Here is a 71,764-nt window from a genome sequence, read left to right as displayed (position 1 = left end):
AGGTTCGGGGGTCCGCAAATGTATGATGCGGGATATTTCAAGGACTAATTGTAGGCCCCCACTTTACTGACGGAAACCTCACCGGTAGTAACTACACCAAGCGCACCCCAAACGTGAACTTCGCCCCAGAACTTCCGCTTAACGTGTTAAAGTTGACGTGGTTTCAGCATGACGGGGCTCAACCGGACACATTCTCTCGTGCTGAGGGCGTTTTGGACACGAACTTTTCTAGGCAGTGGTTATGGCGCGGTCACCCTCCGAGGTCCCCAGACTTATCTCCCCTGGACTTTTTTTTCTGAGGATAAGTGAAGAACATGGTTTATACGACGCAGCCCTCCAGCCTTGATTACCTGAAGCTTATAATTACTGTGGCCTTGGCAAGCATTCCGCAGGACATGATTGAGCGCTCTGTCCGTGCGATGAACGATCGTTTTTATTGCGAAGCAATACTACTTTAGCTACCACCTCAGCCCGTTCCAGCGCGAGGCGGTGGTAGGCACCACTTGACCTTTGGCATGACCTTTGGCATGACGTCATACCATCTGTGTAAAAACGGGGCCCCATCTCGCGCCTTCGCAGCGCGAGGCTGGTAGGCACCAACGGCGGCCTAACTCTCGCTCCTCTCACCAGGGGCGCTGCGCGCGGAGTGACGTCATACCATCTGTGTAAAAAAAACGGGGCCCCATCTCGCGCCGTCGCAGCGCGAGGCTGGTAGGCATCAACGCCGGTTCGCTCCTCTCGTCAAGCCTGACAGATGCCGCCTCAAGCAAGCAAGACACTTCGGCAGAATGCAAAGAGGAAGCATCAGCGAGCTACGGAGACGGCAGAAGAACGAGAAGAACGACTTTCCAATCGGCGTGCTCAATATGCAGCCCGACGAAAACGGTCTACGTCTATGCGTCATTAGCCGTGTCAGTACATGGGAAACCAATAAAATAGCGGAACCTATCGTATTGCTTCGCAATTACCAGGCTTAACCAAGCTAAGCTACAGCCAGTTTTTTGCTGTGCATTGCCATGGAGCGATAACTTTTCGAGCACGTGATGTAATGCTCTTTTATTCTACAGGAGCGATGGAAAAATTTCGAACGAAGCAGAGCCTAGGCGCGTCGTTATTCGTATTTCTTGTCATCGCGTTTTTACTTCGGTGGTAGCTGAAATACACTAGGTTCTTCCGTAATGCATTCACCCTCTGAGGTCTTTTTCTTACCACCCAGATAAAAGCGCCGTGAAAAGAAAATCGAACCGTGGAGAGCGCAGGCGTCGCGTTGTTCGCGTTTCTTTCCATCGCGATAGTACACACAGCGTGATTGCTGACTGAGACATTTTTTTTTCTTCCACACGCACAAATTTTCTGTTGTGTAAGAAATAGATTTTTATAGATAGGTTTTTTTCTCCATGGTTCCACTGTCGAATATTGACACGAGGATTGGACGGAGAAGAGGAAAAAGATCGCAGCCGCAAGAAGTAGACGACGCTGAAGTGGAGGTCCGTTTTCTCTGGTGCCCTCGTTCAGCCGCTGCAGTTACTTTTCTGTGTAGCAACTGTTACACATCTGGTGGAGGTGCTGGGTACGCTTCCCGACCTGCGTACGCCTACGAGATAAAGACGGAACTCACACCGGTCCATCAGCGCCCAAGCCGCCGCCTCCGCGGTGAGTCGCCTGAGTTCGGGCCTCTTGCCAACCCGACGAGGATGACGCAGCCTCGACCGGCGGTCCCACCGGAAATGGCCACAGACAGTAGGTCCCCGGCGCCCATCCTCTACCACACGCCGCGAACACCGCCATCTTTTCACGGTGACGTGTACGAAGATGCGGAAGACTGGCTAGACACCTTCGAGCGGGTCGCCCGCTACAACGGCTGGAGCGACGACCGTAAGCTGCATAACGTGTATTTTGCGCTCGAGGACTCCGCTAGGACATGGTACGAGAACCACGAGAGCAACCTGTCCACCTGGGAGGCATTTCGCCAAAATCTCCTAGCTACATTCCCCAACGCAGACCGCCGGGAGAAAGCTGAAGCTGCGCTTCGCTCCCGTAACCAGCGGACTAACGAAAGCGTCCGCATGTATGTGGAGGACATGACACGCCTCTTCAAGCGTGCTGACCCATCCATGGCGGAGGAGACGAAGCTTCGCCACCTCATGCGCGGGGTCAAGCAGGAGCTTTTCGCCGGTCTTGTGCGCAGTCCACCGCGTACTGTTGCCGAATTCCTCACGGAAGCGACTACCATGGAGACGACGCTCCTGCAACGAGCCCGGCAGTACAATCGGGATGTAAGCACGCTTGGGCCCGCTGTTTCTTCGATGCCGCTAGGGAGTGATGCGGCCGTTTTACGGGACCTAATCAGGTCGATCGTCAGGGAGGAATTACAAGCCCTCCAGCTGCCTCCCAGCGCGCCGTCTGTTACATCGCTGTCTGAAGTCGTCCGGGACGAGGTGCGCCTAGCAGCACAGCAGCAACAACTGCCTGAGATCCCAAGACAGACTGAGGTCAGACCTACCTATGCGTCTGTCCTCTGCCGGGCCCCAACGTCAGGCTACGACGTGAATACCGCGACTCACGCAGCGCAGCCGTCTGGTCTTTCCTGTGTGCCTGATCGACCAGCTTACCAGCGGCCACGGAAGTGTGATGTGTGGCGTGCACCGGACCGGCGGCCCCTTTGCTACCACTGTGGTGAGGCGGGACATCTTTACAGGGCCTGCCCGTACCGCCGAGTGGGTCTGCGTGGTTTTGCGCCCGACGACCCTTGCCCCCGGAATGGCGAACGACCATTCGAAATTGAAGCTCATCTGTCGGCCCGTCAGAGGCCTGGGACATACGGTCGCTACGATCCTAGGTCGTCATCTCCGCTGCGTTACCGTTCCCCAAGCCCTCGCCGAGACGCCGGCTACCCTGAGCGGCGTTCTCCCAGTCCACATCGGGAAAACTAATTCCAGCGGTCTCCGGAGGCAAGGCCGCTGCTGTCGGGAAAACTGAAGATCCTCCGCCGCCGATATACCGATACGCTGATTCCTCACCGGGGCAGGGTAGCGACAGCATCCGACGCGCTACTTCTGATTTGTGTGTGACGATTGACGGAACTGACACCATCGCTTTACTTGATACTGGTGCTGACTATTCAGTGATGAGCCACACCCTCGCCCAGGAATTGAGCAAAGTTTTGACACCATGGTTGGGCCCTAGCATTCGCACAGCTGGAGGTCACCTCATTAGCCCGGCCGGAAGGTGCACAGCCCGAGTCTGCATCCGCGGTTTCGTCTACGTGGGTGAATTCGTCGTCTTGAGCGAGTGTTCGAGAGATTTGATTCTGGGCCTCGACTTTCTACAGGCAAACGGTGCTGTGATCGATCTCCGCGAGGCGCGAGTCAGATTTTCGACGAAGCAAGCCGTGGCGCAGAATGACACAGAAGGCCCAGGAGTCAACGCTCTGCGTATAGTCGAAGACGACGTAATGCTGCCACCACGGTCCAGTGTACTGGTGTTAGTGAGGAACGACTCCTTTCACGACTACGAAGGTATTGCGGACAGTCACCCTTCGCTGTTGCTCGAGAAGGGTGTGGCTATCGCGCGCGGTCTTGTCGAACTGAATGCCGGCTGTGCGACAGTTTTTCTGACGAATTTCACGAATGAAATTCAGCACCTCGCCAAGGGAACGGCCGTCGCCTTTCTCGACGACGTGGATAGGTTGCCGAATCTGTGCCCCGTACAGGTGAATCTTCACGACGATGCCGCACCAAGTAACGCCCTTCAGAAGGTTAAAATCAACCCGGAGTTGTCACCTCATCACAAGAACCTTCTGTCGTCGCTGCTACTTGATTTTAAAGATTGCTTCGCGGCGAGCTCCAAGGTCGGACGTACGCCGGTAGCCAAGCATCGCATTGTCACCGATTCGACAACGCCACCAGTTTGTCAGCGTCCATACCGCGTTTCGCCTAAAGAGCGCGAAGCTATTAGAACGCAAGTCGATGAAATGCTTGCAGACGATGTTATACAGCCGTCAACAAGTCCGTGGGCGTCGCCGGTGGTCCTGGTGAAAAAGAAAGACAACACGTTGCGATTCTGTGTTGATTACAGGAAACTGAATAATGTTACCAAAAAGGACGTATACCCACTCCCGAGGATCGATGATGCCCTCGACCGACTCCGGGACGCCAGGTTCTTCTCTTCGTTAGATCTGAAAAGCGGATATTGGCAGATCGAGGTGGACGAGCGAGACCGCGAGAAAACGGCTTTCGTGACACCCGACGGTCTGTACGAATTTAAGGTGCTCCCATTTGGACTTTGCTCCGCTCCGGCCACATTTCAACGCATGATGGACACTGTTTTAGCTGGTTTGAAGTGGCAGTCGTGCCTTGTGTACCTGGACGACGTGGTCATCTTTTCGTCTAGCTTCGAACAACACTTGCAGCGATTGCGCATTGTCCTTCAAGCCCTCCAGTCTGCACAACTAACTATCAAGCCAGAGAAATGCCATTTCGCCTTCGAGGAGCTCCGTTTCTTAGGACATGTTGTCAGCGCACAAGGTGTTCTTCCAGACCCCGAAAAGACTTCCGCCGTCTCCCGTTCCCCACGCCCAACCGACAAGAAGGCCCTCCGACGTTTTTTGGGCCTCTGCTCGTATTACCGCCGCTTTGTTAAAGATTTTTCTCGCCTAGCTGAGCCATTGACTGCCTTGACTCGAGATGACACACCCTTCGTATGGGGAAGTGCCCAAGACGCAGCCTTCGAGGAACTCCGCTGCCGCCTTCAAAGTCCACCAATACTAGCTCATTTCGACGAGAATGCAGAGACTGATGTTCACACTGACGCCAGCAATGTCGGCCTCGGAGCGATCCTCGTACAGTGGCAGGACGGCGCAGAGCGAGTAATCGCTTATGCGAGCCGCACACTTTCTCGATCGGAACGGAACTATTCGACGACAGAAAAGGAGTGCCTTGCCGTCATCTGGGCTCTGAGTAAGTTTCGACCTTACATCTACGGCCGACCGTTTCGTGTTGTCAGCGATCATCACTCGCTATGCTGGCTAGCCAGCCTTCAAGACCCTTCCGGCCGGTTGGCTAGATGGAGCCTCCGTTTACAGGAGTACGACGTTACGGTCGTCTATAAATCGGGTCGGCAGCACCAAGACGCGGACTGTTTATCACGTGCGCCCGTGGAACCGGCTACGCAAGACATCACCGAAGATTGCCCTACTCTTTGTGCCATTAGCATCTCCCGTATGGCGCAGCTTCAACGAGCAGATTCTGAGTTGGCGCCACTCGTTAAGTATCTGGAGGGTTTGAATGCTCATGTACCTCGTGTGTTTCGCCGTGGACTACAGTCCTTCATTCTGCGGCGTGGAGTCCTCTACAAGCGCAACTTTGACAGCAACAAGGAGACGTTTCTGCTTGTTGTGCCATCCCAGTTACGCTCCGAAATCTTAAGCGCTTGTCATGATGAACCATCCGCCGGCCACTTGGGGGTCAGTCGCACACTGGCAAAGATTCGGCTTAAGTATTACTGGCCCAATTTACTACAATCCGTGCGTAGATACGTAACAACATGCCGGGATTGCCAACGGCGCAAATCTCCTCCTCTAAAGCCAGCAGGCTTTCTGCAGCCCATAGCACCACCAAAGACCCCTTTTCAGCAAAATGGCATAGACCTCCTCGGCCCTTTTCCGAAGTCGTCCAGAGGAAAACGGTGGATTGCGGTCGCGACAGATTATTTGACCCGATACGCTGAGACCGCGTCACTTGCAAACGGTACTGCTGCTGAAGTCGCCGACTTCTTCGTCCACAACATCGTCCTGCGTCATGGCGCTCCTGCAGCTATCATTACTGACCGTGGAGCTGCATTTACGGCCCGCTTCACTCAGGCTGTACTCAAGCTCACGCACACCAGCCATAGACGTACAACGGCCTACCACCCGCAGACAAACGGCTTGGTGGAACGCCTCAACAGGACCTTGACCGACATGCTTTCCATGTATATTGATATCGACCACAAGACATGGGACGACATTCTTCCCTACGCAACATTCGCGTATAATACCGCGCAGCAAGAGACGACGCAGTTCACTCCGTTCGAATTAGTCTTCGGTCGACAGGTTACCACCCCCCTGGATGCTATGCTACCCGTGGACCCCCCTGACAGTGAGAGTGAACTTGATGTCGACGTCGCCACCTATGTTCAGCGTGCGGAAGAAGCGCGGCAACTGGCCAGACACCGCATTCATCGTCAGCAGCAGATGGATGCTGACCGCTACAACCTTGGACGCCGCCACGTTACCTACAACCCAGGCGACTATGTGTGGGTTTGGACGCCCGTTCGTCGCCGCGGGCTGTCCGAAAAGTTACTGCGCCGCTACTTCGGCCCTTACCTTGTTGTCCGCCGCCTCAGCGACGTAACGTACGAAGTTGCACCAGCCTCGCCAGCTCGTTCATCGCACAACGGCAAGCACAGCGACGTTGTGCATGTGGTGCGAATGAAGCCGTACTACGAGCGACCCCCCGAGTGACTTTCCGGCTGCATGTAGTCATATTCCGTGATGTCAGACTCGTGGTGCAACTCTTGAACACTTTTTCTTCGGTCTGACGGTACCACCCCACCGCATCGGGGCGATGCTCCTGAAGAGGGGGCAGTGACACGAGGATTGGACGGAGAAGAGGAAAAAGATCGCAGCCGCAAGAAGTAGACGACGCTGAAGTGGAGGTCCGTTTTCTCTGGTGCCCTCGTTCAGCCGCTGCAGTTACTTTTCTGTGTAGCAACTGTTACAATATGTCAGACGCCATATTTAAAGGGTCAAGGCTAATTCAGTACGCCTGAGTGTCATTACCGTCCGCCTAAATGTCGCTAACGTATGTTATTGAACTTCAGCCTCGTAAAGGTGACCTCCGTAGCTTCGAAGCAGAATCCATAAACTCATGCCGCCTTACTGTTAGGTTCCGTGTTTTCTTCTCTTTTTATTTTTCAAACGATCGCTTGGAAAAAGACATCAGCACAGAAGACTTGATACTTGTCATTTGCTGACTCACGTTTTGTTGAATACGAACGAGTCACTGCCTTTTTTAATTTGGTGTAAAACCAATTAACCCTCTGCATGTCGTTACATCCTCGTGCTATTGTTGTGAACGCTTTAGTTATTGAGCAATATTGGCGGAGGCTTTAAGCTATTCAAAGCCTGTGAAAAACTAGTCATAATACAAAGAATAAATGGGAAAGAAGAACGAAGGCAACGAAGAGCAGATGGCGCATTAAAAACCTTTCGAGCAAAAGGTAATATCAAACCATCAATTTTCGACCCGGAAAACACGGAACGTCGCCTGAAATAAAATAAAATATGCGGATAATTTACTGCGTTTAAAGTAACAACGCAAGAAAAACAACCATTGAGCGCAAATTTCTCGCCTCAACATTACCTGCAAGGCAAAAATTTAAAAAAAAAGTAAGTACAGTACGCGCGTAACTTCATTCTACATCTGCCGGAACGACAAGAACTTGAACTGCCGGCGCTTTTCCAGCAAAAAGGTAAGTGATGCCAGTTCGTGCTCCTGGTATGTTGAAATGGGCAGGATAAAACTGATACACTGGTAAACAGAAATCGCACGATGCCAACAGTTCAGCACTGTGACTAGTCCAAGCCGCAAGCCGTGCATTCAGGCCAAGAAACTCGTTCGCCAAGTGCGGCAGCCAGTGACTCAGCTTTCATTTCATTTCATTTCATTTTATTGCTCTCAAGGCTGGTCAGGCGGTCAGCCTTCGGTTAGAAGGCAAGGCAGCTGAAGACAGGAGGGACGCAGTAAGCCACGTGACTTCCCCCTTGAGTGACGCGAGCTTGTGGGTGTGGCTCTATGTCCGCATCGGCCATACGGTTTCGATTTCGCGCGCGGCGAAGTTCCTGAATACCTGCCGCGTAGCAACAAGCAGATTCGCTTTTCCGGAATTCTAAAAACCGGCATGGTTATTACTAACGGTCGGCTACAAATCGCTAACTCCAAGCGATCGCCTATCGACCATAGTTTAAAGTTAATCATCAGAATTTAAATAAAAAGTTTACTAGTTAACATGGTTCACCTGTTTTTTGACGTCCGCCAGCACTGCAATTACTATGCCGCAAATAGCTCCCCTTTACCTCAAAAAACCCTATTTTTAAACATTACTTCCCTGAAACACCTGGTATAAATGTACGGGAGAACGTCCCTAGCGGCTACATAGGCGCCGTAGCGTTCCGTAAGGGAAGTAGTATGGTCCCAAGCTGGAACAGTGACACGTAGGGAGGCAAGGTCTCTGCAAAGCGATTCACCGCGTGTTTACAGCAGGTATACATAGAACTCGATTGGGAACAGTTGGGCGCAATATTTAATGCAGAATACATTAGTAATCTCCGATTTCCAAATTACACTGCCTTACGAAAAACTCGGGGGACAATTTGCAAACAATGATTGAAAACCTATGGAGACAAAATATAAAGATGGGTCAAAGGATTAACGTGAAGAAAACACATTTAATGTCTAATTATATCGGAAGGCCACAACACTTTACGATATTCAAAAAAGAACTGCAAGATTTAAAAAAAATAGAAATCCTTAAGTTGGTCACCAACCACCGACCCTGATCATGAGAGTTAAATATCTGCGAAAATATTAATGTGTTGTTAGTGAATATGCCAGATGTTCTTATATCTCAAAAAGCAACTTACCAAAATTTCCCAACAAGAAAGTGTAAAACGCTTGCCTCCTGCCGGTACTCGGAAGTTTAGCACAAGTTATTAGCAACAATGAAACCTTTACACTACCACCGCAACTCTTAACAAATTCACCACTAGGCACGCAAAATTTGATCGGCGCTACATGAAAATGTTTTCCTTAAAATATGTTCGCGAAATATTGCTCATCAAAACGCCGGGAGACGATGCCTTTGAGCTCTAGAATTTACTACTAAGCGTGACTTGGACACCAGCGATGTCGGAAATGAATATGGCACATTTGGTCACCGGAAACTACTCCAAGAACAAAACGCAATCGCTAATGTTGTGGGAATTTTATATACAAACATAAAAATAAGTTAGGTTTGGTTTAAATATCAGCATTTATTCGGTGCGTACACGCCATCTTAATTTATATACCGGCTACCGGAGTCTTATTTAGTTACCGCCGGCTCCGGGGAGCCACTTCTTGAAGTACAAATTTTCGCAGCGTCGTAACCGCGCTCTGCAGTGAACAGAAGTGACAGCGACCTAAAACGCAGTTCAAGTACTTTCTACTGAACGGGTTCTACATTTACATTCCTGCTTGTTTTTCATCACTCGGCCTTGGAGAATTTGACTACAGCATAATTTTGCGCCGTGTGTTGTCGTTCTTTCTGTGTCCTCGTCTCTTTGCGCTACCTTTTTTACGTTTCAAATATGAACCAACAAGCCCAAGCATATACCCTTCTGAAATAATTTTGCCTTTCATATCTATGTTGTAAATATATTTGAGCGATGTGACAACGGCTCTTTTCAACAAAAGCGACAATGAATATGTTGTCACCCGACGCTTGCAATGTTGCTTTGCCAGCACTAACAGCTTTTTTTTTTATTTGATATCTCAATGGCCCCTGGTATGGGGCATCACATGAGGGATGGGCATGGCAGTTAAACAACGATGGTCTTGATAGCGTTCTTAAAATGGATGGCGTTGACATGATGCACGGCATCCTGTGGTAGATCATTCCAGTCCCGGGATGACGTGACGGAAAAAGATTGAGAATGAGCGGTAGTTCTTGCGGTGGGGGAGCATGTAAACTTATGGTGATTAATACGGCTTGAGAGGCGATGATCAGGTAATATTACTGATGCTCCTAAGGATTAATGATGAAATACATGAAAGAGGCACAATCGAGACATTTTTTGTCGCGTTTCAAGGCTGGGTAAGTTGACTCTAAATTTTGAAGCAGATACACTAGTGAAGTATTAATATCAGAAAAATAAACCGGATAGCACGATTTTGTAATTTTCTAAGGTTAAAGAGTGGTTAGACTGGTGAGAATTTCATATTTCTGAAGCGTATTCTAGTTTAGGACGGACAAAAGTTAGGTGTGCTAATGATGTGATGGATGGGGTGGCAAATCGTAGATTGCGCCGTATGAAACCAGAGGTACAATTAGCCTCGTTAGCGGTGTTCGTGACATCAGATGACCATGTTAGGTTTTGCGTTACAGTAATATCCAAATACTCATGGCTGGTAAGTAACCGGCTCGCATTAAATATAAACAAAACAAAGTATGTACTCTTTCGCTCCAAAGCTACGGAAATGTTTACAATTCCATGTGAAATGTTTACAATTCCAGATAGCAGATTTATTAAACAGCTCTCCCGTCATTCATGACCTATTAACCGAAAATCTTTCATTAAGCAGGTTTAAGTAAACTCTGAAGGGGTTATTCTTAAAGGAAGACTAGTGTATTATGTTTTCATGTTTTTCTTCTTGTTTTCAATTTCATGTTTCATGTGCTCCAAGTTCGATACTTTACATGTATTTTATGTTTGGAAGTGTTTTGTTAACATGTATTGCTAGTAGAAGTTGCTGCACTTATTCTTATACTCCGTTCCTGTACATATTCTTGCACTGTAAAAAAAATATAATAATGGGGTTGGGGGATACAGTTTCATCTAAGACATTTCTCTGCATGTAAACTCTGTTGTAAACTCTGCATGAGTGTCAAACCGCTGCTTGCCACAGGGTGGCGTGACCTCGCCAGGCACTTTTCCGCCTTTTGTCACGTCCCCCAAGACAGTAGTTTTGTACCAGGTCTGTTAGAAAAGTATCCGACTTTATTTTTTTTTTGCGAACACCTGTTGGATAACAAGCGCGCTTACAGCAGCCGACCTTGAACCCTCGTGCGCATGCACGAATTTTTTCCCGCCTGCCGATAGCGTCAGTCGCTGGGAAACAGCGTTTGAGTGAGGCAGTGCGCAGTGCTCTCGTCGGTTTTTTGTTGCAAGGAATATGGCGGAGCGAGAGGAGCAGCACTAATACCTCAAATTTTGCCAGAAACTTGGCGATAGCCAAGTGGAAACCATTCGGAATGTTCACACGGCTTTCGGTGATGATGCTGTGAGCAGCACACAGATTAAGCAGTGGTGCAACTGGTTTAAAGACGGCCGCACATCTGTGGAGAGAGCCACGCTCCGGTCGGCCATCAACATGCCGAAATGACCAGGTAATTGCCGAAGTGAACGCTGCGGTGATGCGGGTTGGTGTGTGACTATCCGAGAAATTGCGGAAGAGGTGGACATCAGCAATGTTTCTGCACATTGCATCATCACCGAAGATTTGGCCATGGAGAGAGTTGCGGCGAAATTCGTGCCGAAGCTGCTGACGGTGGAGAAAAAGCAGCTTCATGTTGAAGTCTCACAGGAGATGCTGGATTCCACAAACAGTTACCCTGACTTCACCGACGCCGCAATCACTAGTGACGAGTCTTGGGTGTACGGGTACGACCCGGAAACCAAATCCCAGTCGTCACAGAGGACGCATTCCACGTCACCAAGACCAAAGAAGGCCCGCCAAGTGCGCAGCAATGTCAAAGTGATGCTGACTGCTTTTTTGACTCCCTCTGTGTGGCACACCACGAGTACGCACCCCACAGGATCAAAGAATGACTAAAGAGTACTACAGGGATGTCCTCCATCCCCTACGTGGTGCTGTGCGGCGCAAGAGACCGGAATTGAGGTCAACAAGAAATTGGCGCATCCCTTGCGGCACTGCTCCTGCACATTCCTCGCATTTGATTCAGACTTTTCTGGCGAAAAACCAGACTATTGTAGTTCAACAGGCTCCTTACTCTCCTGATATGTCCCCCTACGACTCCTGGCTGTTTCCTAAAATCAAGAGGCCATTGAAAGGAGCGCGATTTCAGAAAAGAAAGAACATTATGGCTGCAACGACAGCAGAGCTAAATTCCATTCCGAAAAGGGCCTTTTCGGAATACCTCCAACAATGGCAGCAGCGCTGGGAGATGTATATGGAGTCCCAAGGAGACTACTATGGAGGTGATTAGGTTTCTAACGCTCCAGTTATGCCAGTTTTTTTTCTTCGGCCAAAGGTCGGATACTTTTCTAACAGACCTCGTATTGTCTTGAATAAAAAATGTTTGATTGATTGATTGATTGATTGATTGATTGATTGATTGATTGATTGATTGATTGATTGATTGATTGATTGAATTAAAGGAAGATACGGACGACACTTTTGAACAAAAAGAGTGTATTCAGAAGGAGTAGGCATCTGCCGACGATGGAACAAAATCTAACATGTTTGGGAAATATTAAGAGACATTAAACAAAGTTTGCACCATGTTTCGATTCGGTTAAGATTTTATTGAAGTATGCCAGCGTCAGTACTGTTAGTGATTTGTCGGTACATTACACAGTAACTAGCAAATAAGCGGATAGTAGAGGAAATATTGCGAGGAACATCATTAATGTATATGAGGAAAAGCAACGGTCCTAAGACCGTACCTTAGGGAACACCTGAATTGATCGGGCTACGAGGAGAAGAATAATTGTTTGCATTGACAAATTACTCTTTGTTTGTCAAAAAGTTGCAAAGCCATTCCCATACTAACAGATTAAGATTTAGGCACGAAAGTTTTAGTAGCAGTCTTTTATGCGGTACTTTATCGAAAGAGTTTTCGAAGTCAAGGAAGAGAGTGTCAGTAGGAACGTTTCGGCCAAGGTTGGAGCTTAGGTTGTTAATAAAGAAAGCCAATTGGGAGTCACATGAACGTCCTTTCAAAACGCCATGCTGGTTAGCATGAAAAACTTTTACGGAGACAGGGAATTTGATTATGTGCGAACAAATAACATGTTTCATTAGTTTCGAACAGACGCTTGTGAGGGAAGTGGGGCCGTAACTTTTGCATAAAACAGGTGAGCCCTTTTTGGACACTGGAATAATCTTACCAACTTTTCAATCTGGTGAAAGGACACCTGTTGATATGGAGTGCTGAAAGAGGTGGCACAATCTTACACTTACAATGTTTTTAGTATTTTTTAGGATTTCATAATTTATGTAAGTTTCAATGTAAGTTTCAAAGATTCAATGAACTTCATGAAGCCATTAGCAACAAATGTAATCTGTGGCATAACTGGGTCGGCGAGAGCTGGGAATTCCGGTCAGTCACCGTCAGGTTTGCTCGCAAAAACTGAAGAAAAAAGCTATTAAGAGCGTGGCTAGATTCGTGTTCCGGGATAAGGTTGTTGTCGTCACGCAATGTTAGAGGCTTAGAATGCGATGGGTTTAGAGTTTTCCAGAACTTTCGAGCGTTGGTGTGCAACATGGAAGGTAGTACGGACGAGAAAATGTACGTTTAGTTTTGTCTGATAAGGACAAGTATGTTTTTTCTACAGAATAATATCTTTCCAACGCATATGCGGTGTCAAAGGGTTTTGTGGATCGAAAAAGTCTTCATTTTGTTTCTGAGGTGTTTCAGCTCTTTGTTGAACCCTGGGGACGATGGTTTTTCAGTGACGGTTACAGTTGGGACGAGTTCACCTATAAGTTGATGCATCTTGTTTCTGAAAAGGGACCAGTTATCTTCGATTCATCGCTCTGAAAAATCTCGGAGAAAGCGCATGCAGAAATAAGCTAGTTCGGAATTATTGGCTGGGTAGTTGCCTTTGTCGTACAGTGTTAATGCATTTCGTATTTTTTTGTGCGCGACAACTGGCAGAAGTACGTGGACTGAATTATGAAATGGTCACTGAGTCCTGGTAAATATGAAGCGGCGGGACATTATCAGGGTGAGAAGTTATTACGAAGTTGAGTATGTTGGAGAAATGGTTCCTTTGTCTAGTTGGGTTTGGTACGAGCTGGCATAGGCCAGAGGTTAGACACGTGTCGACAAAATCGCCTTCGGTATTATGTTTACATGTTGTCGTGGAAAAGTCGGACCAGTTTGTTGCAGAAAAGTTAAAGTCGCCGAAAAGAACAATGGGAGTACGTTGGTGAGCCGCAGTTATCACGCCAAGTTCTTCGTGAAAATTAGCAACAAAAGAATCGGTTAAATCATGTGGACGATAGCAAACGCCAATGATTACGGGAGGAAATGAAGCGTGGCATTGAATGAACAATATTTCTAGAACGGATAGAATTTTAATTTCAGAACACCGAAGAGAATCAAGGGTTCCTATTAGCATGCCTCCTCCCCGTTTATTTGTTCTATCGCGACGGAAAATAGTGTAGTTAGGAAAACGGAAACTATTTCAGAGTCATGTGCGTATGATGTTAGCCAGGCTTCAGAGAGTGTGATTATGTTGCTATCTATTGTGCGCGCAAGACTTTCAAGGGTGGCATGTTTGGGCAGGAGGCTTCGATATTAGTGTAAAGGAAGGAAAAGGAGCAGAGCTTCGGACTGACGGGAGGTTTATGCGGTAGCTATGGCATGCGGACGGAGGGAGGCGGGGAGTGGCATGGATCGACTTTCTGTGAGGAATGTTCGAAAATATAGAAAGTGTTATCAATGATTAGTTTATTACGGCGGAGTTTCTGTTTTTCTGGTTAGAGTTTCGCAAATTCTAGTAACTGTTTCCTGACAAACAGAGAAAGAAGGTTTTGAGTAGTCTTCCGAGATTCTGTAGTCACTGTTTCTTTTAATTTCTTAGCGCAAGAAAGAACTTTCTCTCTAGTTTTAAAGTGAGAGAATTTAACAATGAATGGCCGTTTCTTATCGCTTTGAAACTTTACCAGCCTGTGCCCTCTTTCAACATCCATGTGGCTGATTGTGACGTCGAGATTATCCCTAGATAACTCTGAAACCAATTTTTCAGGTTCGGCCCATGTTTCGTTGTCAGTGTCTGACAAGCCGAAAAATAACAAATTCTTTCTGCATGATCTATCTTCAAAATAAGCCATTTTGGAAGACAGATTTGCAATTTCACCTGAATTTCGCTCCGCAACGGTTCCCACATCGCTAATATCTTCCCCAATTGCGGCAAAGAATGAACAATCTTCTTGAATTTTGATGAGCCTTGTTTTAATTTTTCCAAATGCTTTATGATTCTGAGTAATTTCGAAAGAATGTTTTTTATTTCACCTAATAAACCTGCTTGCCCAGAACGTATTTCGTTCAAGGCTTCCATTATTTCATCTGCCCCGCCGCGGTGGCTCAGTGGTTACGGCGCTCGGCTGCTGACCCGAGAGACGCGAGTTCGATCTCGGCCGCGGCGGCCGAATTTCGATGAAGGCGAAATTCTAGAGGCCCGTGTGCTGTGCGATGTCAGTTCACGTTAAAGAACCCCAGGTGGTCGAAATTTCCTGAGCCCTTCACTACGGCTTCCCTCATAGCCTGAGTTGCTTCGGGACGTTAAATCCCATAAACCACTATTTCATCTGATGCATCAGTAGAGCAGGCGTTAGGCCCGGGATTTTCCTCGACGTCACCTGCGAATATTAGTATCTGATGGATGACACTGAGACAGTCATAAGCAATCGCTTAACAACACTGTTGGCTTGGCACCAGCAACGCAGCATGACTGGTAGCTGGGTAGCAAATAGTGGGTAGCGCTAATTTACCTGCGCAACAACGAAGCGACGCAGGTGAGAGGACGTGGCCATTGCTGCTGTGCTACCAAGCCTATAAATAGAGACGGGTAGCTGAGTAGTCGTTTCATGCCATTCAAGGGTTGGTGACATAGTAACACGTATGCCGATGATTGATGCTGAGAGAGGAGGGAGCGATTCGAGGCGCGCATGCGCCACATTCAGCCAGACAGCAGATTCGTTGCTGATGCAACGGTCCAAGATAGGCCACACGGACAGCGGGGGAGACCGGGGGCACTGGGTGGGTTGAGCTGGGTCAGGCGACTGTAGCCGAACAGGGAAGGAAGTGTATCTGAGCGACGACACGTACAGGCGCCCAAATCTTTAGCTGGCGTGCGCGAGCGGCGACTTTTCTGTTCGTCAGCGCCATATGACGGAGCGAAGTTGGAAATAGGATGAGGCTAAGCGCATGCTCACAAATCCCGCTCAGCTGGGGCCGTCGTCTGCTAGGCTGTTCCTTCTTAAGGACGTCACCCCTTCTTATCGCGTTTCGACGAGCAGGCAGCGTGAGTAGGCCAATAGTTTTGCTCGCATTTTACGTTCCGAAGAACAGCGTTGTAGCAACCAAGTAAGGAAATAAAACTGAAAGATATGCCGAACACTCCCAATCATGCGTTAAGCCGGAGAACATGGGTCGTTATCATATGAATGGAGAACATGGGTCATTATCGTTATGAAAGGGTTATCACTAGCTCAAGCAACAATCTGCAAGTCTGGTTTGGTTTTATGGGGTTTAACGTCCCAAAGCGACTAAGGCTATGAGAGACGCCGTAGTGGAGGGCTTTGGAAATTTCGACCATGTGCACTGACATCGCACAGTACACGGGCCTCTAGAATTTCTCCTCCAAAGAAATTCCAGCCGCCGCGGCCGGGATCGAACCCGCTTCTTTCGGGTCAGCAGCCGAGCACCATAACCGCTGAGCCACCACGGCGGCCAATCTGCAAGTCTTCTTCTTTGGTTTTCCTGGTGAGGTAGCGAGGAGCATCTTCGATCCGACCTTCGGCCCAGTAGGCACGTATGATTCTGGCCACTGAAGCCCCAGCCACTCCAGTTGCTTTAGCATCTCCTTGTGCGATGAGCCGCCCAGTGATATCCCTATAATTTGGAGCCTTGTCGCTTGACATATACGGAGTGCCATCATGATAACTGTTCCGAACTGCTGCGAGCACGGCTGCAGAGCAGCTTCACTTCAGTTTCACAGCGGCCTTATATTTTCGTCACCACGCTGAAGCATAAAGCACGCAGAGTGTTGATAAGCGCCCTTTGTGCAGATGAAAAAAAGCTGTCGCGTCAGCAAGTAACACATGAACGATATATGTTCTCCGGCTTATCGCATGATTGGGAGTGTTCGGCCTATCTTTCAGTTTTATTTCCTCGCTTGGTTGCTACAACGCTGTTCTTCGGAACGTAAAGTGCGATCAAAACCATTTGTCTACTCACGCTGCCTGCTCGTCGAAACGCGATAAGGGGTGACGTCCTTAAGAAGGAACAGCCTGGCAGACGACGGGCCCAGCCGAGCGTGCTTTGTTAGCATGCGCTTAGCCTCATCTTGTTTCCAACTTCGCCCCGTCATATGTCGCTGACGCACAGAAAAGTCGCCGCTCGCGCACGCCAGTTCAAGATTTGGGCGCCTGTACAGGCGGCCGCGCCGGTAGGACCGAGGCTGCCACGGTCCCCTCGATGCCGGTGCTGAGACCATCAATCGGACCTAGCGGCGCAAGCGCAAGCACCAGTACCTGCGCAACAAAGAGGCGGCGCAGGTGAGCGGACGTCGGCATCATTGCTGTGCTGCCAAGCCCATCAAACCACTGCGCCCCATCAGTACGACTGCGCACAATAGTGCATTTTCCTCCCGGGACCTCGCGCACAACCTGAGTGTTCCTCCGGCTACATAATTTCGGCTCCGCACGCAGGAACGAAATTCATCTCTCGCTCTTGCAGCAGCTGAAAATCTATAACTCTCACGCGTTCGTGGACGGTCTTCGCCAGCAGCAAAAAAAAAAAGTGCTCTCGGAAAAGCCTTTTGCCTTTTTTGGGTTTAACTTTCCTAGATATCCAGCTGAAAGCAGTGGCTACTTCCCCTTCGGACCTCATGCTGAGATATTTATTCAATGCGACAGTGCCTAGTACAGTTTGTGGTGAACTTTCAAGCTCCCACTTGTGCCCATGCGTGCATGCTTCACAAAACGAACACATTTAAGCAACAAAAGTCCTTGGACTCGTAGTTTCTGCCACTTCGCCATGAAAGAGTAGGCTCCTCATAAGGCACTGTTCTCGTCTAGGATGTAGTGGTTCGACGTACGTTTAGTTCGTATCCTTGAATTTGACCGTCAGCAATAGTTCTGCATCTACACATTTTTACTGCATATATGGCATTTTCGAACCGTGTTTTTCAAAGCTCTGGCCCTGGCCTTTATTTTCGTTCTTTACGGAGAGAGAGTATCACATGCACGGCCGCATTTCCCAAGTTGATTTATGGCCGCAGCCTTCCTACGGCAAACCATTCCTTTTTAAGGAATCCAGAGACTGAGTTTTATTCCTTTTGCGAGTTCTTCGGGATTTGAGACGGCTTGCTGATAAAGACAGTAAAGATTTAGAACACGAGGCTGGCTTCCAGGGCGAGATTGGACAGCAAAGCAAACAGCCATATTTAAGTAGTACTGCTCCTTGCGGAAATATCTAATCATATCTGCTTTCGCAGGGACTGCCGCTCCCTCTGCCTGCCATCCCTGCCGGAAACGCCGTCCTCTAGAAAAGGAGAGAGCAACCGCTAGATGAGTGCCCAGCTGTATCCTCTCCACGATACACGACTTGCCAGGGTCTGCTCTTTGCTACGGGCTCCACTTACACCAGGGGGCCGTTCAGGAGATTCAGCAGAGCTGATAAACGACGGCACGCCGAGCGTAACTGGTGTCTCTCCTTGCACCAGAGCGCCTTTGGTTCATTTCTAAGAACTTCTCGTTTCGCAGCCATCGCCGATTCCTAGCTGTGCAAGCCATCACGGACAGAATCGCCAGCTTCTGTCCGTGAAGAAAGCAACAGTCGCCAGATCAGCACCGAGTGATCGGTTCCGCTGTGCGACGACTTACGAAGACATCTGTCTGGCTACTACCCATTCCATTTCCACGTAGGCCGTTCAAGCAAAATAGGCCGGTTTCATAAAGGACGGCAGGCCGATCGCAACCCCCCCATATTTCGACAGCAGTGTAACTTTGGCTCGCATCTAGGCATATCTGCTTTTGCAGGTGAGTAACCACATTTCAGTTGTCGCGTGTGGCATGTATCTGTGCCCTACTGCCGAGCGAGTGACGTTTCTGGTCTTGGTATCCCTGAATATACCGCGCACTATGCACAAGCCGCATCTAAAAAGGCCCCTGAAGAAGTTCATAGTGATCTGCTTGAAGAACTTGAGGAAATTAAAGGATCTCTACAAGGCCTGTAGAAGCTCATACAGGAAATCGACAAAATTAAGTACCTAAGAAAGGAACTTAGATAAACCGAAAACAATTTCTCCTCCTAGATTCGACATTGAAGCTGCTCCTGTAAAACCTAAGCCCGACGTATTTTCACCTGTTTCAGCTCACATTATCAATCGTCCTCAAATGGGGCATATATCCCGGCCACTTTGAAATAGATAGAGTGTGTCATTTCCCAAAAAGAGGAAATGATCGTCCCGTCAATAACTACAGGTCCATACCGGTGCTTTCACTTAATTAAAAAAATGTTTCAAACGCTCATCAATGAAAGCTTAATAGGTTTTATTGATACATATAACATTACGAACGCAGGGTTCTGAAAGGAAGTAACCTGACCATGTACTACTTGAATACTCAAAGTAAAAAGTTACAAAATATTGAAAGTGTTTATTCGAAATGGGTTCATTCCTGAACCTGCGGTAAGCATTTGACAACAATAATAATGCAATCTTGCAGTCTAATCTTTGAGGCCGTGAAATGCATCGGAAAGTATACTATTCCCAAAATAATTGCCTTACTAACAGGTATTAGTATCTGTCTTCGAATAAGGATGTCCTCACTAAGATTAGAAATTTCAAAAGGTGTTCTAGATGACCTGTATTGTCGTCTTTATTATTTACTGTATATAACAATAATCTTCCTTCCATACAATCTACTCCCCAAATCATCCCATACGCAGGAAATACCAACACTATTTTCTCATATACATCCCTTCTGAGAAGCCGCGGCGGCTTAGTGCATATGGCACTCGGCTGCTGGCCCAAAATACGCGAGATCGATCCCGGCCGCGGCGGTCGAATTTTGATGGAGGCGAAATTCTATAGGCCGATGTAGTGTGCGATGTCAGTGCACATTAAAAATCCCTGGTGGTCGAAATTACCGGAAACCTTCACCACAGTGTGCCTCACAGTTCGAGTCGCTTTGGGACGTTAAACCCCATAAACTAAACAATCACATCAGTTCTCATAAAAGCGTTAAAGATCATCTGAAACGACTGTCTGATTGGTCCCATATGAACAGGTTACAGCTAAATGTTTATTGAAATGAAGTAGGCTAATTGAAACAAAACAAACAAATACCTTCTGATATTAAATTTCTCCGCCGCAGGTAAATATTGCAAGAAATAAAGGCGCAACCATGTTTGCGCTTTGTTCGAAAATGGCATGATACGGAATTCATATTTTTATCGTCCTTTCATGGAGAACTTCTATTGCAAAAATTTAGAAACTTTTAATTTTTTTACGCACACATTTGTGCTATGAATGATGAGAAATTTTGTGCAGAACTTTACTTTTGTCACATACATTCCGGGCTGTTTGTCGAACATGCTGCATGGTGCAAGAGCTGTCAGTCTTAAACCTTTAGCAACTCCGCTTCCTTGGATGTCCCAAGAACATCACAAAACGAAACAAAAAAGGAAGAATACGCGCACAAGTGGGACGAACCTTTCACATCTACCTACTGGGGGGGATGTAAACAGGCGCTTCGATCAAGAGGTCTTTCTGATTTGTGAAGCGCCCACCACGCGCTGCATGCCGTTGAGCATTAAAAATTACCGCGGGAATTTTAAATGCTCGGAGCACCCCTTATATTCTCTAATATCATCTAACCTCTTCAATGCGAGCACAGGATGCATTTAAAAAGTTGGATTTTGCAGCGCCTAGGAAAAGTAAGGAACAGAAGGATTTAGTTTTTTTTAAGTGCGCATGAGCCTATTCTCTTGCAGTTACGGGACGTTCCTATTGGCAACTGACACATCGCGTAACCTGACGATAACCAGAAAAGCTTGGCTTGAGGCTGCGTGAGTGACGGATAAGGCCCCGTGGAAGCCTACCCTGAAATTGTCAATTAATTACGCGCCGCTATGTCCACAAAAAAACAATATTACCAGAGCTAGAAATGTGGAGGACAATTCTCAAGACGACGATGAGCGGTGTCAAATGTTGAGAAAGTTACTACGTGGCGGTAGTGGTGTTTGCCACCCAACTTCCCGCACTTTTAAGCATGAGTTCCCAGACATCCTTCCTGGGAACATCCCAGACACGTTCCTTTGAACGTGTGGGGGTAGCGGTCTCGGAATCAAATGAGATGCCCTCGACTCAGCGTGGCAACCTCAGCGGAGACCAGCTACCAAGTGACATGAAGTTTTTGGTCGTTTGGTGTCCAGCTTTCGCCGGTCGCAAGCCAGAGAATGGGTCGGAGCCAAAGGGTCACAAAACAAAACAAAGTTTATACAGCAATGAGCAGATACAGACGATTTCACAATCACTAGTACAAACACATACAAAGTGATTAAAAAAACAATGCAACTAATGCAAAGTTAAACTCGAGAGAGACTACAGTACAAAAGGGGTATTGCACCTAAAGTGCACGAACACAAGAGAGAGGCAATAAACAAAACACGATTTGTTCACAGGGCACTGCGACAGTCCGACGACCAGAGGTCCACGACGATGCCGTCCCGCAGACTGGCGCACGTTGCCTCGTTGGTCTGTTGCTGGGCGAGTGATGTTGTCCCGGGAGTCGAACTGGCGCGCTACTCTAAAGCTTAAAAGGCGGTTTGGACTAAACTGATAGCGGTCAACTCCCTTCTTATATAGTCTTGTTCCGCGTCTGTTTGTTCTACGCAGCAAAGTAGGCGCGAACATACACGCAGTATCGGCCGTGCAGTCTCCTTTTCCTTCTCGCTCTGGTCGCATGTCCTCATTGGTCAAAAGCCGGGAGTCTCTTCGTGGAGCTTCTTGTAATTTCTGCTGTGGCGCCGCCGCGGACGGGCGAGGGGGACATGTCTTAGCGCACGCAAGGCTACGCCCTTTCCGCCAACATCGCGCTAGAGAAATCGACGTCGTAGCTGACTCATTCCCTCCGTCGAGTGGCTGTGGAGGCGGCAGCCACAGACACACAAGGCTATAGTCGCTCTCCAGGGATTTCCTTCTCCCCGTTTTACGACCGGGCTGGCGAGATGCGTCCGCGCGGCGCTGATTTTGTTCCAATGTTTCAAAACTGCGCCGAATTTTGTTACACTGCCCCTTCCTTTACGAATATTGTGCAACAATATTCACAAAACACAACATTCGCGCGCACATGCATGCGCTCACAAAATGAATGTCAAAATACATACATCAATACTATGATATTTTCACATACATAACAAAATGCAATGTTCACAATGCACTTAAAACCACGCCGCAGTTCGGCAGCACATTAACACAACATCGCAAACAGAAAGCACACAAGTATGAGGTATACTTTCGCCTCTACTTCCACACTCGGCCTCCACCGTGGGCTCGTTCCCCTCAAGCTTTCGCCTGTTCCCCTCAAGCTTTCGGTCGTGCTTTTGATTCTCTTACGCACTCGACTCTGACCTTTCTTGCTGTCGCGAGCTCTGCTCTTCTTTCGCCTTGTGCTGAGGCTTCTCTTCCGAACGTGCTTTTGGCTCCGCTTCCTACTCGTACTCCTGTCTGGTTTTGCGCCCAGTCTTCGAGCCCTTCTTCGTTTCCTGCGGCTAGCGCGTCTGCTGCCAACGAATTTAAGGCCAGTTCGCTTATGACGACTCTGCATCTCGTGTCTTCTTTCCTTTCGGTGTGCGCTCTTCTGTTTGCCTTGGCGCCTCCAGACTGAGTCCTTGCTGAACGCTGGACTTGTTCGTCTCAGCTTCTTTCTCACTTTGCAGCAATTTTCGCGCAGGTCGCTTGCATTCGACTGAGCTGTCTTCAGCTTAGTTCTCTTCCGTACCATTCGGTTCCTGAATTTTGTCCAGGGTTTCTGCTGTTTGACTTCACCTGCATCGGCGGTGCTCGATTCGCTGCTCTTTCTTTTTACTTTCTTCCAAGCTCTACTTCGGGGCGAGCCCGATTCGTTTTCGCATGCATCATCCGAGATGGGTTCTCGCGATGAAGCCTCTGATTCAGTCCTTTTCGGTTCTTCCTGGTCTGAACTTCCTGTTCCTTCTGATATTTTCTTCTGCTTTCGCTTGCGGCGCCTTCCTCGTGAGGGGCATTCTGAGCATGGTTCACTCGCCGTTATTGACTCATTCTCCTCACTTTTGCTCAGTACTGCTTCCTCAATTCCTTCCGTGAAGTGGTTACTTTCAGTGCAGTTGTAAACAGACTTTCCTTCTACTGCACCTACTCGTTTCTCAAAGGCAAAAACTTCGTCATACGCACAAAGTTCCTCGCCTTCCTCATCGTGAAAGCCCTCCTCGCTGCTCGAGGGTTCACTCAGAACGGGTTCCGGGTCTTCACTGTGTGCGTTCTCATCAGCTATGACTACGTCCGAGCATTCATTCTCTCTGACACTTGACCGCTCTTCCTCACGGTCCCTATTGCAACTGCCTCAAGCGTGCAGCACAGTGATTTGTCGCTGGAGCTCCAACTCATTTCCATATTTTCAGGCGACTGCCCTAAGGTGCCCTCTGGCTGAAACGTCAGGTTGGCCTTCTCCTCAGTGCATACTACCTCAGCAGTGGCTACTGTGACAGTGGCAGTGTTCAAAAGCACTTATTGTATACAGTATACACTGAGATGATTTCGGGAGTAGCAAGAGCTACTGCAAGTTAATCTGATGACGGTCGTCATTGGTGTAGGAAAAGAAAACGCAGTCACGCAAAGCATCATACGCAGCGTGTGTAGTCAGCGTGTGCAGCTGATGACTTCTGGAATGGTCGCGAAGATCAAGATAGGTAAGGATTAAAACCGGCCAGATGCTGCCGGTGTCTCACTCGCACCTAGTTAAGTACATATGATGACGGATTGGTTAACCATTCTAAGCAGCGAGGACAAGAAACGGGAGTTTTCAGCCAAGGCTAAATGAAATGAAGTCGGTAACATACAAAAAAACTTTGTACAACATGTCCCGAAAAGGAAAGCAGAAATTAATCTTCTGGCGTCGTTGTGAGGTCTTCAGGGACTGTAAACTCCTCAGTGCAGGGTGGACAGGCTTCATTGGACAGCTCGACGCACTACATTGAGAATTTGACCTCAGCAAAGACGCTGTCAGTATCGGCGTTAGGACTAGCACCCTCATATTAGAAATAGATCAGGGTAGCAGGAAGGCAAGACGAAGGACTCGATCAGCTCTACAAACAGTGTTCTTCGTAACGACCCCTGCTGTGCATGAAGTAAATATTGCGCTTGCTTACTCATTCTCAAGCTGGTCTCCTTGTCACCACCCTCAACCAACGGCAGTGTTTTGTGCATCCCAGATGCCACAGCGCCCATGTCGACACAAGCTTGTGGTTGAATTTCTGTGATGCATTACCTCTCATCAGAGAAAGATGATTGGTGAAATTTTGTACGAGCCCATATTTCTCATCCCCGTCGGCGATTTGTCGAACACGCGCAGGCGGGAGAGAGGAAACTTCTCCCGACTGATCGCGACTGGTCAGAAAACTGCGTGGGGTCTGATCTTGAGAGCCAGGGGGACCTGAGGAAAGTTGCAGACACGCCGATGAGGCATATAAAGCTTTCTTATAAAAAAAACCCTCTGGCATGTGTCAGTACTTTCACAAGGTGGCTGCGACCAATCCTTTTTCATATAAAATCTTAATCATTCAATTACTGTACGCTTTTTTATAACAAGAATGAAATGCTAATTCTGATTTCGGCATGCATCCGCTACAGTGCTTTTCAGCTTCGCGTACTCCTTCACTGAAAGATAAATAATGAATCATGTCCCGCTTAGCGCCAGGAAAAGCCGCAAAGTCGGCAGCGAAAGCTTGGCAACTGGCACCTTAGACCCACCAGGAGAGCGTCAGCACGTATTTCAATGTAATATTACGTACAAGAATAAGGATAAAATTGGTGTAGTCAGTAAGGGAGGCCGTGAATGCATCGCCGGCTGTCGGCTGGTGAAATGTGTCGAAACGAAAGATGTGTCAATCGTGGACGTGTTTGGAATCTGCGAGTCTTCCAAATTTCCAAGTTTGAAAGAATTCGCAAAGCTTCAAGCTTATTGGTCGGCTGGCACTTGTCAGCGTGCCATATGTAATTATCTTTTTAGTTTAGCCCACCCACATGTTTGTGTTATAAGCGTTTGCTACGGAAGAGAGGCTAATTGCATATCTCCTTTTTTTTGGGTTCATTTGAAGGGCGCATCAACCGATGGAGGGTCAATCCATCAGCGAGGATTTCATTACTTCCTCGTCGCTTGGTAAGTCACTGGCTGTTCAGGCACTTCATTCGTGAGACATACGTGGAAAATGTTGTTTACGCGCACAAGAAATGATCACCCGAAATATTGTCGCGAGTGGAAGAAAAAGACGAGGAGTGTTTACCCCGCACCTCCACCAAATGTCACGTCTTGACGTACAGGCCGGCGGCGAGAACAGGTGAAGAAAGGGACACAGAAAAACAGGGAGGTTCACCAGCAGCAACGTGTTCGTCGGCGCGTGGCAAACACTCCTCGTCTTTTTCTTCCACTCGCGACACTACCTCCCCCTATAAAGAAGCATCGTCCCGATCCTAACACGGAAGCAAAGGCACACGGCGGAAAACCGCACACGCGCCCAAAAACTCCTGCTGGCCAGTGTAGAAGGAGGTGGGAAAATCAGTTCGGGGGCAGACGATCGTCGCGCGTAATACGGCTTCAGCCGCACTACGTGCAATATTTCAGGGCGGGGTGAACGACGTTATGACGGTCGTGTTCCTTCGGGCAGCACTTCGTAGTTAAGTTCACCGATGCGGCGAAGAACTGTATACGGGCCAAGTACCGCTTTATGAGTTTGTCGGAGAGACCTCGACGGCGTACCGGCGTCCACACCCAGACCTTGTCTCCAGAGTAAAAATGGACGTCGCGTGACGGAGATCGTACCGACGAGCGTCGGCATGCTGTTGGTGTTGGATGCGGAGCCTAGCGAGTTGCCGAGCTTCTTCCGCGGGCTCGCATACTAGTCGGGCACCATCGTCTAGATCGACAGGCGGCTCGTGCGGTAGCATAGCGTCAAGCATCGTGGTGACCTGTCTGCCATGAACCAGCTGGAAAGGGGTCATACCGGTCGTCTCCTGGACAGCGGTATTATAAGCGAATGTAACGTAGGGCAGTACCGAGTCCCAATTGCGATGGGCGACATCCACGTACATGGCGATCATGTCGGCCATGGTCTTGTTCAGCCGCTCCGTGAGCCAATTCGTTTGCGGATGGTACGCAGTAGTTCGGCGGTGGCTGGTGCAGATGAGACGGAGGATCTCCTGTGTGAGCTTGGCCAGAAACGCGGCACCCCGGTCAGTGATCAAAACGGCCGGGGCACCCAATAAAAAATTTGGCTGCCTCAACAGCTGTCGCAGACGGAAGTGATCGGGACTCCGCGTATCGCGTTAGGTAGTCCGTCGCTATAATAACGTACCTGTTGCCCGACTGCGACGTCAGAAATGGACCAAGAAAATCCATTCCGACAGTGTGGAACGGAACAGGCGGTGGTTCGAGTGGTTGGAGAAGACCAGCTGGTCGCATGGGCGGTGTTTTGCGCCTTTGACACTCTCGACAAGTTCTTACGTAGTGGCGGACGTACTTAGGAAGTGTCGGCCAGTAGTACCGTTCTCGAATACGTGAAAGTGTCCGGCTGTAGCCAAGGTAACCAGCTGTGGGATCGTCGTGGCAAGCTTGGGCGACCTCGGAGCGCAGGTCTTCCGGCACAACAAAGAGCCACGACCTCAGGCTGCTGTCGAAGTTCTGCTTGTACAATACGCCGTGCATTATCTTGAACGTCGGCAGCATGCGCTGGAAAACGCGAGGCACCGCAGCTTCGTGGCCTTCCAAGTGCGCCATCAGCTGACCAATCTGAGGATCACTGCGTTGCCGAGCAGCCATATCTGCCGCGGCCAATACCCCAAGAAAGCCATCCTCTTCGTCATTTTCGCCTCCCGGTGCCGGCTCCACAGGGGCTCGAGACAAGCAGTCAGCATCATGATGTTTGCGGACGGACTTGTAGTTGATGATGACGTCGTACTCCTGTAGCCGAAGGTTCCACCGAGCAAGGCGGCCTGCTGGATCCTTAATATTGGCGAAACAGCACAGCGAATGGTGGTCGGTGACGACACGAAAAGGGCGACCGTACAGATAGGGCCGGAATTTGGTGATGGCCCAGATGATAGCGAGGCACTCTTTTTCAGTTGTCGAGTAACTGCCCTCCGCCTGCGAAAGAGCTCGGCTAGCATACGCAATAACCCTCTCAGCGCCGTCCTGGAATTGCACAAGCACTGCTCCTAGTCCTTTGTTGCTGGCGTCCGTGTGGAGCTCAGTGTCGGCGTCTTGATCAAAATGGCCTAGTATGGGGGATGTTGCAAGGGCGTGTTTTAATTGGCGGAATGCTGATTTTTGGTCCTCGGTCCACTCAAAGGCAACGCTATCCTTCGTAAGGCGGTAAAGTGGCGCCGCGATCTGGGCAAAGTTCCGAACGAAGCGCCTGAAGTATGCGCAGAGACCGAGAAAGCTTTTGACGGTCTTCTTGTCCGACGGTGGAGGGAAGGATGCGAGGGCAGCCGTTTTCTCGGGATCTGGCTTCACACCCACTTGGCTGACGATATGATCAAAGAACTTCAGTTCACTGTATGCGAAGCGGCACTTCGAAGGCTTGAGCGTAAGTCCGCCGTTCAGGAGAGCTTAAAGAACTGCTTCAAGACGCACCAGATGGTCTCTGAAAGTGCTTGAGAAGATGACAACGTCATCCAGATGCACGAGATATGTCTGCCACTTCAGACCGGCAAGCACAGTATCCATGGCTCGTTGAAATGTCGCGGGCGCTGTACACAGGCCAAACGGCATCACCTTAAACTCGTAGAGGCCATCCAGGGTTGTAAATGCGGTCTTCTCGCGGTCGCGCTCATCCACTTCAATTTGCCAGTATCCACTCTTCAAGTCGATGGACGAAAAATAGCGGGCATGACGAAGACGGTCCAGGGTGTCGTCGATGCGTGGGAGTGGATACACGTCCTTCTTGGTCACCTTATTGAGTCGCCGGTAGTCAACGCAAAATCGAAGAGTCCCGTCTTTTTTCTTGACCAGCACTACAGGTGCGGACCACGGACTGTTGGATGGTTGGATGACGTCGTCGCGTATCATTTCGCGCACTTGCTCCTGGATGGTTTCCCTTTCCTTCAAGGAAACGCGGTTCGGCGGTTGTCGAATCAGGTGCGTTGCGGTGTCGACAATTATTCGATGCTTGGCGCCGGGTGTTTGGCGAACTCCGGATGTCGTCGCGAAACAGTCGTTGTACCGATGCAAAAGAGAGAGCAGTTCGCGTGCTTGGGAAGGCTCAAGTTTGGGATCGATATCCAGGGTCAACGTTGTAGGGTCTCGTGACCCGGGCGGGGCCGCCTCCTTAGGCAGCGCAACTGCTTCACTAACGTCGCTAAGTTCTTCCATTTGGGCTATTACTGACCCTTTCGTCAGGTGCTGCGGCTCGTTCCTGAAGTTGGTCACGAAGATGTTGGCACGCCCTCGTTGAACATTTGCGACCCCTCGCGCAACACCAATGCCACGCATAAGTAACATCTGGACACTGCCTTCCAGAACGCAAGACGAGGAGTGTTTGCCGCGCGCCGACGACGACGTTGCTGCGGGTGGAACTCCCTGTTTTTCTGTGCTTCCTGTCTTCACCTGTTCTCGCCGCCGGCCTGTACGTCAAGAGGTGACAATATTACAAAGCATAACGCTTTATAATGATTCCCTTCACACATACTCGAGTCGATTTGAGATTTTCAAACATCTAAACATCAGCTTAGGCTATGTACCTCCACATGTATGCCACGTATGCTTCTGCAGTTAGGTCCCCACAACATGGTGCTGCCTGGCAGTACTTCCAGCCGTCACATGCACAAATCAGTAGACTGTAATTCCTTGGCGATCATTGGCAGTAGTCAGTGGTCGGACTTATGTAAATTCATTGCGGGAACGAAAGTAATAGTGGTAATTCGCATAAGAAAATTTGATTGCCTGCTCTGCATTATAGAAGACCGATTCAAATCGTAATCTCGCTGACTTAAGGGTGCTTTTTATTGCTCAAGATCTTTCGTGTCGCACAAAGATTTCTGAGAACTTCAATCTAAGAGCACATCCTGGAATCGTGCGTGTACAGATCGCAGATGTTGTGAACAGTAACCTGGATGCGCGGAGCCTGGAAAGTATTAAGGTACAGCAGTGAGGTGTTCTGTGATGAAAAGGAATGTTAGAGATGCTCAGTTCAATTTTTCCATACACCGTACAGCAATAGGCAGTAATTGACCTCTTCGTTCTCCGCATTCGTACTTCTTCAAAGATGTGCCAGCAAAAAAATATAAAAAACGTCGCAAATTCTCTCTAATGTCGTCTTATGTGACAGTAAGGTGTACTGGTAGAGGGATTTTCAGCGAAACTGTATGCGATACTCAAAACGTGATAAAGAACTTTACAAAACGGAAAGTTGTTCGAGTTGGTAAAGACTCATGATGTCAGAAAAAAATAGTTCGATGGAAACACGAAAGACAGATTGGACAACGCGGACAAGCGCTAGTCTCTCCGTCTTTCGTGTTTCCTCCGCACTATTCTCTTCACAGCACTTGAAGAAATTCTTACTGTCGAACAACTTGGCAGAAAAAATTTTCGACACTCTTTTTTGCAGTGATAATAGACTGGCCGCAACTGATAATTTATCATTTCTTGTGAATTTTTCGATCAAACACAACTGAAGCGCCCGCCGGCGATGCACAGCTGAATGTTTCCTCAGCTGGAATTCCCTCATCATACTGGATTTCGGTGATTGTTATTCCATCAAATGTATGTCATAACGAGCCCGTCATTTTCGTTCCCTCGTCGGCTCAACCATTGGTCATTCGGCATGCAACTGCTACGGGGGCTCATGCTCTACTGAAATGGGTACTTTTTGCTTTGCAGAACCCTGTGCTGCGGTAATGTTGCCTTTAGGTTATATGTGGCTGCCATTCGACGACGATGAAATTCTTCAACGCGCTCTACTCTGCGGCGAGCAAGGCGGCCGGACGATATACGTCGGCCGCGCTGAGCACCAAGGAGACGTCATTCCCGGCAAGGTGATGCCTGGTGACGGCTGCTGCTACGTCTCCTACGATGGCGGCGAGCAACGCTGCGACAAATTCGATGTGAGTAATCCCTCGGCGTCCTGTTCGAAAATAAAAGGAAAATTAAGGGTACGTTGCGAACAACTCCAGCAAATCAAGCGAGAGCTGTAGAGGAGACATTCGACGAAACTATCCTGTCGTTGTCGGCGCCGTCCGCGCTCTCCCGCTCTCTACCCTCACTCCGTTTCCTCCATTCCGTTGCAGCGCCTGTCGCCCTGGACGGCCGCATTGCATGCATGGATGAGTTACCGTGCGTGACTGTGACACGCGCTCTTACATGGCGCACTCCAGCCCGCCTACATCTCTAACATCACATGCCACACCTCAGGACTGATATCTAAATTTGGCATCTTCAACATTCTCCGTAAAAAGCTTTCAGAAAAAATGCGACAGCATATCCGCTCGGGTGATGCGAGTGTAGCATCATCAACGCATCAATCGTTCCCACCATCAACCGCAGTTTCTGAGCACTCCGACTGCCATCAGCATTTCGCGCCGCTCATGTTATCGATGATACTGAAACTTTAAAAGTTTTATACATCTGAGTAATTTCTCTAGGTCAAAATGAACTGCTAACCTAGTTTTCGCTTGGCTGTTTACTTGACCGAACAAATGAACTTATTGGTGGGAAATTTTATCTTGCAAAATCATTCCTTTTATCGCCATTCAAGAGAAAACTCGTGATACAAACAAAACATGTATTGACGTCACTGCACCTGGCTCGAGAAACAGGCCTTTGGCGGTGGTAGCTGTATTGCTACCTGTACAGTTAAGACATGCTAACTAGCACGCTGGTTGAATAATATTGAATAGTTAACTTGTTAGCTATTACTTTTAGGCTCCTTAATTATTCGAAGGCATGTAGCCCACCGTAATTAATAAAAATATCAATGTTTAGAATCTCGAAAAAGTGGTTAGGCTCGGCGCTGTAGAATAACAAATTTTGATCATTTCGACGAGTTAGCTGCAGTGGAGAGGTTGCTTTACGCGAAAGCTTCTCGAAAGAGCATGCATTATGGCGGGACGTAGCCAGAATATGTTGGGCTACAGCGCAGAGGGTGACCGGGGTTTTCGAAAATATAAACACTGATATGGGTATTAGTTACGCTGGGCTACAGGTCTCTCAATAATTAAGGAACCTAAGAGTAAATATTAAAGAGTTAACTTTTCAATAACATAACACGACCTGGCTGTTAGCATGTCTTAACTGTATTCTGATGTACTATATCTCTGACAATGTCATGCCAAAAAAAAAGCCTCTTCCAACTCCAAAGAGCGTGCTTTTAAAAATTACTTAAAGTTTTGGTTGGTACGCCCTGGATATAAAAATAAGAATATATTTTAAAGGATGCTGCCTATCTTTATTTGGCGCAATTATTGAGCTCATTTCACGACGACTCCGGGTGCCTGCAAGTATGAAATAATTTAAAAAATCAAAAGAAGCCAGAAATGCCCTATGTCACCTTATTGCGCTTGTGTAAATCCGGACAAGCCTTATGGAAAGAATCATCTCAATTTGCGAAGCATTAGTTCACTGTCTCGCATGTAAGGCAACTCCAGTAGCTTTTGCAGGCGTCGCGCTGCAAAAGTCCACTGATGCAAAAGCGTATTAGCTAAAAACGAAACCGATTGTGTCTGTGTCGTACTAGCGAGGAATCTCCTTTAGCTTGCAATCACCACTGGCCTACTGCACCACTGGATCTCACACACCTACTTCTGCACACAGCCATTCTGCGCGTCCTTATTGTGTTGGCTCATAATTGCTAGGGGCTTTGATTTTAAAGCAGGAATTGTCTCAAATAATTTTTTGTTCTTTATTCAACCTTAATCATTCTTAAAATTTTCCACATGGCACGACTCTGCTGTGCAGGTACTCATCCACAACAGCTCCAGGTTGACGTGGATGCATGGTTCTGCCGGCTCCGTACCGGAAGGAGCTATTGAGGGAGGCTGGACTCGTAGTCGCGAAAAACTCTACGTTGGCCGCATTCAGCACGACGGCTCGTGGATAGTGGGCAAGGTGCACCCTTCCCACGAATGCCTCTACATCCCGTACGGAGGCCTCGAATACCGCTACACGGACTACATGGTGCTGGTCGAGGAATCTACATTTCCGACTTGTCGTCGTGCGGCTCACTACAAGTTCGGAATTACTACTAGCTAGCTCTATCAATTATTCGCTAGCAGTGACAATAATGGTAAAAATGAATGTTAGACTTCAGTAACTCTTTTCACTAATTTGTATTCCTTTCTAGACTAAATAAAACATTGAATAAACCTATGCGAAAAATTATTTTCCTTAAACAAATACGTGAGAAGTCTGCACAAATGCCACCGTATATCGTGGCCAAAGAAGCCCAGAAAATCATGGAAGTATCATGATCAATTTTCCCCCATTACGCTTGTTTTTTTGGACGCTGTCAGGTAGTGATGACTGTATAAGCACTGTAGTACATGGTGACTGTATAGTGAAATATACAAGCAGAGTCTCAGCTGAAATAGCTTTCCAATCTTAAGAGAGTTGCAGGAAATTGCAGGTATTAAAGAAGACTGCTACGCGTGTGAGGTTTAAGCTGTGCGCACACAGTCATACTTTGCGCCGAATACATAAACACGATACAAGAGGAGCGCTTACTGCACCCTTGTATGAGGTATACAGTTGAGATTATAATCCGAACGCATGGTGGTGCACCAGGTGTTTCAGGCCCAAAAGGCTGCAATTCATTTCAGCAACCAAGAACATGACCATGAACAACTGGCCTTGACGGCAGCCATTTGTGATCGAGAGACCCGCTTTCTTATGCTCTCGACCGCCTGACTCCTAGCCAATTAGTCCTCGGACCTTGGCTACAGCAGTCGACTGCCCTCAAGGCCTACTACGCCATTCATGAGAGCGACTGGCTGAGATGATAAACTTGGACTGCCCTCTTGACCCCTCTTCCTTTCTCTTTTCAATCCTCTCATCGCTTCATCGCTGTGCAGGGTAGCCAACCGGAACAACATTCTGTTTGACATCCGTGCCCTCCTCCTTTTATCTCGCTATTTCGTGCTCACTAATTTTGAGGTAAAGGAAAGCATCTTAAGGCACAGTAATACCAGTGCTGGCGGTATAAAGTAGAAAAAATATTTGGATGGCCTTAATGAATGGTGCATAAGTAGTGACTCTTAGCAAGAGCAAAAGTCAGCTGTATCTGTATTTTATATTTGCGACTCTTTTCGTTCCTTGCTCTAATCACTTCCTTGACGGGTACAATGCAGGTGACCTCGCATTATCAGACGCACTGCTATCGCGCGTTTCCCAACAGATTCTTGCACTTCGACAAAGACAAGCGCAGACCGTTCCAGAGTTAATTAGAGGTCCATGGCGGCATCTTATACTCACGTGTTCCGTTTGCCGCGGTGAGCACTCAAGCCTGCCTCTTTTCCAAACTCACTGTGAGGTGGACGCCAAGGTTTTATTTCTGCAATGATAAAAAAACACACACACATCTGAGGATGCCGGTAATGCTATAATACTCACGTGTAAGGAATACTGGGTGGTTATGATACCGGTTGATTATTAAGGAATTCTGATGCCAGGCCACAAATGCCGATACATTACACGCGTAGATCGAAAATACGGGCTTGATACGTCGTCTGCTCCAGAGCGGGTAGACCTAAAATGGGAGGACACTCCGCAGACGTTACCTACGAGCGGAAGGCAGCCGTGCGTCCCATCACAACTACTAGTGTACAGTGTACCACGTGTGTCACATATAGTGACACAACGTGACACGCGCGCGGCTTGTGTGCATCTAGAGTTTGTAGCATATGCTTGAAAAAGCGATGAGGTTTACTTCTTCGCCATACGGTGGAGCGCTCACGGCAAGTCTGAAGACCAAAAATGTCCAAGAAGGTGAGGACAGGAGACTCCTTATCTCGCTCGCTTGGCAAGCCGCACACTGAGCCAGGCTAAGGCCGCTGTGCGCTCCAGTATCTTGCAGTCGGCCATCCCTAACTGCATGCATATATATGAACTATTAGCATTCATATTGAGTTCACACCTTCAGTCTCTAGCACATGATTCAACTGGGCGGTCATGTTAGTTTCAGTTGGTGGTGAATGAGTGCTTAAACTTGAATACCACCAACAATCACTGTTCATAACTACGCTTGAAAAATCCGGTGTGTTGAAGCATGGAGACACTTTTAGAGGGTCTGAATTGTCCTTCGAGAACTACAGACCATTTCATCCATTTTAAGGACTATTAACGTTGAGCCTCTCTCAGCAGCCACCTCGAAGCGCTAGGCCGCGCACTCCGGCCAACGACTCTAACGCTGACTTCAGTGCGTACTTGCTGCTAATCTTGTTTCCCTATCAGTAATAAAATTCTTGAGCATGTAAAACTCAAACAAACTAAAGTAAAAAAAAAATGTTCAAAAGTATAGGTTTGGTTGGTTTATGAGGTTCAACGTCCCAAAGCGACTAAGGCTATGAGAGACGCCGTAGTGGAGGGCTCCAGAAATTTCGACCACCTGGGGTTCTTTAACGTGCACTGACATCGCACAGTACACGGGCCTCTAGAATTTCTCCTCCACAGAAATTGCAGCCGCCGCAGCCGGGATCGAACCCGCGTCTTTTGGGTCAGCAGCCGAGCACCATAGGCACTGAGGCACCGCGGCGGCTTGTTCAAAAGTATTGAAGAAAACTTACTCTAATGTGCGGAACCAAAGCTTGAAATACTTTTGCCTAAAAAAATTTGTTCGTGAGGTGTGCGCAGTTTATACGTTTAGAAAAGGCGAGGAAAGATGCACTGCTGAATATTTAATAGGTATTGAAATTTTCAGAGAACACTACACAATTTATTCAAAGAGATTTGCACAGATTATGGATTTTGATATAATTCGCAGCATGCAGCTTCATACGGCATAAATATTTTCACAAATGGAAAAAAAATATGAAATGTAACATTTTTGTAGATTTTTTAAATTATCGACTTCCTCTCGTAAATTCTGAAAGAGCCGCTTTGCTTCTTTAGATGCGTAGTACCTATAACACATATTAAAGGTGATGAAACTGCGTATATCGAAGTAAAAAAAATGTACTGAGCGAAAAGTACTAATGGTAGTGCGAAGGGAGTGACACTCTCATAGAGCCAATGGGGATGTTTTTTTTTTCGAAGACGATGGTGGCGGCACTCGGGAGAAGAGGTAAACGCATGAATTGCTCAAAACTCCCCGAGCCAAGCCAATCCAAGCCAACAAGTCAATCCAGAAATTCAATATGGCGGCGCGCGTTCAGCCGGTTGCATGGAGGAAAAAAAACTGAGGAGGGAGCGTCCGGCGACAACCTTGAAGCCTAGCCTTTACAAGTAAAGATATAGCAAAAAAAAGAGAGTGTGTCCCCCCGTGATCGCACCACGTGATAGCGTGCGGTAAAGTCTAGCCCCGCTGCGCGCGTGCATGCGCCGATTAGCGCGGCAGACTATCTGTAGATCAACTTCCTTGCTGTAGACGCCCGCGCCGTGGGTCGCGCATACGCGCGCACTAAAACATACCAGAACCAAAACAAAGAGGACAGGCTCGGAGAGCGAAAAACTGAGGGAGAAAACGACTTCAAAACACTCGGCTTGCGAACGCTGGCCGCGTGACGTCACGCTCCCTCCTTAGTTTTTTTTCCTCCATGGGCGGTTGGTTGCGGCCGGTTGCTCACGCGCTACTGGTGCTGGCGGTCGTTAGCTCGATCCAAGCTTTGTATACTGGTGATTAACTGCTCCCGCGCTGCATTCACGCTTCATTTCCTAAGTACTTACGGAATCTGCTCACTCGCGTTTGTATTTCGATGTGTCTGTTGATTTAGCATGGTGCATGGTGGCCAGCGACGCGACAGCTTAGCAGCTACTTACTGCGCTCACTCGAGAACGAAAAGCGTAAATTGTTTTGTACGAACAATTTATTAAAAGAACATCAGCAGTGACAATCGATGCTCAAAAAGTGATTTCAGGCATCAGTGGCATTGCAATATCAGTGACAGCCATCCTAAAGATCAAAATTAATAAACGCCATTATGTAAACCTAGAAGAGCGTGCAGAGAATATACCGGATGTTTTTTTAAAGAAGGTCCAAAATTTTTAAAAATAGGTAAATTGCTTTAGATTTATTTCAGCACTGGGGCTATACTGGAGGCTACGAACTTTTCTAATTTTTGTTTTAGTAGATATGTTGTATTCGCAGAATTGGAGATCGTCCTCTGAACAGTCCAACCGAGAAAAAACAATTTTAATTAAAAAATTTTCACGCACGTTACGAGGCGCGAAAAAGTTACCTTGGTAGGCATCTTCACACCGTAACGCAGCGGCGGGAGCGCGTCTGACGTAGTTCACTCCGCCCTGCGCTTTGCGTCACGCGTCCCGGACTGGCGACCTGCGCTCGCGGCCTCACGGAATGCCGCGCTGGAACAAAAACGCATTGACACAAAGTGCAGGGTGGAGCGAGGTACTTCACAGGCGCTCACAGACGCTGTGTTACAGTGTGAAGCTGCCTACCAGAGTGACTTTTTCTCGCTTCGTTACGCGCGCAAAAACTTTTTTCATGAAAATCTTTTTTCTTGGCTGGACTGTTTAGAAGACGATCCCCAATACTGCCAATACAACATATCCCCTAAAATAAAAATTATAAAAGTTAATTAACGTATTCAGTTAATCAGCGAACTAATTAAAGTAGTTTGCCTGTTATCTGGTGTCCGCCTATCCATCAGTATAGCCCCAGGGTTAAAATAAATCTAAAGGAATTTACCTTTCTTTAAAAATTTTGGACCTGCTAAAATAAACCCGGTATAGAGAGTAAAAAAGGTATCAAGGTAGGTACAGTATACATAATCAAATGCCACATGACTGAATATAGGTTTATATCCGACTCTGTAAGAGATTGAGGTAAATAGCAGGGAAGTAAAACATCTGACATGTATGGAAATGCATCAGTCTGTGGCTGTGAATATACACACACAGAGAAAGGCAGCGAAAAGTTTCTGCCTTTAACTCGTGCAGAAGAAATCACAGTGCATTGGGCTGGGGACAACATATGTGCTGCAGTGCTAGTACTTAGTACAAAGACTGCATGAAAAGCTCACTGTGTGACTCGGCTAACCTTGGGCATGTTTAGCTAGCTTTTGCAGATGAGCTACAGGCTGGCATGCTGTACGGCATAGCTCATCTGCCATTCCCTGTTTCGGTTACTTGTTTTTTGTTGATGCCAAGGGTAGGAAGTTGCAACCAAGGCAGGTCGAGAGTCGTGTGCAGCGAAGACTTTTTGAAAATCCACAGAACAATTGCGGCCATGGCCGGAGAGGTCATTAATTCAGTTTGCCGTTACAATACACTGGGTGGCAAACAAAAGTAGGCGTGCGTATAAATATAGGTCGTTGGAGAAATGAAAACAACGCACAGAGTGTACAACGAACCGGCAGTTATTCTCTTTGTTACAATATATTGCATCCACCACAGTGTCAAGTTAATATATTACTGAGTGGTAAACTGCATGTGGTCCGTGTACTGTACAGTATCAGCACACAGTTAGGGAAGCCATATAGTTTAATATATTCTGCCGGCCACTGCTACAGCGTCCCCATAGCCCATGTATTTCTCCAGGAAGTGAAACCTCGAACATTACAACTTCCTGAAAAAAAAACACACAGCAACTGTGAATAGCAGTGCAGCATAGTTCGAGCACGCTGCTATTGGACATCAGCACATATGTCAACCAATTTGCATCTTATGCGTACAGCCCTCTTAATTGCTGCAGAGCCGAGCACCTGAGCCAGTCTTGTTTTGCTGCCTGTAGGTTCTAGCCATCAGTAAATTTTCCAACTGCACAACCGAGTGCAAGCCATGACCAGGGGTTGCCAAGTAATATACCACAAACCCCTCGGGTCTGCAAAGCACCTTTGGTTTTTGTGGGCGCCTGTGTCTACGTGTGCCTCGACATTATGTATGATGTGCTTCACAATTTTAATTTTGCCCAAATCATGCTGCAACTGTCCATAGAGTCTATCTTTAGCATACAGCCAGTCATTATTAACTGATTTCTGGCATTCCTTAAGGGGTTCTGTGACTGCGTGCTTGTCGCACAGGAAGAGAATGAAGCTGAAACACACGGGTTTTCCGCGGCACCCTGTGTAAGCTGTTGCCATCCGGCATTATTGAGTAAATTTCAAACCACTGGTCATAGCAATGTGCAAACTAACAAGGCACGCAACCCCTCCAGAAAGCAAAACTTGTACTTTCTAAAGGAAGTAACGCAGCAGGAGCAAAAGCAGTCGACATAGTATATGGGCAGTGGGAGCAGGACTGTGAATAAACAGGCACATAAACACTTATATACATTAAAAAAAGTAAAAAAGAAGTTCAAGAGAGGGCACACGTGCAGTAAGCAGCATTAAATAACCTGGTGCTTGGCTGCTGACCCGAAAGACGCAGGTTCATTCCTGGCCACGGCAGTCGAACTTTGATGGAGGCGAACTGCTAGAGGCCCGTGTAGTGTGCGATGTCAGTGCACGTTAAAGAGCACCAGGTGGTCGAAATTTCCATGGCCCTTCAATACGGCATCTCTCACAGCTTGAGTTGCTTTGGGACGTTAAACCCCAATAAACCATACCAAACCAAAAATAAAATATAATAATCCTAACCTTAATCAGTTCAGCATTCATTTAGCCAGCTAATTTACGCTTTTTTCAGGCAGGAGAACTCTGTTTTGTTTTTGTTAATGTGTTCCTGTTTACGATTGAAAGGTGCCAATGTAGCCTTGTGTGGCAGAATAATTTGAGAAATTTCATTCTGCAGCCTAGTGAACAGAAAATGGTTTCCTGGCTTGGCATCCTTGGCACAGTACAAGATTTCTTTTCTGAAGGTCGAATCCAATTCCTTTATATAATTTAGGCATTCCTCAGATGTTGTGGCAACTGAGCTGAAAAGGTGCTCAGGAACACCATTCTCCTTGAGTAGTGCAAAAAACTAGTGGCGCCCATGGAGAGAGCCACCGTCTGCTGCAAGGAGTGTTCTTTCACATGTGCAATCTGTAGTCCTCTGGTCAAGAAAGCTCTTCACAAGAGTGCCAGCGACATGGTATACAACATTTTCATATAGTATGTCAAAGGCATCTTGTGAAAACGCTGGCACGTCAGTTGAATCTGAGCCAAGCTGCCTGCTGTGGCTTGTGGTTGGAGTGCTGCTTGATGACAATAATGCAGGAACACTCCCCAAATTGGTGAGGAATGCATTTGTTGTCACTTCGCAGTTTCCTTGAGATAGTTTGAAGAGTTCGCCAATCCAAATATTTTTTTGAGCAGCCACGAATTGATAAACATTAGGTGTCTCATTGCAGTCATGTTTTTGACGAATTGTTGCAAAAACATTTTCCAAGGGATCTTGCTGCAATAGACGAGTGAAAATATGAGTGAAATCGAAATCTTCTTTTAGATCTGTCCACAGCAGAAGCAAGGCTTTGATTGTGATCTGCCAACCTTTGATGGTGTGAGGTTGCTTGTCCAGAGGACTACCAAAATGCCACTGAGTGATCCAATCTATGCACGACTCAAGAACGACATGGTGTTCCGAGCCCTCAACCATTGCGTACCGTAACTTGTCGTCCTGCTTTTTCAGGGCCGACCTTTTCAGGCATTCAAAAAGTTTATCCATCCTTTCCGTAAACTCTGCTGTAAATTTGGCATCTACAGGAAGCTCCTGAATGGCGATTAGAGTGAGGAGTGCCACAGGCACAGATTCGCTGAACACTTGTGTGGCATACTTAACTCTCATGTCAGTAAAGGGCATCCTGTAGATGTGTTGGTCTTTTAGTTTTTTTTTGCCAATCTGTTTTTCAGATGTTCAGTCGGTGTGGTAGAGGCTTGATCTATGCTACGAGTATTTTGCTAAAGGGTTTTGATGTATGTCCAGTCAACAACCTCAGAGCCAATTGTGAGCTTATGTGTTCGCAAATTATTCCTTGTGCATTTGATTAAGTGTGGGGTGTCAAACATGAAGTATATTTTGCGGTTGTTGACAATGAAATATGCCTCACGGATAGAATGGATGAGCATTTTTGACACGCTGACATTGTTCGACCCTTGATCACAGATGACCGCTTTCACCAAAAGACCTTTTCTTTCAAGCTGCTGAATTAAATCTAATAGCAGCTTGCGCATTGCAAGGGCAGAAGTTGCATTGTGGGACGCTGCAAAGGCTACGGCTGCATCCAACTGCGGCTGCATCCAACTTCTTTATATGCCAGACACTCCCATAACAAGAGCTTTGTTTGCCACACAAGAAGTCCTGGTACGCCCATCATCTGTGAAGCCAATTACAATGCCTTTGGATTGATCATACATCAAATTTTTTTCAAGGATATTTCACCGAATAAAAGACAGCATGCTTTGTCTTGTAGTGGCAAATCGTTTGTAATTGATTGTAATTGTAATCGTTTGTAATTGATGACACCTGGAATAATACCAGGTGTCATTCGGATGTCTGCCAGCCAGCGCCTCAGCGTCCTCACATGTGGCAAATGCAGCATTTCTCTGAGGAATTGATCAGCTTTTGGAAAATGAAAGAACAAATTGGGAGCGAATTGCTTCATTTGTCTTGACCAATGCTTTTTGGGTTTTGAAAAAGAATAGAGCCTAATTTGAGCTTTAACCAATTCAAAAAGGTCTTGTGGCAAATGCGGTTCAAGCTTCTTCAAAGCCTCCTGCTTCGTTATTCGGCTTGAATGGTGCCTTTATGTGATCCTGTCCAGTGCTTTTCGGTACCTGTCGCTTCCAGAATGCAATTTCTCGAAGCGCCTTTTCGTGCGAGGGCTGTACGCAGTTGTGCGTTTTTTACGTCTGCTTTTTGGTGTTTCTGGCACTGGCGTCACCTCTGGCCATGCAGCGCTGTATTCTATGGTACTACCGAGGCCGCTAGGACCAGCTGCAGCTGAAAAAAATGTAAAAGAAAGCAAAGAAATATTTTTGTGAGCCTCGTAAAGAAACCTATATCCCACACAAAATCACGATTAGGGTGTAGTCACAGGGCTACTAATTGCCCACCACACAGTGCCATGTCGTTTTTTGTGCCAAATGATGAATGCAGTCGTGCCCCATTAATATGACCGCTCTAATGTAGACAGCTTTACTGGTGGCCGAACTTTTTCAATACATTTACGAGTCGCTTTATGGAAACTCACTGCGCAGACAACAGACACGTTAAAAATGTATGGAGCCCATTGGCATCCATGTGTTTTTGTCCCTTTAATATGGACAGCAACGCGAACAAAGTCCTGAATGCCTCTACCTGTTGTTCTACCGCTTATAATTTGAGTGCAGAAACCCGGAAGAAGGCAGCGAATGAGCAAATGTCATTGTAATGGCCTTTCTATGCGTCCATGGTTTCATGCTTTACAGTGGCTGGGTGCCCGGTCAACACGCCTTACCATTTGCTGCATTGCACGAGTGCCTGTGACAACAAAATTCTGTATGCTGCATTGAAAACCACATTCAGCAGCTCTCAGACGAGTGAGCACAGGGTTTTGGGATCTGAACAGTCGTAGTAGCAGATACTTCAACAATGCCAAGAAGCACTATCATGTGCCTCAAACACTACTACGTCATCGAAACATCCTTCAACATATACCACGCGATTTTCTGGATGATAGCGACCAGAATAATCCTCCTCGAGCTGCTAAGATTACCCAATACTCACTTCATAGTGCGCTACTATGCACAGAAGCAGTCTCCAACCACTAAATATTTTTTTTTGTAAAGATATTTCCTTTCGTTTTTCTTCATGATTCATTATTACGAGAGGCCCACTCTATAGAACCCTTTCTACGAAACCAAAGTGTCTCTATTAAGGAGGCATGGCATATACTGTTCTTGAGACAGAAATGACCATTCATAGGGGAATTTTATCCTTTAATGGTCTGAACATTTTCCTGTCAAAGGACCACAAATTCCCAACCACAGAAAATACAGTTGGCAAAAAAGAATTCGAACACAGAGCACGCAAAATTTCATGAAATAATGAAAGAAACCAACAGCCCTTACAAATTAATGGCTTTCCTATTATTAGTTGTCTGAGGGAATTTTCGAGGATACATAAGCAATATTTACAGAAATGCTCCCATGGTGCATTATATACTTCCTTGTGTATCTCGTTCAGCTGTTGCGCCATCATTTACATGCACCACATCAAGTCTAGTGGCGACATGTCCAGTGCAGGCTGCGGAGGGGCAAGCCGCACGTACAGTCAGGCCGGAATGAAACGCGAACAGAGCATGTCAAGAAAACAAAATATTTTACCTGCCTATTTTCAGCTGAAGTGCACAACTAGCCTGATTCATGTGCCTGGTAGGGCTGCTTTTATCTTCCTCTGGGCAGTGCTCTATCCAGTGCAGGTGTTGGGAGGCAATCCAACTGGCCACACGCCCCCTGTTTCCATTCACTGCTGCACTCTGCTTTCCCTTCTTGATCTATCCTCGTCTGGCTGGGTATAGGTGAGTGCTAGCAAAATGCAGAGAAGGACACACACACAGGACGAAACACTCGTATGTTCGTCCCTCTGCATTTTTGCTGGCGCTTCCGAATACCCTCAAGGATGTATTTCCAACTAGCCCCAGTAGTAGCTCTTTCGCTTAACGCGGTATGTATACTGTCCTGATGCATTTCCCTCGTACATTACACCAGAAAGTTGCGACTAGTCGAATTCATGTAAACACTGCTATGATACAATTGCCATCACGAGTGCTCTATACATGTTGTTCTATCAGTAAATTAAGAACTTTGAGAACAAAGCCGCTAAATGTAGGCTTGTAACTGCATGTTTTGTTTTGACAACATCACACAGCTTGGGTATTTACCCAACAGTGCCTTTAGGCAAACAGTTAGGCAAATGGTAAAATCCAGGAATATATACATATTTTTTTGCGGTCAAGCACACCTTACCCACTATTATGGGCCCGTCGATGCCCACTATGAAACTATCAAGGTTACTGGTGCATAGTTTTCAATGTAGATTGGAGGTTGTATTTTGCAATAAATTCTCATGTTTTCTTGGAGAACCTACCATAATCAATTGATTCCGGTGGTGCTGGTGTGGCACTCTGATGGTAGCGGTTTGGTTAGCACCTGTCAAAGAAAGAAAAACTCAGTGACCACAAACGATTGAAACCAGGTATTTTACTGCTCAGGTTCAATTTCTTAGGCTAGATTGAAAGCATATATCGAATGATCAGCAACAAGCTAGTGAAGCAAGTTTCACGGCGTCTGCCTGAGAAGGGTATTCAATGTGTTCATTGAGCTGAACAAGAAAGTGACGTATATATAAAATGCTCTGCAGAAAACAGACATGTTCACCACGTAAACAATGCCTTCAAACATAGTCTCACCGAAAAAGATAAATACTACTTGGTAAGCATAAAGTTAAAACTTATTTCTTCTCTTTCAAATGAATTTGTGGCGTTCGAAGTGGTAGTATAGCGCGATGTGTGACGCAGCTAATTATTGAACACCCGCGACATTACTGTGTACTGATACAACTGCATAGTGTTGAGCTATGTGCAATGCTGTAGCAATAGTGGTGCAGTTAACTTCTCAATTTTCGTACACTGCCACTGCTGTAACAGTTCACTATACACCCCTTCGTCGCCAGGGAGGAGAGATGTGTTAGTCTCAGCAGCAGTAAATTGCGGGGAACCGGTGGTGTGCTGGTAGCCTGCAATTAAAGCACTACTTATTTGTTCCCAATTTAAACACATCAATCAGTAAGGTGTACGCGTATTTTGCTGTGTGAAGACATAGCTCTCAATACCTTATGTGCGGATTGCGCATGTTATAAATTTTCACCAAGAAGTAATGCTCCATTGCAGTATTAGCCTCAACCAAATGGAAATTTCTTTACCTCCAGCATTTCTGTAGAACTGATCCCCGCTTAGTGCCCTTACCTGTGCCATGGACAGCTGAATCTGCAGCAACGATTGTCTCGGACGCATACATTAGTGGTATAGGACAGTAGTCTGAAATAGAGGTACCACAAAGTTACTTCCAAGGAAAACCAACCAACTAGTGTAGTGAATGCGTGGGGATGCTTTCCTATGTAAGAACGCAGGAAGACTTACTATGGTCAAGCAAGATTTCCACTGGTGCACCAGTGGACTGCGATGCTGCAGCGGAACCGATACCTGTGGGAAGAAGGAAAAAACAGATAACCGGTAAAGCTCTGCATAGCAGCAGCTTCTGTTCAATCCACAGTGTAGCAGTGGTGTTCTATTCGCAACGGTTTATCTTCCTCTCAGTTTGTCTGATCCTAAATTGGGCTTAAAGAGGTTTTGCAAGTTTGTAAGAAGATCAATTATAAAGGAACATTTTGCCAGATGAATATACCTCGACATACAAAATAGCGCTACAGCACACAGGGGCAAGAAGGAAAACACACAAGCGTTAAACAGTTCATTGGAAACCACGACGCCGTAAATGCGTGGTGTGCATTAATGCAGTGTCACCACTATTAATGCTTGCAAACTTACTCGCGAAATCATTCAGGCAGAAATCAGATAGCTTAAGTGACGTGTGCATCACTAAACAACCTGGAGGCCTATATCTCAAAGAATTAGTTTGTCTAAGAAACCACTAAAATGGTCACCTCCAATGCTTGCGCAATATGTGGCCACTTAATGTATATTTACCACCTTGTGGTTCACAATGAACTGCTCGCCGTTAGTGCTTGTGTGTTTGTGTTTATTCGTACTTGGCTCTGCGTGCTGTTGTGCTATTTTGTATGTCGTGCTACCAGCAAGCCCAAACAACCACATTATTAGATTTTAACACAATTTTCTCAGTGAATTCCCGCACTTTGCCCTTGATTCATTCTAATGAACAGCGAATATTAATCACAAGAATATAAATACACAGCTGTAAGAATAGCTTTCCAAACTGCTGTAGGGGTGCATTGCGCAGCCCTTAACTGTCTCTATAGTTTAGAGCCCATGGTAGAGAGAGGGTGTGGTAGATGGTCCTTGGCGATCACAAAATGAACAAGGGAAGGGAAAACCTCAGGTTGCTTGAGCCAACGTTTCGACAAGGGGACTTGTCTTCGTCTGGGCAAAGCGTTCATCATTGGCAGGGATTAAATAGGGCCTTCGCTCCGAGGAGGTAGGCCCCGGGGGTGGGGAAGGAAAGTGGTGTGAGAGGGGATGCGTGTCAGGAAGGGGAGGGAGGTGAATCTTGATTCGTTAAGCTGCTATAGTGGAAAAACTTATATCCGGGGGGTGTGTAATGAACAAAGGCTTTGAAGGGGCTTTGAAGGGGCTAATCCTCTTATCTGAGCTTTTCAGGTCCACCCAGCGCCAACCCCCCGTCGCAGCCCCTTCAAAGCCTTTGTTCATTACACACCCCCATGATATAAGTTTTCCCACTATTGCAGCTTATAACGAATCAAGATTGACCTCCCTCCCCTTCCTGACACGCATCCCCTCTCACACCACTTTCCTTCCCCACCCCCGGGGCCTTCCTCCTCGGAACGAAGGCCCTATTTAATCCCTGCCAATGATGAACGCTTTGCCCAGACGAAGACACGTCCCCTTGTCGAAACGTTGGCTCAAGCAACCTGAGGTTTTCCCCTCCCTTGTTCATTTTGTGATCTATAGTTTAGAGAAATTTAAGCTACAGCTTGGTACATCACTGCCGACTGATGGAACTGAAGCAACGGCGACAGGACATTGAAGTAGGAAAGTTTTGTGCTCGGCAAGCTATGCTTGCAGTTGGCCCCGCTTAACTTTTATCTTAGATTTACAGGATGAATTTTTCTGAATAAAGTGCCTCACCTTGTGCCGCACCACCTTCCTCATAGAAATCTGCGATAAAAAAGAGACAGAAGATATATTGAAGGATCAGGCTTGAGAAGAATATTTTGCTTACCCGGATGGACCAAGGCTCTCAGGCGAGGCTCTTGCACCTTCACGGAAGGGATTGCTCCGCGCGTCAACCTTGTGCATGCATGACTAGTGAAGTAATCCCTCGTGAAGTCTTTTGAGCGGAGCGTGTAGGTCTTGTGGACGTTTTACTTTTGACTGTGAAGCAGTTCTGGCCTGTTGGCATATTTCAGCCAAGGTGAAAATTTGAAAAAAACAGCCAAATAATCATTTTTTTATGTCTGGCTGTAGTAAACAAGCCACAAGCCTTAAAATTCTTGAGGGTACGATTTCATTTTGTGATATGTTTTTGGTTTAGGTAGCAAAAACCAATTTTCTCTTTAAGTACTTTTTGGGAGCGGCATAATTTCACGCAGTGGACGGGAATGGAGGCAGAGCTGCAGAGTAGACTGAAGCCGAATCTTACCATAGAAATTATAACTCGCACATTTCTCCAGACATTTGCAGGCCGACCACCACCCATGATCCAATTTTTTTTTATTCCTGCATGGAACCCACGCCAATGTAGCTATGCCAACAATGCTGTGGCAGAAAGTAGCTTTCCCACAAGTTTGAAGTCTAGATTGAGAACAGTTGGTCAATGAACCAGTAGGCATAGTTTTTCACCTTGTGCTTTCACTGTGCGGAACATTAATAGGAAACACTGCTCTTTCAAAAAAAGTGAGGGAGGCAGAGGCAACAAAGTTGGGTTCCCAAGAAGTAAAAAAAAAATGCCCCCCCCCCCCCCTCTTCCCTACCGTGCAAAACGCGCTGCCTCGAAGATGGGTGCCTAAGAAAAAAAATATGGCTGAGGCTTAACTTGGTTAAGCCTGGAGAATGCGAAGCATCATCGTGTCGCGTAATTCGAGGCGCACAACCACAGCGACGGCGCGAGGTGGGCCCCCGTTTCTCCACTGTCGTGACGTCATCGCGTCACGTGGTGTGACGTCATGTATCACGTGATTTGGAGGCGCACAACCACAGCGACGGCGCGAGGTGGGCCCCCGTTTCTGTACTGTCGTGACGTCATCGTGTCACGTGGTGTGACGTCATGTATCACGTGATTTGGAGGCGCATAACCACGGTGAAGGGCTGAAGTGGTAGCTAAAGTAGTATGCTTCGCATAAAAGATGCTTCCCCGCCCCCCCCCCCCCCCTTTCCTTCTTCCGTGCAGAAGGCGCTGCCTCTCCCGTGAATATCCCAAAGCTACATTCCCTTCAACCATCCGCCGGAAACGATGCGGGGAAAGGAAACGCGAACTAGGCGAACTTATCCGAAAGCAGTCACGGACCACGCATGAGATAAGAGATATGTCAGAGGATAGGAATCGACTTTCAGCGCGTCGTTCCAAACTACTGGTGTTAGTCAGGCCAGCTCGATAACTTTAGGTGCGACGCGCGCATCGCTTCTGCAGAAACCACGCACGTAATAGTATGTAAGCGCTAAACACCGTAAAAAAACTAACCGGAATGAGCATTAAAATTGCTCAGCAGTCGACGTTGCGCTGCAGCAGTTAGAATAACCATATATAAAATAGACTCTGAGGGCACCAAAATCCAAGAGGGATTAAAGTTAGCGAGTCAAGACAGGCAGTGAGCACATGAAAACACACATGAAGTCAGCTTGGCCTGAGGCATCTGTACACTGCAAAACAGCCTTGACACTCTATTTTTAGATTTAATTCGCACAATTTAATTCAATGGCGGATGCTTAGAAAGCTCGAAAAATTATACACGATTTGAATACTTTGCAGGATGCGATGAAAGCAGATTTCCCTGTACATACCGTATTTCTCAGTCCTAACGAAAAAAAAAACATAGATAAGCAACCGATGGCGCTAGGGCCACCCACATGGAGCGTTTTTCTTGCGGAAAACTGGCGTCCGGCCGCCGGCGGCCGGACGCCGTCGACCAAGCCGGGCCAGATATTTGCGCCCGGCGGTCAGCCGCTGGCCGGGAGCGGCCGACGTGAGCTGTACGCGCGGACCAATCAGGGTACGACCGCGCCTGACTTCCGCCCACTACATTTGACTCGCCTAGCCAGTTCAACATGGCGACGAAAGAGTCGCGCATCGCGTACACAACAAGCTTATCTCAGCTGTGCAGATGAGACCGGCTTTGTGGGATTGTTCGCACGCCGAATACAAGGACAGCAGAAGGGAGGTTACCATGTGGCAGGAAGTTGAAGCGGAGATAGAAGAGGACACTGAAGGTAAGCAAACGATCACCACGACGCCCTCGCCGACATGCACGTGTTTTTTGTTGACATCAGCGCGGGCAGTTCATAGGGGCTGCGGCGTGTATGTCAAGCCACGCCGATATCTTTCATTACGGCTTGAAGTGAAAAAAAAATGACGCCATTAATGGTGGATGCCTAAACTAAATGACGCGTTGCCACCTGATACACCATTTCATCTTCGCTGTGCCCGGACCTACACGTACGGCGTTTACATAGGCGCGAACTTTCGGAGCCCGGTGAACTACACTATATCATTGCTCGCTACATTTGAAAGCAAATCGCAATAAGCACTGTTCAGGTGACATGTTTTTTTTTTTGAGCGTTGTTGTTTGGAGTGTATAAATGTATCTCTTTGCAGCGGCGAAAGCGATTGCAAGGTAGCGTAAAGTACTGCAGCGAGTATGCTGCGTAGCTAGGACTTCAATTTACTGGTAGATCGAAACAGAAAAATAGAGGCGAAAAGAATCGTCATTGTTATTGTTTTCGTTCCCGTAAACGACCGATGGTGGCGGGCTCCTTCTCCAGGTGTCGGGGACGATGTCGCGACGAAGTGCACATTCCTCCGCAAAGCTGGGCAGATTCCAACGTCGCAGCCGTCAGGAATGCGAGGCAGTTCCTGCCCCAAAAACGTTGAAAAACCAACGCGGCGTGTCTGCGGGTTCGAGATCTTTTGTGTGTTAGCTTCAAACAGCGTCAGTGTTGACCGAGCGATGAGCTGGAGAAGCGGCTGGTGTGTGTGATATGGTGCATCTGCGCCAGTGTGTGAGCATGCGAGCTTGCATTAGAAATGCTAACAAATTTTTCCTATAGTACAGAATATGTCTTCGTTTACATGTACTACATTTACATTTGGACCACTCGGCCTGTAAACTCGGACCGACATGGTATCCAGTAGCAGGTTCTAACACCTGAGCGGTGGCACTGTTGGATCATGCATATGCCTAAAGCATATTTGCAATGCCTAATGAAGCACGTAGCATGTGCAGCACTGTTTGATAAAGACTACAGGTTGCTTTTTGTTCTCTTCGCACTTTACAGACTGCGACCCCACTTCGCCTGAGGACACTGCGGATGATGCCATGCACGACAAAACAGTCGCTGCTACTCAAAGCAGCAACTTCAATGCTACCACAAATGAAAATTGCAGCCCACTGCAAAACCCACCACGCACACAAAAAAGAGCGAAAAGAACACGCAACCAAATGGAAATAGAAAAGCTTGAAGGAATTCTACAGACAGATGAAGATGAACCTGATGTTTTTGCCCAAGTGATAGCAAAAAGAATGCGAGCATGCCCAAAAAGTGTGTGGCCACAGATCGAAATAGATCTGCTCACTGCACTGACAAAGTACAGTGTAGAATAAATTAGAATTGTCGATACAAATAAGCCTTTGATGTTCTCTGATAACTACAAAAAAAAAACCTGAGAAACAATAACGGTCAGATCAACATTAATCTTTAATAATAACTACTCTTCGCTGCTGCCATTGAATAAATAATTCATTCGTCGCAAATGCAAAACATTTTGTCGACATTTTATCGAGAATTGACAGACGCCGTTTCTAGCAACACTGAAATTTTTGGTGGCAGCGGTTTGGCGGCAGCCGCCCGTTTTCCGCCTCTTGTGGTGGGGCACGGCGGCGGTGCGTCTGCGTTCCGCCGCGCCGCTCACAATCCGCGGCGCAAGTACGCTCCATTGGGGTCGCCCTACTTGAGCTCGGCCAAAGGCAAAACCCAGCGTTCCTTCGTTCGGGGCGCGCTTATTCTGAGCGGGCGTCGGCACTTTAGGCTGGTCCTCATGCAGGCGAATAAGGGATTGAGTGGCGCGTCGGCGGTATAATTTACAACTTGTTGGAACTTCGTAATAGGGGAGTAATTACTCATCGACATTCACCCAATCGCAGCTACAATCGTACGGCTACAACAGAAAGCTCAGCTACTCGGCTACACCAAAGGAAAGGACGGCTACTCCACCTTGGGTTTTCCCCTAAACATTTGAACAACACTGTTACCACTTCGTGTTATTGATCAATTTGCTCTCGCCCTACAATAAGCTTGCCGTTACGGTTAGCTCTATTAGTAGGGCGACTGCTCCGGTGAAACGGTGGTCCCGGGTTGGAATCCAGGACCAGGACGAACTTTTCTTTAACTGCGAAGTTTCTGAGAAAGCTGTTTAGCATTATTTTGTATCCGTGTAAGTGGGCTTTGGAGGATGTCCATGAGTATTTACTCCCTTATTACAAGTGTACTCCACCTTGGGTGATTGCCCTAAACATTTGATCAACATTGTTGGAACCTCGCCGCTCATCGCAGCAATGGCTCAAAAACAGGCTTTTGCGCCGAGGCGGCCGGATTCGCCAGTGCTTCCACTTGCATGTGAAGCACGCTTTTCTAGCTGCGTCGAAGAGACAACTGACCGCCCTTGACACTGGGAGGCTCTGCCCAAGGCACGACGGAGGAGGAAAAAGCTGGAGCGACCAAACAGGCCGAGCGTAAACACTTGCATAGCCTGCCTCCACAGAGCATTCCAGTTCGTTCTGCATTCTCGACGCCATGTACCGACGACACGATCTTCTCATCTGCAATTGGGACCAGCAGCCATTCTTGGTTCGGCAGTCTTCGCCTTCAACTAGCAACGCTCTGCTTTTGGACCCTATTCTAAGAGTCACCAAAGGTAAGAAGTAGGCGATACATTGTTGCGCAAGACCAAATAACACTACGTGTTTCATTGGAGGGTTTCGCCAAATTTCACCATTAAGAAAAATGTTTGAATCGTATCCTAAGTAATCGCTTAAAGATCAAACTACTGCAATGCTAATCCAGTGAAGTAATATTATAATGTTGAAAAAAACGTAATATTTTTAACAGTTCTTATTTTATTGATGGACTTCAATTAGCGAACATTTTCATCGAGCGCTTATCAACACTCTCAACATGAAAGTGGCACTAAACGAGCCCCACTCAAACGGCGCATGCAATTTTTTCCCAGTTTATTAATTGCTATTACCCAGCTTATAATACAAAATATATAAATAGGCATCCTAATAAACAATAAGGAATCCTTCGATAGATGCGGTTCATTAAAATATAATGTTATACAGGAATAAAATGTACGATTAATTAGTCAAAGCTAGTGATGCAAATGAATTTGTTGCATACAAAATTATCGGAATGAAATTAAACAAGAAATACAAACACCAGAACTCCCTTACTATCAGGAGCTATTTATTAGTTTTTTACGACCCGATAAAATATGGAATCTAGCTAGAAAACTAAACAAGAAGAATCTGCCAGCTAAAACTCTCAGTGCTACGTGAAATTAGTTGTGCTATATAACCGTTTGATTACGTGCGGATGTTATCCCTCTAGTAATTACCGATGCATATCGGCGCTTGGCATACTTAGTGCAAGCCTCGCCAACTCAATGATATTCTCCATACCGTGCCGCGTGGCGCAAAGGTAACTATAGAACCGAAAACAATTTCTCCTCCCAGATTTGACGACATTGAGGCCACTCCCGTAATTCATAAGCACAACATAATTTCACCTATTTCAGCACACATCATCAATCAGGTCCTCAAATGGGGCATTTATCTTGAGAACTTTAAAAGAGACAGAATGTGTCCTATTCCGAAAGGAGGTGGTGATAGTCATGTAATTAACTACAGGTCCATACCTGTGGTTTTCAAACTATTATCACTGAACGGATAATAGGTTTTATTGATACATTATGAACGTAGTGTTCTCAAATCCAAGCATGCACTGTTTTAATATCCGAAGAAAAACATTTCAAAATATTTAAAGTCTTTATTCGAAACGGGTTTATTCCGCAATATGGCGGCAAGCATTGGAGTACGTTAATCATGCAGTATTGCTCTCTAATCTTTAAGGCTGTGGAATACATGAGAAGGCACATTATCTCCAAAAGAATTACCTTACTAACAGGTATCATAATCTGTCTGCGAAAAGCGATCTCCATAATGAGATCATAAAATTCAAAAGAGGTTCTATAAAGACCAATATTCCCACCTTTATTATGTATCCCATATAACAATGACCTTCCTTCCATATTATCTACTCCCCACATCATCCCATATGGAGAAAATACGAACACAATATTCTCATATACATCCCTTCTGAGCCACCTGGGTGGCTTAGCGGATGTTGCGCTCGGCTGCAGACCCGAAAGACGCGGGTTTGATCCCGGCCGCGCTGGTTGAATTTCGAAGGAGGCCGGTGTGCTGTGCGTTGTCAGCGCACGTTAAAAAATACCAGGTGGTCGAAATTTCCGGAGCCTTTCAATACGGTGTCCATCATAGCCCGAGTCTGCTCAGACGTTAAATCTCCACAAACCACAACATAGCTTCTCTTCTTATAAAAAGCAGTAACGATTATCTGCTCCGTCTCTCTGATTGCTAGCGCATAAACACGTTACATCTGAATGTTTTTGAAACCAAATTGGCTATATTTAAACTCAGGAATTAAGTCTCTTCTGATATTACATTTCTGCGCCTCAGCAAAATATTACAAGACACAAAAGTGCAAAAACTTTTGGGCTTTGTTCGAAAATTGCATGTCATGGAATTCATGTTTATATTCTTTTCGAAAAATTTAGAAGCTTTTAATGCATTCATGTACACATTTGTGCTATACGGGCCGATAACCTTGTGCAAAGCATGACTTTTGTTACATACATTACGGGGTGCTTGTCGAACATGCTACATGGTGCAGGGGCTGTCAGTCTTCAACCTTTAGCGCCTCCTCCTCTTTCGATGTGCAAAGAACATCACAAATCGAAACAAAGTAAAAGAGAGAATGAACGCACAGGTGGGACGAACCTTTTACGCCTACCTACACTGGGGGAATGTAAAGCGCAGGAACTTTCAACAGGCGCTTCTAATTTGGCCAGCTGCCACCAAGCGCTGTATGACGCTGAAAATGAAGAATTATGGCGGGAATTTCAAATATGCGGTGTACACCTTAGATTCTCTAATGTCATCAAACCTATTCAGAGCGGGCTCGGGATGCACTTTAAAAGTCGGTTACTGCAGCGCTTAGAATGAGTAAGGAACGGCAGGATTTAGTTTTTTCTAAAGTACGTGTGAGCATATTCCCTTTAAGTTACGCGGCGTTGCTATTGCTGACAGGTTGCGTAACTTGACCATAACCAGGAAAGCTTGGCTTGAGGCTGCGTGAGTGGCTTATAAGGCCCCGTGGAAGCCTATCCTTAACTTGTCATTTCGTTAAGCGACGCTAGGCAATATTACCACTGCTGGAAACGCCGATCAGCCATATAAAGCTTACTCATCCAAAATGCCATGTCTAATCCCCCTCAAAAACTGATTTGGGTGGAATAGTTTTTCAAATAAAATTTTCCGCTTTTTCTATAAGAAGAATGAAACTCTATCTTTGATTTTCGGCAGGCAGCCGCTAGCGAGCTTTTCAGCTTCTGTGCACCTTCACTGACAAATGATAAATAAGGAGTCATGTCCCGCTTATAAGCCGAAAAGACGCAAAGTCGGAAGCTCAAGCTCGGCAACTGCCACCTTAGACCGACGAGCGAAGAGTCAGCACGAATTTCAATGTACTACCACGTACAAGGACAAGAATTAAAATGATGCATTCTGTAAGAGAGGCCCTGAATACATCGCCATCTGCCGGGTGGTGAAATCGGTCGAAACGACACACAAAGACTAAATTTCGACCATGGACGTGTTTAGAATCCGCGAGGCTTCGAAATTTCAAAGTTTGAAAAGATTCGGAAAACTTCAAGAATATTGGTAGTCTTGGTCTTGTTAAGGTTCCATATCTGATTATCTCTTTACTTCAGCATACCCCGCACATTTGTGTTATAAACGCTTGTTACGGAGGAGACGTTAATCTGCACTTCTGCTTTTTTTTTTGCTTGGGTTCATTGGAAGGGCGCATCAACACATGGAGCGTCAATTCTTCTGCGCAGATGTGATTACTCCCCCGCGGCTCGGTAAGTCACTGGCTGTTGAGGTATTTCACTTATGAGACATGCGTTGAAAATGATATTTACGCGCACAAAAAGTGAGACATATTTCAAATCATAACGATTTATAATGATTACGTTCATACATATTCAAGTCGCTTTGAGATTTTCAAACATCACAACATCGGTATAAGCTGTGTACATCCACATGTATGCCATGTATGCTTCTGCAGTTAGGTCCCCACAACGTCGTGCTGCCTGGCAGTACTTCGAACAGTCCAATATACCATTCAGAAAGCTTTAATTCCATTCCTAGCATTGCCAGGTGTGAGCGATCAGACTTATGTAAATTGATTTTGAAAAAGAAAGTAATAGTGGTAATTCGCGAATCTAAATTAGATTGCCTGCTTTGACATTTTGAGAGGAATCCAGATCGTAATCTCGCTGAATGAAAGGTGCTTCTTATTGGTCACGAACTTTTGTGTCGCACAAAGATTTCCAAGAACTTCCCTCTGAGAGCACACCCTGGAAACGTGCGTGTACAGATCGCAGATGTAGTGAGCAGTGGTCAAGATGCATGTGGTCTAGAGAGTATTGCGGGCATGCGTACTGCTTCATAGATGTCCCAGTGAAAAATAAACCAAATATATATAAAACGCCGTAACTTCTGTCTGTCATCTCTAAGAGTAGGGTGAGTCAATTGTAGAGTAAAATCCAGAGAAATTGCATGCGATACACATCACCTGCTGAAGCACTTTCCAAAGTAAGTTGGGCGAGTTGGTGAGGGATCATGATGTAAGAAAAAATAGCGCGAAGGAAACGCGAAACACGGACAGGACGACGCAGACAAGCTCCACTCTCTCCGTTTTTCGTGTTTCCTCCGAACTATTTTCTTTACAGCCCTGCACAAGATTTTTTTATTTTCGAACCACATAGCAGAAAAAAGTTTCGACGCACATTCCTGTAGTTATAATCGCCTGGCCGCCACAGCAAATTGATCACTTCTTGTGAATTTTTCAATCCACCATGATTACAGCGCCTGCCAGCGATGCACAGCTGTCTGTTTCCTCTTTTTTCTACTTGAACAAATGTTTATTTTCTTTTTGGGATTAATAGAAAGCAGTTTGAAATTTTAATTTGGGGCTTCATGCGAAGCAGCAGGCTTGGGTTTTTTTCCTTTATTTAAGCAGAAGTGCTCTTGAATAGTTTAGAAAGAGGCAAAATTATGAGCATTGGTCGTAAACAATTACAGCAACAAGAAACCGACTTAGGCGCAAGAAATATTAACTACGCCTAAAATCTGATCTACTGAACTTATGTTTGGATACACACACATCACAGTACCTCACATTTTTTCTCGGAAATCTCGGTCCCGTTCACTGTGAGTGATACTTCTATCCTACGAAAGTTTCTTCAAGCAGCATGTTGCACGTGACTGTCTTTCTACCTTCTTTCAACCCCATTTGGGAGACACCTGAGCTGTAGCCAAATAAATACAGTTTCTAGCATTTCTTGCGCACACACTCCGCGCATACGACTCGCCATAGCGGCTCAAGTAACCCTTGATGCGACGCCTGTGTGCTTGAGATATCAACTGGATGGGACTGAGACGTCAACCGCAGAGCTGTAAAATACCGCAGGACACAGTGGTTTGAGATGCATTCCCTGGCAGTCCGCAAACTAAGAGGCTTGCTGTGGGAAAAAGTAAAGCTTCGTATAAAATGGTTAGAGGACGCTGGCTAGTTGGAGCAGTGCTGGGAGGCATATCATTTGCGCTGTGAGGCGTACACAGAACAGTTTACAGATAGAACAACAGCAGGGTAGTTACGCCTTCTCTCTACGTCGCATAACTGTCATTCCCACCACACCTTTAGCGTTTTCTGCCATTGATATTGATGCAGTCAAGGTAGAAGGCTGACCATGTGCTCCATTGCTCAACACGCTTGACGCCACAGGTAGCATAAGAGGGTTGTCCTACAGCTTTCGCCCTCACCGTTCGATCACGCTGCACCTGAGAGCTACGACAATACTACGTCTGCCGCTATTTTACCAAACCCACCCAGACTAGAGTTCTGTGAAACGCAGGCGTATGCAACAAAGCTGCATGGCATCCGGGAGGCAACGCAGGTGGATCTTGCCCCCCCCCCCCCCCCCCCTCTCTCTTCCAGTGGTTAGATTATGCAGCGAACATGCTCAGATTTCTCTTTTCCGTCTTCTCGGTTTTGGAGCGGCACGACGTCAAACTGTTTTCTCTTGGCTTGTGCGCGTTAAAACCATGGTGTGGTGCTAAAGAAAAGCATACTCATTTTGTAACCGCCGCGACATAGGCAGATGCAGTGTGCGTGGGTGCCGGGGAAATTACGACGGTCGCAGAAAAGTTGGATTGTTTGGATTTCCCAGTGGGGAAGCTCGAAGAAAACTTGGTTTATATCAACTCCTGGATAGAATATCGCGCCAACAATAAGATCGAAGCTAAGTAACTGAAACTTAACCTCTTTTGATAATTTATCTTATGTTCTCTGAAACCCAACACTAAAAAAGAAGAGGTCGGTAAATTTAAATCTGTTGAATAGTGGTATCGAGAGAAGTGGATGGTATTACACTTAAGCTTCCTCATAGAGTTATGCGAGCTCCGTTTCTATGAGCAAGACTTCATCCCAAGCTCTCACATCATGATAAACAAACGGTGATAACCATACAACTTCAAAAGGACGCAGTGCCTTCGGTGTTGCCCAATTGTCCACCGTACCTTTCTTCTGCACCTTTATGTCGCGAGTACACGGCAAGAAAGAGAGCACGTCGGGAAAATGACGCTATCCAGGAAGCCATGATCAATTTTATAAAGGCAATCGAGGAGGAAAAACGACTAAATTCAACGCGTTCGCTGGAAGGCACAGCCAACGCAAAAGATAAGTACATCATGTTTCTTCGTTTAGAAACTCAGCCGTCTCCATATGTGACATGTGCTGTCATAGTCCTTCCGGATCTGACAATATTTGTGGCTATAGACATGGTGAGGCTGCACTCACTGGTATTGAAATCGATAATGAAGCTAGCGAAATATTAAATAGTTCCAGAAAAGGGTTATAGCGCCGAAACAAACAACACACATAAAGCTAGACGGGACAGGCAGCTTTCTGTGTGTTGTCTGTTTCGGCGCTATAACCCTTTTCTGGAAACATGCACCAACTAGCCCCTCAACAAGTATTACTCAGTTAAAGAGTTAATATATTTTAATGAAAGCCACCAAGAGCAATAAAATGTTCATATAGTCTTCATGTTACTGTTTTCCACGACTTTATTAATTTTGATTATATCGGTGTTTAACATTTCATCCGCTTTCGAAAATGGTGAAACAAAAGCATGCGTTTATCAAAAGCAGTAGAGTGCATGACATGCGGCTAGGCCCTGCATTTCATGCATTCTACTGTATTTTACTACTACGCTATCTCGGAAATAATTTTTTGGTGTTAATATGAACGAATTGCGATGAACGGAGAAGCAGGAACTATACAAATGTGATGCTTTTTCACGAGTATTACAATGAAACTATAAAAACAAAGCACTTAGCTGCAGCACGAAGTGTATCGCGAGGGTCACGAAAGAAAGAACAAATTAGAACAAGTTAAACCGTCAGATATAGAGCGAAATTAAGCAAGCGGTTCAAATGTTGTTACTTAATCGCTAATTCATATCAATTGGCTGAGTACTACAGCCGTTGTACTTCGTATAGTAAATTAATGCGCAGAAAACTACCGGCTAGCCCTCGCAGCTGCGAGCGTATGAGGGGCAACTAGCGTGTCGTAAAGGAGCAAGGTGAGAGACCTTGAGTTGTCTAGGAGGCTTTGTATTTACGAGGGTGGCGCTGTTTAACACTATTAAAGTTGGCTTACACGCTTCATACATAACCGTGATAAGAATGGTCAGCCACCGCTATAGCTCACTTGATAGAGCACTGGGCATGAAATTGCGAGGTGGTTAGTTCATATCCCAGCAGCAGCATATGAGTGCTTTTTTCTTCCACTTTATTATAAAATATATTTCTGTGATAACTTAATTACCATAGTAATTCCCATTGCTCTGCAGAAGAAATAAATGAAAAACATTAAAAGAACCCCTGATGCTCCTGGCTTTCGGTGAGTGTTGTTCCTTAAAATGTGTGTCATAACGAGGCCCACATTTTCTTTCACTCGTCGGCTCTACCACTAGTCATTTTGCGTGCAACTGCCCTGGGTGCTCATGCTCTGTTGAAATGGGTCCTTTCTGGTTTGCAGCACGGCCTTTGGCGGCAATCTATCGTTTAGGTTACATGTGGCTGCCCTTCGACAGTGATGAAATCCTTGAACGCGCTGTAATCGGCGGCGAGGACGGTGGCCAGACGATTTACATCGGCCGCGCGGAGCACCAAAGAGACGTCATTCCCGGCAAGGTATTGGCTGGTGAGGGCTGCTGCTACGTCTCCTACGATGGCGGCGAGCAACGCTGCGACAAATTTGATGTGAGTAATCCATCGGTGTCCTGTGTGGAAATAAAAGGAATATCAAAGGTGCAATGCAAACACCTCCAGCAAATCTCTAGCATACTCCAGCGCGACCTGTATAGTAGATCATCCACGAAACTATGCTGCTGTAGCCGGCGTCATCTGCCCTCTACCACTCTCCACCCTCTTTATCCTTTCCGTTACGTCGCCCGTCACTCTGGACGGCCGCATTACATGGATGGATGAGCTACTGTGCGTGCCTCTGTGACACACGCTCTTGCATGAAGAACTACAACCCTCCTACACCTCTAAAATCACACGCCACACCTCAAGACTAATCACTATATTCGGCTACTCCAACATTCTCCGCAGAAAGCTCTCAGAAAAACTGCGAGAGCATATCCGCTGCGGTGATGTGAGTGTAGCATCATCAACGCAACAATCGTTCACACCATCAACCACAGTTTCTGAGCAGTCCGACTACCATCAGCATTTCGCGCCATTCATGCTATCGCTGGTATTGAAACTCAGAAACATGCACTTGGTATGCTATGACTCACACAGCGTAATGATTACTTGATGCCTATCAATAATTTCAACTCATATTGGTAATTTTTTTAGGATTGAGTACTAACGCAACCCGACGATGATGGTGGGTGTTTCTGAGTAAAATTCGGGTTGTGATGAGACTGGGAATAACCTTCATTCGATGAGACCTTCTTTTTTCCGTAACATACTCAGTGAATCCAGAACAACATTCAAAAGAGACGGATGCTTTCGTGCATGTAATGCCCCTCATGGAGTATCTCAGCATGAGTCCCTTGAGGAATCAAAAACGCAACTATGTCGAAGCACTCTCCGAGATTTACTCAATTCAGCAGACATCACAAACTAATGGGCTTCGTTCTCTGAGTTACGAATTTCAAACGCTGACGCCTGTTAGTGCCCTCTGCGTGGATTCTTGAGCATCTCTAAATATTCGAATCTTTGTGTGCTTTGGTGTGTTTCGATGGAGGCGAAGCGAGAAATCCGCGCGTGTGCTCTGCGATGTTAGTGCAGGTTAATAATTCGTTTTATTCCGCAGTCTTCCACTACGACACGTGCTTCTCGCTTCCTTCCTTGCTTCCTTGCTTCCTTGCTTCTTTGCTTGCTTCCTTGCTTCCTTGCTTCCTTGCTTCCTTCCTTCCTTCCTTCCTTTGTTCATTTCTTCCTTCCTTCCTTCCTTCCTTCCTTCCTTCCTTCCTTCCTTCCTTCCTTCCTTCCTTCACTGTGCAGGTTAGGAGTCAACTGAGAACTGAGACAAGAACTGCCGATTGCCGGTCCACAAATTCAATTAATATACAGACTGCTTCACCTATGACTTTACACAGTTTTTAAAAGCAGGGTTCTTCAGTTAGAACACTTTTTTCGGCATAGGATTGTCAGCGGTGACGGCACCAGAATGCAATGAAGACGTCCTAACGCACGCGCCCCTTCACTAATAATAAATACTTTACTTCTCAACTATTACTTTCGGGCTCCTTAATGTTTTTGAAGGCATGTAGCCAAACGTAATTAATACCTATAGCAGTATTTAGAATTTCGAAAACGTGCTTACCCTAGGCGCTGTAGCATAGCAAATTTTGGTCGTTTCAACAACTTACCTGCACTGGAGAGGTTGCTCCAACTGCCAGATTCTCGAAAGCGCATGTACATTTTGGCGGAATGTAACCAGAATATGTTAGGCCCCAGCGCCGACGGTGACGGCGTTTTCGAAAGTCTAAACACTGATATGGCTAGTAGTTACGGTGGGTTACACGTCTGGGAATAATTAAGGAACCTAAGAGTAAAAGATAAAAAGTTAACTATTCAGTATTACTTAACCAGCCGGCTTGGTAGGAACTCTTAACTGTATTCTGATGTACTACATCTCTGACAATGCTATGCCGAAAAAAGCCTCTTCCAGCTCGAAAAAAATGTTTTTAAAAATTATGCAAAATCTTTGGTTAAACACCCTGTATGGAAAAATGCGGATATATATTTTTAAGGACACCGCCTATCTTTATTTGGCACAATAATTGAGCTCATTTCTCGTCATGTCCAGGCGCGTGAAAGTATGAAAAATTTGTAAAAATTCGAAACAAGCCAAAAGTGCCGCAATGTGACCTTATTGCGCTTGTCTGAATCCTGGCAAGCCCTAGTGAAAACGAGTCATCTCAATTAGCGAAGCGTGAGCGGGCACGCTAATCGAAACCTGGCGTATTCTACGTGGATGCCTCCGACCCCCAACCTGGGGGATTGTACACGGTCAGTGTCGTCCACCAATCCAAAACAGTGAACGCCCTTACTTTACGAGATGAGGTCGCCAATGCGTTGGCTGCATCAGATTCCGCTTCAAAAACAATTATTTGCGACTCGCGAGGGGCATGTCGGAACGTCGAGCAGGGGTGGGTACCGTACCTAGCCTACCGCATTCTCCAAAACAGATCTACACCGGGGACCCAGCTCACCGGCGTATCGTTTGGGCTCCTGCTCACATGGGCTTCGAGGGAAATGATGCAGTTCACGCAGCCGCCCGCGTGCTCTCTCACCGGACATTCGGCTCTGACCGCGACGATCAGGAACTCGAATTCACTCCAGCTTACTCGTTAAAAACATTGTCTTACTTTATCAACCTGGCCAGGGCCTTTATCCCTTCCCGTGTAAAGGTCTCTCAAAGGTGGAGGAGCGGCTTCTGCTTCGCCTGTATACTAATACTAATATACTAATACTGTATAATAATAAGAGCTGCTCGGAAGCTCTCAAACACTTCGACTCTTCTTTCTTGGGCAGCTGTCCACACTGTGCGGAGAAGTCTTCGGACATCAACCACATGGTGTGGGCCTGCCCCTCCAACCCTGCTATCCCCCCTCACCCCAAACCATCCCGGGAGGACTGGGAGGCGACCCTACTCGGCTGCTCTGACCTGCAGACCCAACGGGCCTTGGTCGCGCGATCCCGGGCGGCGGCCGACATCACTGGGGTCAAGAACTAGGGACCTCAACCTAGTACTTGTAAGGTCTCGCCCCCTCTGAGTCAGCTCATAGATAACCTCCTGAAGTGTGTCTGCACATGAATGTTTTCCAGAACCATCACCACTCTCGTGCAGGTAACGCCGCTCCAGTAGCTGCAAAAGTCAACTGGTGGGAAGGCGTATTAGCTAACAACGAAAGCGATCGTGTCAGTGTTGTACTAGTAAAGAGTATCCTTTCGCTTCCTTTCATAACAGGCCCACTGCACCACTTTATCTCACTCATCTACCTCTGCACACACTCATCCTGCGCGTCATTATCGTGTTGGCTCACGATTGGTAGCAACTTTTCTTTTAAATCACGAATAGCCGCAAATAATTTTTTGTTCTTTATGCAGACTTAATTATTCTTAAAATCTGCCACATGACACGACTCTGCTGTGCAGGTACTCGTCGACGACGGTGCCAGATTGACGTGGATGCAGGGTTCTGGCGGTTCCGTACCGGAAGGAGCCATTGAGGGCGGCTGGACTGGTAGTGGCGAAAAACTCTACATAGGCCGCACTCAACACGAGGGCTCGTGGATAGTGGGCAAGGTGCACCCTTCCCACGAATGTCTCTACATCACGTACGGAGGCCTCGAATACCGCTACACAGACTACGTGGTGCTCGTCGACGAATCTGCACTTCTGTAATTGCTTGCTCAGCCTCTTAACAAGCACGGAATTACCACCAGCTAGCTCTATCAAGCATTTGCTAGCAGTGGAAAATTGGTAAAAATGAATGTTAAACTTCAGTAAGGCTTTTGCACTGCCTTATATTCAATTCTAGAATAAATGAATCACTGAATAAACCTATGGGAGAAATTAGTTTTGTAAAACAAAAATGTGAGAAATCTGCACGAATACCTTAGTATATTGTGGCAAAAAAAGCGCACAAACTCACGGAAGTACCAATATCAATGTTGCCCCAGTAGGCACTTTTTGGAGATATACTATATAGAGATTTTCAGTTGGATGAGTGTTCGAATCTCATTACAGTTCCAGCTGATAGCAGGTATTAAATGGAAGCGGAACTCGTTTTTTGAAAATTCGTGGTTATTCAAGAATTCAAGTCTTCGTCTAGCTAGCTTCTAGCTAAAGCATGCAAATTAGTTCTGCGCTAAAATATAAAGTGGTGACGTAATAACCAATTAAAACCACGGCAATGTGCTCGCTTCTCCACACTGCGTTGAAGTAAAGCGGGGAAACTTGTGGTGATGTCACTGTTGCCGAAATTTCAGTTGTCAGCTGCCTTCGTCTGCATGCTGCCGGACGTCATCCGATGCCACGAAGCACCACTTCGTGGGCTTTACTTTCGACGGCATTTTTTTTTTCTTTTAGACAATTGCTTCTTGGCTGGAAACTTTAGGCGTCGACATATGAGACATCGCCACTGCCGCATCTGCCTGTCCTGCGCCTTGCTGAGTAGCGTGAACGCCGACGCCGCCTTCGCGGCGACTACGTCCCCATTTTAACTGCTATCGCAAAAAAAAATTCGCATGCTTTACCTGCCAGTTTCACACATTTGCCTCGTTTAAACTCATCGAATTCTACAACCTCATCAGTTGTCCTTCAAAGCAGTTTGCTAGGCTCGTGAGGCTTCAGCTCTGTACACACAGTCATAGTTTTGAGAGATATACATAAACACGCTGCAGGAGGCGCGCTAACTACACCCCTGTGTAAGGTATAGAACTCTAATTATTATCCGAATGCATGGTGAGCGCCAGGTCTTTCAGGCCCGAGATGATGATGAAAAGCCTTTTTTTTAATAAAAGAGGTGAGGCTCTCTTAAAGAGCCGCGCAATGGGTGGAGTCCCTATTCCGGGACCCCATTGGTCGAAGCCGCCAGCTTAGCCCGCTTGAACAAAGCCTTTTGGGCCTATTGGTCCGAGCAGCCAAGCACGGCCGCCTCCCATTCCTCTCTGGTAGTTAGGCCCGAGAGGCTGCCGTTGAGTTCAGCAGCCAAGAACTTCCACATGAACGTCAGGATTGCCGACAGCCTTTTGTGATACAGAGACCCGCTGTGTTCTCCTCCGGGCCACCTGGATCCTCACCTTTTAATCCTCGGACCGCAGCTATTGGCCCTTTCCCCTAACAGGGCCTACCCCAATCACCTCTCTGTAAATATTTATTGCACTATAAATGTTTTCCACCACCACCACCACCACCACCAAAGTTCTATGAGGAGTGTTTGGAGTCCGAGGTTACATCGTGTCGAAATTCATGCCCTTTCGAAAATCATACAGGCAAAGCAATCCCACCAGTGCACGTAACAGGTCGAAATACCCAAATTTTAGAGCGCAGCACTTAGGTGCCCGTTTCTGCGTTTCGCGGCTTCGCCGTCGCCGCCGTTCTCAGTTGTAACCAGGAGAGGGTAAAAGCGCAGCCTCCTCCCCTCCGTAGTAAACAAAAAAAAATGACGAGGAACTTGAACGGCTAAAGTGGTGAAAGGCGAAAGTCTGAGTGCTGCGTTCTGCTACGCGATTGTTCACATTCTATTGGTGCATTAATTAACTGGCAAATAATGACGCTTAATCTCTGCCTTTAGGAGTGGAACGCGACAGCCTGCTGTAGCGCTGCCAGGGAGTACACGGAACGCCACCACCCGTTTGGCGCGATGCGTTGCCCTTTGAACGCAACGCTTCGCCGCAGACATTTGCGCTTTACCTTATACGCGCATAAATTGTACACAACACAGACGAACTGCCAAAGAACATGGCCAGCAGGCCCATGCGGCTAACGCTATCTATGAGCAGCCCTAGAATCTGTTACGCCTTAAGTGCATTGTATATTGTATCAGTCGCGCATGCGCTCTTTTGTATGGGCCCTGTCCAGCGTGATACCTGTAACAAGTGGCCGTTATCATGCAGTCACCTGTAGGCTACATATACCAGCAAGAAATCTCGAATAAAGGTTCTTCTTGCTGCTTCCACGATGCGTGTTCGTTGTTGGACGCCGGAACACATTGTGTTTCATACTTGCACCAACTTTTGATGAGGAGATAGACTGCAAATTTTTTATACGCGCCATTCATACTTTAGTGAATCTAGAGCAGTCATTTTCGATGTTAAAAACGTGTTAAAAATGATGTTAAAAACAGGTCTTCTTCCCGCTGAAGCCTGCTCAGCGGATATTGCATGTGGAGGCGCCTTGCACAAAAATATACAGCTAAAAAATTTGGCAGTGGCTTAGCAGTGGATAAGCCTGGATATAGAAGCGAAAATGTTCAGTTACGCTTGGTTTGACGTCATGGCTGTCGCAGTTGGCGCACAATGCACTGGGAGCACCACGCTAACGGTGGAGGCGTTCGGCCGTCCACACACTGCCTGTACGGAGGCGGAGGAGGAGACGCACGTGTAGTGAATACGGTGGTGGTGGTGGTGAAAACTTTTAATTTCTGAAATAGAGTTTGGGAGCCACAGAGTGGCCACGCTACATGGTCGGCGTCCCTTGTCCGGGACACCGCATGACAATGCCCCGTCTCTAGCCCGTTTCACCAGAGCCCTTTGGGACTCAAGCGAGGAGCAGTTGAGAAGGTGCTGTCTTAGAAGGTTGCTTTAGAGACGTGTACTGTGGTGTCCATTCCTTTCGGGTGTACTTTCCTTCAATCAATTTTCATTTCATTCCATTTTCCTTAAGGCTCTTAAGCGCGGTTCTGGTATCCACCGAGATATGAGAGAGACAGGCGTCGTTTCTTTTCCTTAAAACCATTTTTTTTTTCATTTTCCTCCCCTTACTGCGCGGTTCGGGTGCCCACCGAAATATGACACTTTCCTTGCGCACTGTTTGTCTTTTAATAATTTTTTTTCTGACATTTTATTTTTCTTTTTTTTTATTCTCGTTTATGTGCGTATTTTTATGCTTTTTTATTACGGAGTCAGCGGCCACCTGCGCTGCGAATGACGTCGCTCGGTTTCACGCATGCGCGGAAGTGGCAAATCTGGCCTCCGGCTCAGGCAAAGCGCGGTGTTAACGGGCCTAGTGAAGCTTTTCGCTTCAAAAAATATTGGCGTATCCAAATGATGCATAAGTAGTGACTATTAGCAAGAGCAATAATCAACGTTATCTGCATTTTTATATCTGTGTCTCTTTTCCTTCCTCCTCTAATCGCTTACTTGACGGGTGCAATGAAGGAGACCTCCCATTGTCAGACGCAGTGCTATCGCGCGTTTCCTATCAGATTCTTGTACACCAACAGAGACAAGCGCAGACCGTTCCAGATGCATTTCGAGGTGCATCGCGGCATCTTACAATCACGTGTTCCGTTTGGTGCGGCGAGCTCTAAAGCCTGAGCCTTTTTGGCCGCCGCGGTGGCTCAGTGGTTATGGTGCTCGGCTGCTGACCCGAAAGACGCGGGTTCGATCCCGGCCGTGGCGGTTGAATTTCTTTTGAGGAGAAATTCTAGAGGCCCGTGGACTGTGCGATGTCAGTGCACGTTAAAGAACCCCAGGTGGTCGAAATTTCCGGAGCCCTTCATTACGGCATCTCTCATAGCCTTAGTCGCTTTGGGGCGTTAAACCCCATAAACCAACCAACCTTTTTCAAGCTCGCTGTGAGGCAGACACTAAGGTTTTATTTCTGCAATAATAAAAAAAACACCCACATCTGAGGATCCCGGTAATGCCGTAATACTCTCGTGTAAGAAATACTGGTTGGGTTTAACAGATGATTACTAAGGAATTCTGATTCCAGGCCGCAAATGGCGGTGTATTACCCGCGTAGATAGAACATACGGGCTTGATATGTCCTCTCCTCCTCAGCAGGTACACCTAAACTGAAAGACGCTCCGCAGCTGTTATCTTTGGGCGGAAGGCAGCCGTGTGTCCAATCACGACTACTAGTGCACACTGTACCACGTGCGTGACATATAGGGACACTGTGTGTACCTAAAGTATGCACCGTATGCTTGCAAAATCGACAGGGTTTACTTCTTGGATATATGGTGGAGAACGATGGACAGCTGGGCGAGTTTGTAATAATTCATCATGAGGGGGGGGGGGGGGGGTTACAGCGCGAAGAAGACGAAGGACGAAGCAAGAAGACTATACAGACGCTTCCTCTATCTATTCCGATTCTCCTATCCTTCGGGGCAAGCCCCAAGGGATTCTCCCTGAAACCAGTGTGCGATTATATTCACGATTATATAATTTCATCTGGTAGATTCCTCTGCTAGAATGTGAATTCACTACTTTTCCTTCTCCGTATTTTGTGTTTTGTACAAATTCTAGCTTTCTGTCCCAAAATTATCAAAATACTCCATTCCCTGTACATGAGTGCGTTTGTATCCTCTATGCAACGTGGCCAATCCCCCGCCGTGGGTATGTGCCACTAAGTCTGAGGACATCATCATCAGCATCATCTATACAGACGAGCGCTCTTCTGTGTAGTCTTCTTGCTTCGTATTGCATCTTTTTCGGTGGTGGTGGTGGTGAAAACATTTATTACGAATGAACAGGAGGTATGTTTGGATCAGCCCGTAAGAGACCGATCCTTACAAACACTAGGTGGAGGTCCCTAGTATGGGACCCCAGTGGCGGTTGCCGCCGCCCGGGCGCGCCCGACTAAGGCTTGTTGGGCCTGTAAGTCGTGGCAGCCGAGCAGGGTCGCCTCCCAGTCCTCCCGGGTTGGGTTGGGGATGGGGGGAATAGCGGGGTTGGAGGGGCAGGCCCACACCATGTGATAGGTGTCAGAAGACAATGCACTACAGTGTGGGCAGCTGCCGCTAAAGGAGGGGTCAAAATGTTTTAGCGCTGCCGGGCACAGCAAAGTATTGGTGAGAAGGCGGAGAAGGAGCCGCTCATCCGCCATCTTCAGGCCTTTACATGGGCTAGGGTAAAGGCGATGACAATTTTGATAATATGTTGTAATATCTTTGAATGTATAGACCGGATTAAAATCGGGTTCCTGATCGGATAGGGAGGAGAAAACAGCCCGGTGAGAGAGCGCGCGGGCGGCTGCGTCTGCTGCCTCGTTTTCTGCCAACCCCTGATGAGCAGGGGCCCATATGAGGTAACGGTGTGCGGGGTCCGTATCCCGTATGCAATTTTGGTATATTCGATAGGCTAGGAAGGGAGTGCAGCCTTGTTCGACGTTCCGACAGGCCCCTCGCGAGTCGGTGATTATGTATTTTGAATTGGAATGTGAGGCCGCGAGAGCAATCGCGACCTCTTCTGCTTGTGTTGCACTGCGGGCTCTGAAAGTTAGGCCGTTAACTGTGTTGCTGTTGTGAACTACCGCGGCCGCGCACCATCCCCAGTGGTGAGGGCCGGAGGCGTCCACGTAGTATACACCTGTTTTGTTGCCATAATATCGGGCTAGCGCTTCCGGTCGTGCCAGGCGCCGACCATTATGGTCTTCATGTGACATGTTTGCTGGAAGAGGCCGCACGTGGAGGGCACGTCTCCACAGTTCCGGGATGCGAAACCTGTCTTCCATTGGAGGGGTGCGTTGTATATGGAGTCGAGCAAGAAGGCGGCGACCCGACTCCGTTAGCGACATGCGCGTGTACTGGTTTGTAAGGTGCGCCCCCCGGAGCTCCCGGAAAGTATTCACCACCCCAAGAGCCATAAGCCGGCTGTTTGAAGTAGTGATAGGGAGGTCAAGGGCACGTTTAACAATTTTGCGAAGGATGACCTCAAGGGCGTCCTCCTCTTGTTTCCGTAGGTGGAGATAAGGAATCGAATAGAGAATTCGACTAGTTACGAAGGCGTTTGCCAGCCGCAAGGCATCCTTACTTCGTAACCCTCCGCGTTTGTTGGAAACACGGCGGACCATGCGGCCCACCTGGTCCCCCACCTTACGGAGTTTGGCCAATGTAGTGTCTGGCCGCCTGTGTTTGTGGATGTAGAGTCCGAGCACCCGTATCTCATCACTTTCGCGTATGGGACCACTCTCAAGAGAAAGAGATATTTTAGTTGTGCACTTCTGTGAAGGGCGGAGGTGCACAAATTCCGATTTTTGAGGGGAACATTGAAGACCGCAGCGACGGGCGTAGCGGTCTACTATCGTCGCCGCTGTTTGCAGGCTGGTTTCAATGTCTCCTGTGCTGCCCTGCGTGGCCCACAGAGTGATGTCATCGGCGTACAGGGCGTGCTGTACGCCGGCGACACCACTCAGCTGGGCCGGCAGGTGCATCATGGCCAGATTGAAGAGCAGCGGGGAAAGTACCGCGCCTTGAGGGGTTCCCCGCGTGCCGAGTAGGTAAGGACTATGGTCTCTATCTTGAATTCGAATGTAGGATTGACGATCCATTAAAAATTGGCTTATGTATTGGAATGTGTTGAGGCCACAGTCGGTGTGACTTAGGTTAGTGAGTATGATGTCATGTGTTACATTGTCAAATGCCCCTTTAAGATCCAAGGCAAGTACTACCCGGTCATTATGGGGGCATTCGAGGGGGTCAAGTACTTCCCGATTGAGTTGCAGGAGGACATCCTGTGCGGATCTGTGTGGGCGGAATCCGAACATGGTGCTCGCAAAGACTTGTTTGTGTTCAAGATATGTAGATAACCGATCCCGCACCATCGTCTCCATTAGTTTGCCCACACATGAGGTGAGAGAGATGGGGCGGAGGTTATCTGTGTCAATTGGTTTGCCAGCTTTAGGAATAAAAGTGACCAAAGCCGTTTTCCATTCGATTGGCAGGGGGGTGTACCCGCGCCAAATCGCATTGACGTATTCCAGGAGGGACTGGTGTGCCAAGTCGGGCAGGTTCGTCAAAAGCTTGACGGTGACCTTATCCCGTCCTGGCGCAGTGCCCCGTTTCATTTTGGCGAGAGCCGCCCGCAGATCATGGAGCTGGAAAGGTTGATCCAGGTCCGTGTTCTCTCTGCCTGCATAAGAGTACGCAGATCCACGGGGGTCTTGGGCTGTACACAGATACTGGTCCCGAAGTTTCTGTGCCAGTTGAGTCGTGTTGCCAGGAAAAGCGTGCAAGGCTCGCTGTAAATGTTTTTGTGTTTCGGTTCGTGTTTGGGTTGGGTCGATTAGGGCTCGAAAGAGACGCCACTTGTTTCGGCTGGACATTTGTCGCGCGGCCGTGTTGCATCTATCTACCCAGTTGGAGTCGGCGAGTTGGGCCGCGTACTCTGCCGCTTTCTGGGTAAGCTCGGCAATTCGAGCTTTAAGCTTTCTATTGTGTTTCTGGCGTCGCCAACGGCGGACGAGGCTGCGACGGGCTTCCCAGAGGTGTAGAAGGTGGTTATCCACGTCCGTGACCGCCTCTGAGAGCTGGATGTGTGTTTCATGCGAGGAAAGGTGCGCCAGCAGCTGTTGGGACCATGCTGTGTAGCCTTGCGCGGAAATGGGTGTATTATCAAGTGAGTTAAAATTTTGCCTGAATTTCGTCCAATCTGGGATATGGGCTTTTGTTCTGGGACGCTTGAGGGGGCGTGTGCGTAGTGTAGTGTTAATGATGCAGTGGTCGCTACCGAGGGTCTCCTCGGTGTTGAGCCAGTCTGCGTGTCGTATGTTGCGAGTGAAGGTTAAGTCCGGACACGTATCCCGTGTCACGGAATTTCCTAGCCGGGTTGGGTGGACAGGGTCCGTGTGGAGGGTGAGGCCCAACGTGGACGCAAGCTCCGCCAGCTTACTCCCGCGCGACTCCTCCTTGCGATACCCCCACTGCTGACTGGGAGCGTTAAAGTCGCCCACAATCAGCAGGGGATCGCGGCCCGCTACTCTTAGCGCGCGGCTAAAGAGGTCCGCAAAAGTCACTCGCTTTAGTTTGGGAGAGGAGTACACGTTCAGTATATGCAACGGTGGGTCCCTGCGGCGGACTGGTAGGAGGGTCACCATTACATAAGAGTACTCTAGTTGGAGGTCGAGATTCACTAGGTTGGCTGTGTAGTTTTTGTGAACGAGAAGACAAGACGCGGGGTCCTGTTGGAACGTCGTGTAATTTGAAATTGTGGCGCCCAGGCCTGGCTCTTGGAGGGCAACCACGGCTGGTAAGGATTCGTAAGTTTCAAGGTAGAGGCGGAAATTGGCCCGCTTAGTGCGGTCCTTAAAGCCTCTACAGTTCCACTGTGTTATTGAAGTTGACATGGCCGAATTGGAGATGGCGGAACTCCTTTGATTAAGGTGTCTCGCCATGATTTAAAATTCTTGGGGGGGAGGAGGAGGGATTGGCTGCCTCAGAGCCAGCTACTTGCGCCATCAAAGGGGTGTTGACGGAGGGAGCGGGGCAGCTGTCCTCATTGTCCGAATCAATAATCAGACGGTTGAATTTTGAAGGACGGGATACGTCCCTAATGGGCCCCGTCCGACGGAGGAGGCGGGGGTTGTCCAAGATGTGTTTTGATACTACTGCGTGGATTGCAGATTTGACCTTGGTCAAGATTTGGTCCATGGCGGTCTCGATCATAGATCGTAATTTAGAGGTTAAGCGCTCCTCCATCGCGGAGATGGCTGTCACGAGGGCAGGCGAGATCTCCGCGTCGCTCTCCATTGCGTCCGAGTTCTGCGGGCTCGGAGCGGCGGACGCCAATTTTGATTCTAAATTTTGAATTTTGTTGAGCAAAAGCTCATTCTGTGCCCGGAGCACGTCGATCTGTTTTTTGTATTCCGCATCGAGTGCGGAGACGGTAACTGGGGAGGAGGGGGAATGGGAGGAGGAGGAGGCGATCTCAGCCCAGCTGCTCACCTGTTGTTTGCCGTGTTGAGACGCTGATGCCCGGGCGCAGGCAGCGCCATTTGTCTTGAGCGCCGGGAAGTGGCCAGCGTCCCTGCCGCTGGGCGGTGGCGGTGGGGGCGTAGTCTTGTTCCCGGGTGGTGACTTCACCGAGGATGATGATGATGACGTTTTGTTGTCGATGCCGTCAGCTTCACGCGGCGTTCCGCCACCGGCACCTGAATTGGGATGACTTGCCTGCCGGCCAGGTCGCTGTTTTCCGGGGAGCTCTGGGCGCCTAGCCTTGCGGCCGGGCACCCTGAGCTGCCTGAATTTCCCCGTGCAGTCCCGGGAGTTGGTGGCGTGGGCTTGCCCACAGACTGCACAGGACGGTGTGCACTCATGCGGTGTCTTCACCCCG

General features: G+C 47.4%; 2 protein-coding genes and 1 pseudogene across 2 annotated transcripts; 2 read left to right on the top strand and 1 right to left on the bottom strand.

Moving 5' to 3' along the window:
* The first annotated feature begins 24,943 nt into the window (after positions 1-24,943).
* On the top strand, positions 24,944-32,308 carry LOC149333020 (pfs47 receptor-like). Its single transcript, XM_089555957.1, has 3 exons — positions 24,944-25,196; positions 29,913-30,136; positions 31,986-32,308. Exons 1-3 carry the CDS (start codon positions 25,148-25,150, stop codon positions 32,277-32,279), a joined length of 567 nt encoding a protein of 188 aa, XP_089412083.1. The 5' UTR covers positions 24,944-25,147; the 3' UTR covers positions 32,280-32,308.
* An 8,165-nt stretch (positions 32,309-40,473) lies between these two features.
* LOC149333019 (uncharacterized) lies at positions 40,474-48,101 on the bottom strand (annotated as a pseudogene).
* A 96-nt stretch (positions 48,102-48,197) lies between these two features.
* On the top strand, positions 48,198-62,387 carry LOC149333018 (pfs47 receptor-like). The gene is made up of 5 exons (XM_089557613.1): positions 48,198-48,240; positions 50,789-50,941; positions 54,227-54,250; positions 58,498-58,721; positions 62,139-62,387. Exons 1-5 carry the CDS (start codon positions 48,198-48,200, stop codon positions 62,385-62,387), a joined length of 693 nt encoding a protein of 230 aa, XP_089413739.1.
* The last annotated feature ends 9,377 nt before the right edge of the window (positions 62,388-71,764 follow it).

This window comes from Amblyomma mixtum, chromosome 8 (genome assembly GCF_055824585.1).
Source record: "Amblyomma mixtum isolate Tamu chromosome 8, ASM5582458v1, whole genome shotgun sequence".
Classification (NCBI taxonomy): domain Eukaryota; kingdom Metazoa; phylum Arthropoda; class Arachnida; order Ixodida; family Ixodidae; genus Amblyomma; species Amblyomma mixtum.
The sequence above is the reverse complement of the archived record's forward strand: the minus strand, read 5'-3'. Positions and strand labels throughout refer to the sequence as shown.

Bases quoted from the DNA above. Each gene is read 5' to 3' on its own strand.
- LOC149333020 (XM_089555957.1), top strand. From the start codon at position 25,148: ATGGAGGGTCAATCCATCAGCGAGGATTTCATTACTTCCTCGTCGCTT. The intron at 25,197-29,912 runs GTAAGTCACTGG...TTTGCTTTGCAG, and splicing joins CATTACTTCCTCGTCGCTTG to AACCCTGTGCTGCGGTAATG. The intron at 30,137-31,985 runs GTGAGTAATCCC...TCTGCTGTGCAG, and splicing joins AACGCTGCGACAAATTCGAT to GTACTCATCCACAACAGCTC.
- LOC149333018 (XM_089557613.1), top strand. From the start codon at position 48,198: ATGTGGCAGGAAGTTGAAGCGGAGATAGAAGAGGACACTGAAG. The intron at 48,241-50,788 runs GTAAGCAAACGA...CTGCCTCCACAG, and splicing joins GATAGAAGAGGACACTGAAG to AGCATTCCAGTTCGTTCTGC. The intron at 50,942-54,226 runs GTAAGAAGTAGG...TCTTCTGCGCAG, and splicing joins TATTCTAAGAGTCACCAAAG to ATGTGATTACTCCCCCGCGG.